General features: G+C 38.8%; 6 protein-coding genes and 1 long non-coding RNA gene across 21 annotated transcripts; 5 read left to right on the forward strand and 2 right to left on the reverse strand.

Moving 5' to 3' along the window:
• The first annotated feature begins 528 nt into the window (after positions 1–528).
• Positions 529–3,726, forward strand: LOC103704461 (UDP-glucose 6-dehydrogenase 4). Its single transcript, XM_008787743.5, has 2 exons — positions 529–783; positions 1,991–3,726. The coding sequence occupies exon 2, from the start codon at positions 2,013–2,015 to the stop codon at positions 3,456–3,458; it is 1,446 nt and encodes a 481-aa protein (XP_008785965.3). The 5' UTR covers positions 529–783; positions 1,991–2,012; the 3' UTR covers positions 3,459–3,726.
• Positions 3,727–10,281: 6,555 nt separating this feature from the next.
• LOC103704576 (uncharacterized) lies at positions 10,282–12,824 on the forward strand. The gene has a single exon (XM_008787930.6). The coding sequence runs from the start codon at positions 10,734–10,736 to the stop codon at positions 12,219–12,221; it is 1,488 nt and encodes a 495-aa protein (XP_008786152.3). The 5' UTR covers positions 10,282–10,733; the 3' UTR covers positions 12,222–12,824.
• A 5,881-nt stretch (positions 12,825–18,705) lies between these two features.
• On the forward strand, positions 18,706–24,403 carry LOC103704460 (uncharacterized). Its single transcript, XR_015968606.1, has 2 exons — positions 18,706–19,127; positions 22,168–24,403. It is a non-coding gene; the product is annotated as an uncharacterized LOC103704460 (long non-coding RNA).
• Positions 24,404–27,090: 2,687 nt separating this feature from the next.
• LOC103704459 (putative WRKY transcription factor 57) lies at positions 27,091–32,186 on the reverse strand. 5 transcript variants are annotated; one of them, XR_003385109.3, is made up of 5 exons: positions 31,528–32,088; positions 29,508–29,651; positions 28,296–28,678; positions 27,907–27,995; positions 27,091–27,544 (listed from the first exon to the last, which is right to left on the reverse strand). XR_003385109.3 is itself a non-coding variant. In XM_088703958.1 (5 exons), exons 1-4 carry the CDS (start codon positions 31,682–31,684, stop codon positions 28,309–28,311), a joined length of 846 nt encoding a protein of 281 aa, XP_088560084.1. In that variant the 5' UTR covers positions 31,685–32,088; the 3' UTR covers positions 27,091–27,505; positions 28,296–28,308. The 5 variants fall into 5 exon arrangements, 3 of the variants coding, with proteins under 3 accessions (XP_088560084.1, XP_008785961.3, XP_026659378.3); XM_088703958.1 differs by lacking the exon at positions 27,907–27,995 and adding an exon at positions 31,266–31,440 and having other exon boundaries at positions 27,091–27,505; XR_003385110.3 differs by having other exon boundaries at positions 27,383–27,505.
• Positions 32,187–40,126: 7,940 nt separating this feature from the next.
• Positions 40,127–45,759, forward strand: LOC103704457 (SNAP25 homologous protein SNAP32). 10 transcript variants are annotated; one of them, XM_088703962.1, is made up of 7 exons: positions 40,127–40,332; positions 41,078–41,130; positions 42,024–42,614; positions 44,043–44,136; positions 44,212–44,339; positions 44,428–44,525; positions 45,484–45,759. In XM_088703962.1, exons 3-7 carry the CDS (start codon positions 42,141–42,143, stop codon positions 45,581–45,583), a joined length of 894 nt encoding a protein of 297 aa, XP_088560088.1. In that variant the 5' UTR covers positions 40,127–40,332; positions 41,078–41,130; positions 42,024–42,140; the 3' UTR covers positions 45,584–45,759. The 10 variants fall into 10 exon arrangements, with proteins under 10 accessions (XP_088560088.1, XP_088560093.1, XP_088560089.1 ...); XM_088703967.1 differs by having other exon boundaries at positions 40,132–40,332; positions 41,090–41,179; positions 42,097–42,614; XM_088703963.2 differs by having other exon boundaries at positions 40,195–40,332; positions 41,078–41,179.
• Positions 45,760–47,595: 1,836 nt separating this feature from the next.
• LOC103704456 (eukaryotic translation initiation factor 6-2) lies at positions 47,596–54,138 on the forward strand. 2 transcript variants are annotated; one of them, XM_008787735.5, is made up of 8 exons: positions 47,596–47,791; positions 50,349–50,388; positions 50,621–50,717; positions 50,826–50,911; positions 50,997–51,041; positions 53,144–53,274; positions 53,541–53,651; positions 53,726–54,138. In XM_008787735.5, the coding sequence occupies exons 2-8, from the start codon at positions 50,379–50,381 to the stop codon at positions 53,981–53,983; spliced, it is 738 nt and encodes a 245-aa protein (XP_008785957.3). In that variant the 5' UTR covers positions 47,596–47,791; positions 50,349–50,378; the 3' UTR covers positions 53,984–54,138. The 2 variants fall into 2 exon arrangements, with proteins under 2 accessions (XP_008785957.3, XP_008785956.3); XM_008787734.5 differs by lacking the exon at positions 47,596–47,791 and adding an exon at positions 49,803–49,964.
• A 4,323-nt stretch (positions 54,139–58,461) lies between these two features.
• On the reverse strand, positions 58,462–64,731 carry LOC103704455 (LYR family of Fe/S cluster biogenesis protein). Its single transcript, XM_008787733.6, has 2 exons — positions 64,379–64,731; positions 58,462–58,796 (listed from the first exon to the last, which is right to left on the reverse strand). The coding sequence occupies exon 1, from the start codon at positions 64,675–64,677 to the stop codon at positions 64,396–64,398; it is 282 nt and encodes a 93-aa protein (XP_008785955.1). The 5' UTR covers positions 64,678–64,731; the 3' UTR covers positions 58,462–58,796; positions 64,379–64,395.
• Between the last annotated feature and the right edge of the window lie 6,210 nt (positions 64,732–70,941).

The following is a 70,941-nucleotide window of genomic DNA, read 5'->3' on the forward strand; positions in this document are numbered from 1 at the left end:
ATAAAATTAGAAAAAAAAATGATGAAGAGGAGAAGAAACAGATGACTCTCCAGAGAGTCTCTCACTCTTTGAGTCTGGATTAGAATATAAGGCTTAATTCCTTGTTGTTATTAGTTATATTTTTAATGGTAACTTATACTAGTCTAATATGAGTGCAACTAATAGAATTAGAAAAAAAGAAAGGGAGAGGAAAAGAAACAGATGACTCTTCCACAGAGACCCTCACTCTTTATTGTTATTAGTTATAGTTTTTAATGGTAACTCATACTGGCCGAATATGAGTGCAATCAATAGAGTCAACACAAAAAAAAAAAATGACGGAGAAAAAAAAAGAAACATATTTGTGACTCTCCCAAATGATCTCTCACTGTTTGAGTGTGGATCAGAATATAAGGCCTGATTTGTTGCTTTTTACGGTGAACCATATTACTTATAATTTTAATGACAGATGAGTTGGGATTAAAGTAACCCAGCTTATATTTTTAGTAACAAAAAAATTTATACGGATACCGGGTACCTTTGGAACATGGAATACGCTGCCGACTTTTTTTAAAATCTATTCGCTCGCTCGCAGAGTTCTGAGAAAACGCGTTGAAATTGTCCAGCTCGGCTCTTGCATCCGACCTTTTTTTGCGCGTATTTAAAGGAAGGGCAAGGTCACACTTCTTCCCTGTGTCAAGAGCTGTTCTTCTCTCCTCCCCTTCCCCTCGCTTAGATTTTTTCTCTCTCCCTTTGTCTGACCCCCTCGTGTTTGGTGCAGTTGGAGTGGAAGCAGGTCAGAAGGTAATTTTCCGATCTGGTCTCTGAGATTAGCCTTGTGCTCTGATCTGGTGTTTAGATAATTCGATCTTTTGAAGTCGTCGTTGCTCTGGATTTTGCAAGGTTTTGTTTTGCTGCGACCTAATCTGGAGGCCTACCAAGATGTAATCTTTGTTTTGTATCGATTTCCTTTGCTGATCACGATATATGATGCATGAGCATGTTGGTATTTCTTTCGCCCTGTAGATCTGTTTGTGTCGTTTGGATCTGATTTGTGGTTGAAGGATCGAACCCGGAAATGCATAGATCTGTTGGTTTCGAGTATTCTCTTGTTGTGGATATGATTTAAGTGATTTGTTATTTTGGAAATATAGCGCAGATTTTTTTTTATTAGAAGGTACGGGTTCAATGCTGTACGTATATCTGGGATGCATTTTTTCTTTTTGCATTTTCCGAAATCTGAAGATGATATGAGAAATTGATAAGTTGATTTGGAAAATTTCAGGTTTTTTTTTTTTTGTTGTAAACTTCTACCTTATTGATTATGTTTTTAGCTTTAAATATCTGTCAATTTCTGTGATTCCCTCGTGACTCCTCGGATCTGTCTGCTAATTTGTTGCTCTCAGCAAGTTGGGGATACGAGATGTGTGTTTCTCGTTTGTTCCTCAAGATTTTTAAGACTTAATATTAGATGTGTTTCCAATTATGCTGCTTTTGATTTGACTGTATGCATGGCTGGCTAGTATAATATATAGTTTATAGGCATCAGATATTTATCCCTGTTTTCTCCTCAGGCCTTTATGCTTTCATTGCCGAATTCTTTTTTGTTATGATCCTCTTTGTGTTTTCTAGTTGTATTGAGCAGTTGGGATCGAGAATACTTACAAATGATCAATTGAGTTCTGGAGATAATTTAAGATTATTACATTATTATGTTCGGAGCCATTGAGATTTTTTTTTTTTTGAGATTGTTACATTATTACAAATGATCTTCTTTGTGTGCGTGCCAATTCTGTCATGTTGGTTTGGAAAGTTATGCTCTTTAGTGTCGAAACAAATTGATTTGATCTTGAAATTGTTTTTCTTTTGAAAGTTTGCGATATGCTGACTTTACCTGTCCCTGTTAATAGATGAGGAGATCTTAGATCAATGAAACTTGTTGGTGTTTCTTTAGTGCACTGCAGATTGGTGCTCTTCCCCACTGTTACTTGATCATTTTGTAAACTCACAGGTCACAGAATTAGGAAGAAAAAATGGTGAAGGTCTGCTGCATTGGAGCTGGCTATGTTGGTGGGCCGACCATGGCCGTCATTGCCCTCAAGTGCCCATCCATTGAGGTAGTTGTTGTTGATATCTCTGTCACCCGCATCAATGCATGGAATAGCGATCAGCTTCCAATTTACGAGCCAGGCCTCGAGGATGTGGTCAAGCAGTGCCGCGGAAGGAACCTCTTCTTCAGCACTGACGTTGAGAAGCATGTCTATGAGGCTGACATCATCTTTGTCTCAGTGAACACTCCTACCAAAACCCGCGGCCTCGGGGCAGGGAAGGCTGCCGACCTCACCTACTGGGAAAGTGCTGCCCGCATGATCGCCGATGTCTCCAAGTCCGACAAGATTGTGGTCGAGAAATCCACGGTCCCAGTCAAGACTGCTGAGGCCATCGAGAAGATCTTAACTCACAACAGCAAAGGAATCAACTACCAGATCCTCTCCAACCCAGAGTTCCTTGCAGAGGGTACAGCAATCCAGGACTTGCTCAATCCTGATCGGGTACTTATTGGCGGCCGGGAGACTCCGGGGGGCCAGAAGGCTGTTCAGGCACTAAAAGATGTTTATGCCCATTGGGTGCCTGAGGATCGGATTATAACGACCAACCTGTGGTCCGCAGAGCTGTCGAAGCTTGCAGCAAATGCCTTCTTGGCACAAAGGATCTCCTCTGTCAATGCCATTTCCGCACTCTGCGAGGCCACTGGGGCGAATGTGTCAGAGGTGGCCTATTCTGTGGGGAAGGACTCAAGGATTGGTCCTAAATTCTTAAATGCCAGTGTAGGGTTCGGAGGCTCCTGCTTCCAAAAGGACATCCTTAATCTGGTCTACATCTGTGAGTGCAATGGTCTGCCTGAGGTGGCTGACTACTGGAAGCAGGTCATCAAGATCAATGACTACCAGAAGAGCCGGTTTGTGAACCGGGTTGTGTCCTCCATGTTCAATACCGTCTCCGGCAAGAAGATTGCTGTGCTCGGGTTTGCATTCAAGAAAGACACCGGCGACACAAGGGAGACTCCTGCAATTGATGTCTGCAAGGGTCTCTTGGGGGACAAGGCCACAATTAGCATCTATGATCCACAGGTGACTGAGGACCAGATCCAACGCGACCTCGCAATGAACAAGTTCGACTGGGACCACCCAATCCACCTGCAGCCGATGAGTCCGACGGCGGTGAAGCAGCAGGTGTCTGTGACATGGGATGCTTATGAGGCCACCAAGGGAGCACATGGCGTCTGCATTCTGACTGAGTGGGATGAGTTTAAGTCTCTAGACTATCAGCGGATCCACGACAACATGCAGAAGCCAGCTTTCGTATTTGATGGGCGCAATGTGGTCGATCCAGAGAAGCTTAGGGAGATTGGATTCATTGTGTACTCGATTGGGAAGCCACTGGATCCATGGCTCAAGGATTTGCCTGCTGTTGCCTGATGGAGGACTGCTGCAGATAGGCAGAGGAAGTAGTGAGATCCGATGGAACCCAGTTGGTGCATGCAGTGTCAGTTCATACTGATGATTGTTTACAGTTCGGCCGAGTTGGTATTTTTTATGGTTTTTATTGTTTTCTGGGTTATAATTAACTAGAATATGGCGGGGATTTTCATGTTTATCTGCTGCTTTACTCTTAATTATACTTAATGTGCATTTTTGTCTTGTTACATTTGAGGAATTCTGAGTTGAAACTTCATCTATTAGTATACATCTTTCCTGCCTCTTATGAAATTATGAAATATGATTGCAAGAGTTCCAACTTCTGTCATTTATGGCAACATCAACCATCGGCATACATTTCCGAATGCCAGCTTCAAGTTTCATTACAAGTGTAGAGTGGCATTGTCATTGAATCAGCAACTTCTACCCCGAGTAAAAAGGTCGTCTAATCCAAACCGGGACTGAGCTTAGAAGGTTCCTGGTTATGAGTTCCATGGTGCCATGGGACGCACATGAAACTTCTTTGCTTATACGAAAGGATATTGTGATGTAGCAAAATGGTAAGAAAGAATCTTAATGTCTACCTCTATTTTGAATGAGCTTCTTGCATAAAGCTGCTGTATTCCCTGCTGGGACTCTGTTAGTTGGCAATCGGGTCGAAACAGATATGGATCAGATTAAAAATTTATCAATCCAAATCTATCCTGTATATTAAACAAGTCAAAATTTTAAATCTGAATCCGACTTATTTATTAAACACGTAACCGGACCCGACCCATATAACCCATTTATTAAACAAGTTAAATGAATTAGATGGGTTTTTAATGAATTAAATAGATTTAAACAGGTTAAGTAAGTTGGGTTAAATAGGTTAGAAATAGGTTAAGCAAGTTTCAAACAGATTTTAAATATATTTTAAGGGTAGAGTCATAATTCGATCTAATTATTAAATGGGTTGAAACGGATTAAACATGCCAAAAGTTTAAATCTAAATCTAACCCATTTAATAAACATGTTTACGAGTCAAATCCGTTTATGTCAAATCCAAACCTACTTAAATTAGGTTGTTCATGGGTTGGGTTGATGGATCGAGTCATAAATTGCCGCTAATAACATGTAGTATAGATGTTAAGACAAGCTAACTTTTATAGAAGCCAATACCATGTAGTTCAGATGTTGAGGCAAGCAAACTTCGTAGGTTTTTATGGTCTTCTTCCTTGAATACCACCATGCATTCTATCCACAAAGTCTTCCAGATAGAAGTACATATTTAAATTTCCCTTGCTCTCTGGATCATCTAATTTGAGGGTGCAGGATGAGTGTAGCACCTTCCTTTGTATTAGCGAAGGCATTTTAAGGATTGAAGTTGGAGAGTGGATTTACTTGGATATTTGCAGTCTTAATGTATGAGGACTGTTCAGAACTGGCAATCTATTCAAAACTTTACGAGCAAACTCGTAAGAAACTAAATATGTACAAATATCTGGTGTACACTGCCAAATAACATATAAATTTCAAGAATGACCAAAGTTTACCTTCACCAAACCAAATAAGATATCTGTTGAAACTTGAAAGTGTTATCTCGTTTACCTCATCTTCCATCACAACACTAACATATTCCACATGAAAAAAAGACAAAAAAGCACATCAGCAATCAAACGTAATATGATGACAAACAGTTGAATCAAGTTCACCAAGAAACTCCTACAAAAACAAACCATCTGTCATACATTTAAGGACAATTCCGTCTGAAGTAACAATCTTCAAAATGATGGAGTAACCAACCTGTACATTTTAATCGACTAACAAACAAGAATTTGATCTGATGGTCGATGGTCCTTAACAGCCTGAAGTAGTTCCTCTCGATATCGATAGCTAGGCAGAGTTTTTCTCTCTTCCTAACAAATGGAAAGAAAAAAAAAATAGACATATTACACTTTCCAATTGATGAAATTTGATATGTAAGACATATTTGTATAGCAAAGAAAGTTAAAGTATGAGAAATACTTTTTGAACTAGCAATTGTCATAAGTGAGCTAAATATCTTTTTTTTTTTTTTGGTGAGGGGAAAAGTTAGGAGAAAACTCTCCCTTAAGTGAACTAAAGTATCATAAATGCAGTTTCTGTAACTTAGATTTTGCAGAAGATGTGTCAGGTTCCTCGGAAGGCAACTCATCTTCATACTGCTTAAGTAAAAACATATCCGCAATTAGAAAAATCCTGAAAGAGGTGTCACCTTATGGCCATAAAGCTGAACATATTTTTTTTCTTGGCATTCCTGTACGCCATCCATAACAGATGCCTTGATGAAATCAATCCCATCTTTAAAAACATACCTAAGATAAAAGTGATTAATATATCTAAATCACATGTTTGTTCTGTTCATGTCATGAAACTGCTTATTAATGTTGTGCTCATGCAGCACTAAGGCGTTTGTTTTAGTTTCCATCAAACTTGAGTAATTTATTTGATGAAAAAATGACCAATAAGTTGGGCCTTTCATATCTGTTATGGCCTCGTAGCCATGCATGAATATGTAAACATGTGTTACGTATACCCCTGACATTGGCAACAAGCCAGATCTCATCTCATTTTTTGTGACTATACTGGCTATTTATTCTCAATTCTCTTCCCTATGCATAGGTATGATCTGTATAATTGAAAGTTCATGAATTGTTTTATTTTCAAGTCTTGTTTATTCTCGCTCACACATACGAAAAAAATTGCTCACAGGTACAATGTTAATTTTCTTGCTATAGTAATCACTTTGTCCCTTTATTAATTTCGGTCAATTAGGCTTCATAAAGGAGCTTAATTTACTCTGGATTCTTCCATCATCTATTGCAGTAGAGTAATCATAGATTCAAGAAACTTGAACAGAGGGTTTCAGTAAGCAAACCATGGGCTCCTAGAGCTTTTCGAGCATTTTTAGTGGGATAATGTCTCTTTTCTTTCTTTTCTTCTTTTTTGGTGTGTGTGTTTGATAGAGAGAAAGAGAGTTGGAGTTTCATGATGTTTTGAATTGTTGAGCTCACATTACTAGAACTAGCATGACTGACGCTTCAAGCCATGCTTAGATGTCGCAATAAACAACATAGCAGATAGCTTTGGTGCTCCCCAAAACCATCTCATTCACCATAAAACAAGGAAAAAGGATGGTCCCCAAGTAGCATAAACATTCGCATTCCATTGATTCTTTTTGAGTATTTCCCAAGCATTGCTGGTGAGATCTTGCTCACCAACACATGCTCCATTATTACATTTGCAAGGGAAACACATGCACCTTTTTGCTTGGAACCTATAATATAAAGGGTTGATAGACTTTGTAGTTGCCCATAAGGCTACACCCATCCATCCACCTCCTTTTGTTTATACCATCTGTACCTATCCTTGGAATAGCATATGAAGAGCTACACTTGGCCAACTTTCACATGACTAGCTCTGGTAAATAAGGCACACTGAGCACTCAGCTCAACCTTCATGGCAGTAAGAGCGTAGGTAAATACTAGTGAATCCATATAAAAAAGCTCACACTCGGCAGTCATTTCTGTTCACTTTAAAATCCATAACTTGCAGAGCTGGAGTGTGGCTTCGGTTATATTTTCCAAGTCATGCATTTGCATGCTTGTCTCGATAATGGTAGTACAATGATCGGTAAAGATTATCTTTTCACATTTGCTCATTGTGGATCTCATCTAATCCTGTGAAAATTAATAGGCTTCTCACAGGTTCATATGATCTTATATCGGACGCAAACAGAAACATCATTCGAGCATCTCCAGAGAAGAAAGAAAGTTTGTTTCATATATTATCAGTCACCTCCTTGCACTGCATCCACTCTATTCTCCAATTCTTCATCAATGTTAGTAGAACTGTGCCTTGTCACTCATGCAGCAGTCATAATCCTTACAGAAACTTTGACATAATGTTTATCTATTTACTCCAACAAGTTTGGCCCTGGTGCTTTTCTTGCATTTGGAGCAAAGGAAGATCTTCCAGAGCCAGTAAGCTACTGAGATCCCAGTGAGTTGGGGAGTGGTAATATGGGTTGGCCAGAACCAGTTATTGAAAGAAGCGTAGGGCATTGGTGGGAAGGAGCATAATATCATAAGCATGGTGTGGGTCATGCATTAGTGTTGGATGCACTACGTCCTAGAGTTGGTTTCAATCTTTTTCTGAAATATGGTATGTTGTAGTTGGGGGTTCAGGTTTTAGGCAGGATGTGTGAGAAATGTGACTTGGCTGTCTTAATTAAGGGTAGGCATCTCAAACATGCCAAGGGCCTGTAACAAGAGATAAGGAGAGGCCAAACCTTTGTAGGTTAGGCACCAAGCTGTCTCTTTAGCTATTAGATTTAGAGGGACTTTGCTCCAAAGTGAAGTTTCTTGAAAACTTATTCATGAGACTAAATATGTGCCTCAAAAGGCTTAAGAAGGCATTATGTGTATGTATGCCCCATAGTCAGGATAGATAAAAAGACTTTGCTTCCTAAAACAGAGTTCTAGCTTTTTGTGTTCATAGTGAAATCTTGGTTTTCTTTTTTTTTTCTCTGTATCATTTTTAGGACAACTTATTTTCTTTAATTAGGTGTTCGTTTTTTTTTAATATTGAAAAGATCCCAATGTTTGAACTGAATAATTTTGATTTCAAGCATAATTTCAAAGTTCAAGGATTTCTACACCTTCCATCTGCTAACTACCATATTTTGCACCCAAGCATATCCCTCTTAATAAATTTCAAATCAAAATTTAAAAAACATGAACTAAAGAATAGCTAGCAAACCAATTCTGTAATTAAAGCCAGTAACTTTACAGCCTTAATGTTGCTGAAATATTTGGTACTGTATTACTAATTGTTTAGCCTCTCTTGTGCTAGAATTATGAATCCATTTGGTTATTTCTATTTTATAACTCTTCAAAAATAAATCCAATTAACTCTACTTTGGAACTCTATTGCTGATTTCTGAGCACATCTGGATGGTGTTTCGTACGCCTACATAGAGCTATACGCATACGAAGGAATCATTGGTCTAATGCACATGAACATGCTTGTGGAAGATGGCATAGATAATTTGGAAGCAGCTCGAAAGCGATTAGCATTGGTTCATGACATGCTTGTGAAATGGTACATTCTGGTTGCATCGAGGGCCGGCCTGAGTTGGAATTATGCCGATGCGATTGCTTGTTTTGGACATGCTTCCTACCCACCAAGAAGGTGAGAAGATTATGTAGCAGCATAAACTAGCATCCAAACAGCTCAACTAACTTAAAAAGATTTAAGAGGAAGATTCCTGGCTCACTTTACCCATATTTGATGTCAGCAGCATACTCTTTGCTGAGGAAAGAGTTCCTATGTCTATTCAAGGATCAGTGGTAGAAAGTTCTTAGTCTTTTTTCCAACCTAATGTTTTTTTAAGTAACCCAATTGAATGTCCTGGTGGTGACATTGGCATTTACTTTGCTCTGCATCCTCTGATGCTCATTCCCCTGGATGGAGACCATAACAGTGAATCCATCAGAAGGGCAGAAATGAATGGAATAAGATAAGCAAATATAGAACATAATGCCACTCCCACTCTGTGATTATGGCATGCAATAATATGTTGCCATTAGGATATTGGAAACCAATGCCTAGAAGGATATTCTCCTTCATTGATGGATACATTCCCCAGCTTCTTCCTCTCTGGTGGATTATTGTATACAATGTCTAAGAATAAATGGACACAATTAGGTGTGCATTTATTTATAAAGAAAGAGGAGTGCATCCATGATGTGATGAGGATTGAGGAGGATACATAGGTTATTCCAAGCGTCGCTTCAAAAAGTTAGCAGGGCCGCATCCTCTCGCATTGGTAAATCTTCAGATGAATCCTTTTTCTTCCCTCAAATCTATGGCACAAAACCTGGTCCCCATAGAGAGAAGGTAAGAAAAACAAATAGCCATTACAACACCATCATAATAATTTTTTTGGGGCTCTAATGTTAAATGTTACAAAATATAGCATGAAGTAACTCCCATGCACACTGCAGCATTGAATGCTGCATTTATTTTTATACTTTTTAAGAGCAATCAATTATTAACTTAAAAACGTCTTTGATTCTCATGTATCACTTAATGTTTTCTATTCAACCAAAAAAAGAAAAATATTTGCTCCAAAAAAAAAAAAACTTTTTGGATTTGGGAATTTAGTCCAATTTGACTAATTCATTTGCATATATAAATGATTTCTTGTATCAAATTCTGCCTTAATTTTAGCATCATATGAGCTGAAAATTCGAAGAGTCATAGAGTATCAAATGTCAGACGCCAAATTTTAGTGAAGGAGTTGGCATCAAATTGAAGCCTGGCCAAAATCAAAATAGATCGAACTCTACTGATATATTTCATCATTGGAAAAAAAAAAAAATCTTTACAAGAAGAATACCAACCATGTCCTTGACCCACAAATCAACAACCAACAAATGTACAATGCCCTAGTTGACTTCGTCCACTTAACGTTACCCAAAAAGAACCTTTGGCCAAGAAATTTCCAAATATGGCCCCATTTTGACCTTTCCCTGTTTTTTTTTTTTCCCAGTATGCTTCCCATTTTATCTAGAGACATAGCACACCCTGGAATAAAAGGATAACCTCAAAGGAATAACGATGGAGGCTTCTCCGGTAGGCCACCCACCAGACACAAAACTCGGGAAACATCAAACCACTGATCGACACATAACCCAAAATAGAAAACTATTAATTTAGATGTTCTATGTACGGGGCTAAACAAGGGGGGGGGGGGGCTAGAGGGGGACGACAATGGAACGAATAGTTAGGGGCAGTTAGTTTTGCAGCACACTGTCTCCATCCCCCTAGAGATGCTCGCCTTTCCTACGTGGCACTATTATAGCCGTCTGATCAGGTGGCTTCAGGATCCTCAGTTTGAGTACACGTGCCGCGTAGCTTTGCCGTTCTCCTCTCGCTCTCTCTCTTTCCTCTTTGCACTTTGCTTCCATGCATGGCTTTCTCTTCCCATCCATGGCCTCCAGAAGAACCCCAAATAAAACAACACAGAAAGAGAGCGAGAGCGAGAGCGAGCGAGAGAAAACAACCACTCTTTCTTTCTCTCTTTAAACTTCTTACTCCACGGTTAGATATAAAGAGAGAGCAGAGCTTAGTTGGAGTCCAAAGTCTCAAGATCTGAGGCTATCTTTGGGCTTCTTCTAAGCCTTTCTTTGACCTCTTCTTTTGTCTTGTCTTTCTTTTCGGTGGTCGGTTTTGGTCCCCTGGTTTTAGATGGAAGGAGAGAGATTGCAGAAGCATCGGTGCAAGGTGTGCCGGAAGAGCTTCCCGTCCGGCCGATCGCTGGGGGGCCACATGAGGTCACACTTCCGCATGGAGGTGGCCGGGAGCTCCGAGAACAACGGCCAGGAGAGGGCGGCGCCGAGCGTTAGAGGAGCCGGCTATGGACTGAGGGAGAAACCCAAGAAGACGTGGCGGATATCGGATTGTACTAGCGATGATGGTGAGAAGCAGTGCCGGGAGTGCGGCAAGGAGTTCCCGTCCTGGAGAGCTCTGTTTGGGCACATGAGGTGCCACTCTGAGAGGGTGTGCCCGGCTTCAGAGGAGAGAGAAGAGCAGGAGGGTTCTTGGAGCAATGGCGGGCAGTCGGAGGGTGAGGCTGCGGCGGTGGCGGTGCCGAGGAGGAGGCGAGGATCGAGAAGGATGGTGGCGGCGATTGCTGCGAGTTCTTCCTCGGTGTCGGAGTACGAGAGGGAGGAGGAGGATGGAGCTATAAGCCTTATGATGCTGTCGAGGGATGCCTGGTACTGTGGAGGCGGCGGCGGCGCTGGTGGAATTCATTCGTTCACCGAGTCTTCTGATAAGAATTCTGTGGTCTTTGAGGGGAGGGGAATTGGCGAAGGGGATGGGGATTTTGTTCCAAGAAACGGGGGGTGTTGGAGGAGTGGGTTCAAGAGGGTGGAATCTGAAGCTTCCGATGATTGGTTTGTCGGGGATAATGAATTCAAGAAGCCCAAGGTCTGTAATTCCGACGCTGATGAGCCTGAGGACTTCGATGAAGAATCAAAGAAGGATAGCTCGAAGAAGAACGATCTGAATTCTGCCGTTTCTGAATCGGGGCTGAATCCCAGATTTGATGGAAGCGAATTCGCGATTGAGAAGCAAAGATTCGATCTTTCCGACGCTCAATTTGGCATGGATTCTATTGAAAGGTACAGGCTCGATGCTTCCCATGGCGTTTTTGATAAGGCTTCCGAGAGGAGGAGCCGATTCCAGTGCACGACCTGCAACAAGACCTTCCACTCCTACCAAGCCCTCGGTGGCCACCGGGCGAGCCACAAGAGGACGAAGGGATGCTCCGGCAGTGAGAACAGCTTGGAGGCCGATGCTTCTGTTGATCAGGCAGCGGCCGAGGAGATGGACGGCCAAGGTGTGGGCATTGAAGCCGCCAATGGATCGCCGAAGAAGGCCAAGGGCCATGAGTGCCTGCTCTGCGGCAAGGTCTTCGCTTCAGGCCAGGCATTGGGGGGTCACAAGAGAGCTCACTTGGTCATGAACGCCAATGACAGAGGCGATGCAGCTCGCCGTCAGACCATTGTAACTCAGCAGCAGCCTCTGGAGATGCCCGACTTGCTCGACCTCAACCTCCCGGCTCCCGTCGATGAAGATTTTAACAGTGCCAATGGGAGTGCTGAGATGCAGTCATGGTGGGCTGGAAGCAGCCTCAAGCACGAGCCTCTGGTTGGTGTGATCTCCAATTGATGGGGATGGGGAGGTTGGAGGAGTGTGCAGGTTCTTCAGAGAGCTGATGAATTCCTGCTGCATCCACTCTTTCAGGTCAATGTTCAGGTAACAGCTCCATTTGCTGCTTACTGCTTAGTTTCAAAGTAGACTACTCAAAGCCTTTTAAGCTCCTTTTCTTCCTCTCTTCATTGGATCTTATAATAAAACTTCGTTACAATGATCACAATACAAGAGCTGATTGAAGTGCCAAGGAGGCCAGTGCTTGGCAGCGCTTGACATTGCTGATTTGATTAGTTTGATACTCCATCGGTAAAACTTCTACTGATGCAAACTGGATGGCTCTTTTTGTTGTTCTTGTTTTTTTTTTTTTTTTTTGGAAAGGAAAATCATGATTGGGTCTTGTTTAGAAGTTCATCAGCAAAATTGAACATTTTTTCTCAGCTCACTCTGCATTATATCAGTCAGTAGCTAAGAACGGCACCCTGGAATTTGTGGTGCGGTGTATAGTTGATATGATTGCAATGTGGACAAAAAATGTCAAGAATTTTCATGCAGGCGTTCTCAGTAGCTTCTTCTATGAACAGCCTGTTCTTGGTGAATATAATATATTTTTTTGTGTGTGTGCGTGTTTTCCACCATATCTATTTGAAGGAAGTTGTTCAGCATTTCAATGTTAGTATCCCTTTTGGCCAAATTGCTCTGCCTGTTCTATAGTGAAGTCATGGAAATGATCTGATCATCTGAGAATTGAGCCGATACTGTCTGTCCCAGGTGAGAATTTAATTCTTTTGGAAAAAAAGATTGCAATCTGAGTAGTTTATTGTCTCTCAGTGTTAGTTCTGCAACTATTGATTATTTTTCTTGATAATATCTCACTCTCAGCTGCATCAAACCTTGTTGTTCTCATGAATTGACAGAATTGAACGGAAAGCAGCAAACATCTTGATTAGCTTTTCTGCAATTTTTATGATTACCAATCCTTTTAAGGCTTCAGAACAAACTGCACAGTGAATATCTTTCCTAAAGTTTACCATGCTTAAAATATAATTACATTCTGTCACTATCCTTGATCTTGCTTTACCATTGCAAGCTAAGATCTGAGAAATAGTGGAGGAAATCTGGTCTGGCATTTTGCTGAGACCATGAACTATGGGGTTGTGAGTGAACACAAAAGCAAATGCTCCAAACAACTAGCTTTACCAGTAACCAATAGCTGAGGGCAGAGGTTTGAGGAAGCTTTTGAGTTGGGGTGGGAATGATTGGATTGTGAAATCTATCAGCAACCATAGCTAATGGCCTATCTCTTTCTCTCTCTTTCATGTAATTTAATAATACTACGATGGCATGTGATCCCAAGTTGGCTTCTCACTTGTCCACCAAAACGGATGACAACCCATCTCCCTTATCAATGTGGGTGTCTTTTTTTCCTTTCCATGCTTTAAAACAAGTAGGAACAACAGTTCTTGGCGCATATCTTTACCGTGAGTCCTTGTCTTTTTGACTTGCTGGCCTTGGGAAGCGTATCCCTTCATGAGAGTACTTGCCTTCCCTACTCTGTACTCTCTTCACAAACCCAGGTCATGTCTAAATGCATCTAATTGATATATAGGATTAACATATTTCTAGAATGACAAGGTATGTATGCTGCATGAATGACCATATCCATCTTACAGTAAACAAGAATTATATGGTGAAATTCACCCTAGATTCAGTGCTGTACTGCTGCTGTATTAAGATTTGCTAGCTGTGGTGATATTAGCTTGATCTGATTAGAATTATGGAAAATCTGATGGGGATATGGGTTGTGTTTGGTGGGATATGATTGAATGTGGTCTACTATCTTCCATTTTTAAATGTTGAGGAAAGATATGGTTTTATAGTCTTCGATTCATGATCGCATCTTCTAAACGTAGACAATATACAGAGCATAATGGTTTGTTTTCTGTCATTATATCTTCCCATCTTCACCATGCCTCCATTCTCAAACCTAATGTTGGTGTGCTGATTCTACCGCTTCGTGGGGTCATATATTGAGGCAAGTAAATATTGGGCTGAGCTCAGATCTTGTCTAGTTCTTTAGGCCAGAGTGCAGTTCATTTATCCAAGTTAGGCATGTCGGCCTAAGTTAATAAACCTATGTGACATCCTTTTTATTAGTCAATGTTGAGCTTTGACAGTCTCTCCCATCCAATCTTGTGATGCCCTCATCACAATTAGCTCCTCCTCGAGAGAGGAAGAGCCACCCATGGTCTAAGTCATGCTCGACCCCTGCATCTTTTAGCAAGAAGCCCACATAGCTAATAAAAGTTTTGACGCACAATGTGCCTAGCTCTTATACTACTTGTCACAGACTTATAGTCCAAAAACTTGAGCTATCGGGGGAGAAGGACTGGATCAAGCTAATAACCCAATATGGTTGGCACCTTTTTTATTAGTCAGTGTGGGACATTGACACTAAACACCCTCTTGGTCACCAGAATAGAGTGGACTGAATGGACTAGATTGTTCGAAAAGTCGCCGAGATGGGCCATCTACAACCATAGACAACCAGAATATTGTGGGCCTAGTGAAGTGGATCTCTCAGCCAATAATTAAGCTTTCTTCCAGTCTTGCATTTAGATCTAGCTATCATAATCTTACAAGAATATTATGCAGCAGTGCAATGTGGACATTGCTTTCAGAAGCAAGCCTGATCTCTGCTAAAGCCACCTGGTTCTAGATCTTACTGACCTGATGGGCCACTGATGGTCTGATCATCCTATCCTTTTTGCACCAAAGGATTCTCGTATGTATATAGATATGTATGTCTCTGTGTGTGTGTGGACCTTTCAGATTGCTTAATCATAGCAAATACAAAATTAGAACTCCTTTACTACTTTGCATTTTGCTCATTACTGACTCTTATTTCAAAATCTTGGTAATAAGCAATTATCCTACATAATTAGGCAAATAATGAATATATAGACATGAAATAACACCAAGATTCTCTTGATTTGGAGGATAGATATGCATTAGATTCGACCCCTTTAGAGATAAAGGAGCTGTGGACATCATTTACCTATGGAAATTATTTTTGGCGCATCTAGGAATAATTGCATCTATATGCTGACTAGATACACCCCTAGTGCTCATGAACATCTGGACTTGACCATATCTAGACATCAGCTAAATCATATTCTTTAACTACATATACATGCATGCATCATGCATGTTAATAACACATCGCATTTTGTCGAAACAATCTTCATCCTACCATTTTTCGACATATTTTTCCTTGTCTATAACATATGATTTCCTAATGTTCAAATGGACCATCCTAATGTTCATTCTTTTGAACTAAAGGTTTTTCGTCTTTGGAACAGCAGAACTTATTGATTACATATGTATGCAAAATTGGAAACTCCTTCATTGCCCTACATTTCGTTTTTTTTCTGAACACCGTAGTTATTTGCCACAACACATGCTGGAATCCGAGAATCCTTGCTTGAAGAGAAGGGTGCCAACTACCTACGTGAGAGAGAAATCATTCCAAAACCCTCTCCATTTGCATGCTTTGCATGTATTTGATAAAATAATATGTCATTAAAGAAGCTTTTAGGGCTCATTTATGTGTAGATGGCTTTCGCATGTCGAAAATAATCACCATGATGCCAAGATAATACATCTAGATTGCAATAGATGCTGTCGGGGTGCGATCGAAATCAAGCAATCCCCCTGAATTGCACCCCTTCTAATTGTGACATACAAGATGAGGGCATGATTCATGAGAGGTAATGGATGACCCTTCATGCTCCCTAGTGCTCATTAATGTCAAAATGCATTTGCGTATGACTTTCTCCAGTGACATGTGCATGTATTAATGTGACATACTTGAAATTGATTACGTAGGCCAGATACCCAGAGATGCATCATCTAAGATTTAAACCAAGAATCTCTTTTGCTAAGCAGGGAGTGTATCATCAGTCTGTCAGGTCCCAATTAACAATTGCACATGCATTTACATAATGCACTCTAATTAGTTAAAAAAAACTTCTCCGCCAACTTAATCTCCTAGACTATTTGCATGTAATTATCCTTGCAAATCTGTACCAAATCATTGTGTCATGTCCATAGCATATGGAAAAGTCATGGAACTATTTGTGGCATCCATTGTTACTGCCCATGCTATCCATGCTCACCAAATTATCATCCTGCGATAGCTATTAGGTAAATTATAGAGACACTTCTTCAACTTTTTGCGATTTGCACTCATACTCCAAAATTTTTAATTTTTTTTAGTTAGACCTCAAAAGTTATGAATTGGTTGCAATATGCTCCGGCCATCCACTAGAGTTCTAACATTGTTTATGTGAGAAATTACTAATTTACTCTCTTGTGTTAAAATGTGATTTAGGAGAAAAACTGCCGAACACCCCACTAATCCTTAGTTCATACCTACCATCTTTTCTTTCTCTATTCTGTCCAGGCTTCGAAGCTATCCCTCACCTTTCCTGCTCCATTTTGACCGGGCATCCAACGCACAATCCTCTCCATCCGACTAAACCCTCTTCCATCTCCGTTCGCTCTTATTTCCTTCACCTCGTCCATTTCGACGTCGGCCCTCCCATCCCCCCTCCAACTGCTACCCTCCTTCCACTCTTTCCATTTGTACAAACGAGGTAGAAGTCGTACCCTATTGGTGTATCAGTATGCTCAAGTCAGAGGCTATCCCCTGAACCATCAAATAGATAAGTGGATTCTAGGGTTATGTGTATTTTTATTTGAATATTGCTAAGTGTGTCATTTAGTTAGATTGAATATATAATGATATAAAAAATTTGAACCCTGTCTTCAAAGTTATTATCCATTCTTATTCAAAGGGCGGCAGAAAAGTCCTATCTTTGTCGCACTCTTTTAACAAATAAGAACCTGCAGGGACCACAATCTCTACAACATAATATTACCTCCATCCTTTGGAATGTCAGAGGTCCATAAGGTGGGACTATGCCTCAAAAGTTGCATAATCTAGATAGTATCTTTCTAAGATTTCTTAGCCAATGTGCTGTTAGTTTAAGTAACATCAATCTACAGTGCTATATGGTACCACACAATAAGTTAACTTTTGCTTAAACATACCCCTCGGTTGAGTTCATAATTTCATAACGACATGATTGGGGACCATATGATTGTTTATGTTAGACTTTATGGCTTTATCACCACATGACCACATAGTTTCCATGTCTATTAACATTGTTTTTCTATGAATATAGCATGGCTTTAAGCTTTTCACTTTGGAGATCCACCATGGGGGTTCCTTTCATTTCGCCCCCATGATGCAGCATGTGGGTGGGTCTATTAGTTACTACAATAATTAGACAAGCAGATGATGAGTTGATTGGTAGGGAAGCTGAGTTATCTAATAGCGATGAGGTTAGAAGCTTAGGTAGCTCTTCAAAAGAAGAAGCTTTAGAGCATTCTCGGTTTCTAAAGTTCAATGAGGAAACCAATTTTGGCAGGCCTATTCAATTGAAGATAAACATGTTTTTTTCTTCAATGCATTTGTTTAGAAAGGCATTGGGGCAATATTCAATACAGGAGGGCTTTGACTATGTTTAGAAACATAATGAGAGGGCTAGAGTCACTGCAGTGTGTAAGAAGAACTGTAGATGGAGAATTCATGCCTCTTCCCTTCATAGGGTAGAGATATACTAAATTAAGAAATTTGATTCTACTCAAATTTGAGCTGGTTAGTACCCTTAAATATCAGCTTTAGCAGCTGAAATGTGATTTTATTATATGAAAAGCTTTATAAATATGACATAGCTAGCACTAGATGTCAAAAATTTTCATCCACTACATTCTTAGGTTATTATACACATACCCTAAAAATTTACAATAGTAACATACAGACCCTAAAAGTTTACAATAGTAACATACATACCCTAAAAGTTTACTGTAGTAACACTAATTAGACCCCAAAAGTTTATAATAGTAATACTTAATCCCTCCAAAAGTTTATTGCATATATATTTGAACTTCAAAAGCAACCTGAACTTGCTAGTGTTTCCATGATATTAGAAAAGTTATGACACGTCATTCTTATCTTTAGATATGAGAGATAACAACGTACTTAGTCCCAAAAGCAAACATTCCCATTCATTGTATTATTAAAATATTAGAAATAGACCCTATAAGTTTACAATAATAACACTTGGATCCCGAAACTTTCAAAAAACTACACACGGCCCTTCTCCTGACTGCTACATTTACAGCTACTTATCTGGTAAATCCTTCATATTAACCATCTCATTTTGAACCCTCTCATTTTGAACCAAATTATTGGATGAGGAAAGTAGCATCACCCTTTCAACTGATCTTGGGCCTTCTTTAACACTAAGGCCGGGGTGGGCCAACATGTCATAGAGCTAATAATGGGCCCGGCCTCAGGTCTTAGTTGGGCTTCGGTTGGGACGAGGAAAGTCCCGTACAAATAGAAGCGAAACCGAACCACGGGAAAAAAAAAAAAAAAAATTCCCTCGCTCCCCATCTTCCTCTCGGCGAATGCGGTTCTGATGGATTGCAAAGTTCCGCAGGCGCACCAGAACGGCCACCACCTCTACCGCTCTACGGCGGGCCGCCGCCGCGCACCACCCCCAACTCTACGTCGGCCCCTCCTACTCCTTCCTCCCAAACCCTAATCTTAACCCTAAACCGATCCTCGCGCACGATAATTCCGCCTCCTCCGTCGATCCTGGGGCCTTCCGGGTGCCGCGCGGGGACCCTTCTGCTGCGCACGGCGACGGCTACGATGGCTACCTTGCCCATCCTACCCCTATATCCAAGCGGCTTTGGCGGCGGCGGCGCCTGGTGTGGATTCGACGTCTTACTATTTATGGGGACGGAAGAGGGGAGGCACAGGGCTTTTCGGTTCGCCATTATGGAGCTGTGAGTGCATTCCTTTCTCTTCTCTTTATATTGTTATAGCTCCATGCTTTCTTTCTCCGTTCACCATTTTCCCACCTTATTTCTAATTATCTTTGTGAATGGGGTTTTCATGATTTATCTTTTTGCTTCAACATTACAATGGGCAGCCCATTACCGACATTTTCTACAAGAAAAGGGAAAAGAGAAAAAACGAAAGGAAAAGAAAAGAAACATCCGTCATGTTGCACATGGTCAATCCACAACTGTGATGATGTTTGCCATGGTATATTGTACCATACCGAACGGTACCAGGGCATGCCTTATTGGTACCGCTATCAGTATCAATGGCATACCGATATTCGGTACGTCAGACGTACCGTATAGCATACCATATTGACACTCGGTACGTCAGACGTACCGCCTATCGTATCGTACCGACACTATGATAGTGTGGCACCGATACGAAGTTCGATACCGATACGGCAAACCTTACTTGCTACTCAATTGATATGATAGGGTTAGCTGAACTAGTACTGGGATCTGTGCCTGTCGGCTAGCGGAACTAATATCGGGATCTATGCAGTTTGGTACGAGGGGAACCAGTTCACCCTCGTTCGATAGACCAGCTCTTTGATATATTAAAAGAACGGAGACAAAAGGGGCCAAATTGGTTTAAACCAGTGCGAACCGAGTGATTTGCACCGGTTCCAAACTGGGCAGTTTAGAGCAGCTCAAAACACTTTAGGGGGTTTCAAAAATTAGGGCCGAACCGACGTGGTTCCGTACCAGTTCAATTTGGTATGGGGTGAATTGGGCGGTTCGGCCCGATTCGGCGTACCTTGGTCCTAACTATTCTAGTCTAGACTCCAAAGATTCCTCTGCAGTGAATTTTACTCCAATTCAAAGAGTTGACATCTGGATGTGAGCTGTTTATCTAGCACTCATACAAATATACAATGGTAAATCATATGATACCCTTAAACCAGAAGTCATAAGTCATGTTTTTTACCCTCCTCATAACACCTCCTTTCGGATTTGATTTGTGATGCTTTTCAAAAATACAAAAAGAGAGTATAATGCGCCTTAGAGTTGGATATGCAGGTCTGTTTTTTTATCACTTTTTTTTATAAGAAAAAATGACTATGAGAATGAGAATAGCATCTATTTTGATGTCTCATTTTAAGGGGTGATTAGATGCAAGTTGCTTTTTGAAACTTTGTGTTGTTGGAAGAAAATCTTTATCTTTAAATTTTTGAATCTACATATGACAACCACGTATTTTAGGCTCAAGACTTCCTATAGCATTCAGATTGTTCTCTTTTTTCACTTTTTCTTGGATGAGTTTTGCAATTTAATATCTTTGTTCCCAATTGTTCTCTTCAAAGTCGAAGCACTTGGTGCAGCCTGCAAATATTTGGTATTATTGGTGATGTTCATCAACATTAATGTGATGAGTGATAGGCCATGATTTCAAGGTTTTATAGTTACCCAATAAGATTTATTGTCTCATGCACCTTTAGGCTGCAGATTTCTTTTGAAAAAGTTCTTCTGTTGTCCATGCAGAAGCTGTCATAAATGATAATTTTTTGAAATACATAGCTTCTGCCCTAACTACTCTTCATTGTTCAGTTGTATAGTATCCTTTAGTTTTAGTTAATCAAAGGATTGAAACTCTTTTTCTCCCTTCACCATTAAGGAGGATTTGAGAGTGATCTAAAAATCCTGGTATGTATTTAGTCTCCAAGTTGCCTAGATTTTCTAGTCTGAGGTCGAACTTAGTTACTGCTGAATCAGCAAATCTGCTGTTATATCATCTAAAAGCAGACCTTGCTTTCTGTAGCAGCTACACAAAATGCATGAATGGACACTGGTCTGATTTAGTCAGTTCTGGATATGACACTAATAGATTTTAAATATTCCTGTTGGATCCTACTGTTGATATAACCAGTATTTATGCTCCACACAATGTGTGATACATATGTTGCTATCCTCAATTGTCTCAACTTGTTACTTTACATTCATAGGTTCCTTCTCTTCCATCTGTAAAGAGGTCTTCTTTTGTTGATCAATTAAAGCTGCACCATTTCATTTTAAGAAACTCAAGAACATGCAGAACAGTTATGCTAGTTGTGTTATATTGTCTGGATATGGCACCAGTAGGTTTTAAGAAATTTCAGTCTAGTGCTGGGCTAGTGATTATGTTTTTGATGAAATCATTAACTACATATTCTCGATTGTCAAATTCTTATGAACAATGATCTCCTTGTCTTCCATCTACTTGATTTTTCTGAAGACTAAATAAACAGTGTTGCATCATTTCATATTTCGATAAGCTGTATCATACCTGCTGTATTACAGTTATAAAAATTTTGCTACTTATCATAGTGATTGCCCATACTATTTTAATCTACAAATTTGTGAAATTACCATGTCATTGTTAAACTTATTAATTTATATGCTGTTCATGGCATAATTTGCTGTTTCTCAAGTGGAACATACTTGTTATTCACGGGCTGTATGTGTTTATGAGTCTTACTAATACATAAGTGATTTACGTTTCTTCTTTTACTTATTTTATTTTATTTTTCATTCACTTCATCCGTCTTCTTGAATGCTTGTGTTCAGCCTAGGTGCACCAGGACTTTACCAACCATGTGCTTGTGTTCATATCTGCTGTATGATCTTTGTCAATGTGGAGATTTGATAGTTGATCGGTGCATATGTGACTCAAAATTGTTATCAGGTGTGCACATGTATGTGCGCGCGCGTGCACATCTTGTTGGCATAGAAACCCTTTTCCTTTTCCTGGTTATTTGTTTATTTCGTAAAACATTTTGGGAAAAAATCATTACATGTCGAGTGAAAGATTATTAGTTTAGTCAGACATTCGGATATGCTGTCTCTTATTGTATATTGGAGATGCCACTGAGTTTCTAGAAAGCAAAAAGCTTAGGGGTTACATATCAGTACTTATGTGCCGTTCACGACCATTAAATTTGCACCATGTGCTACATTCAAGTTACATGTGTGGGAAATGATTCATCAGATTGTAACTTGTCAGGTGAGGAAGGCTGTTAGTACCAAGAAAACCTTTGAAAACTTGGATACAAAGAAGCAGAAGCTTATTCTGGGAGGTGTAGCTGCTGATTCTGCAGTAGTTTGCATGGTGTGCAACGTTGTCTGCAATAGTAAAAGGGTTTTGCTTCACTTCTTGTAGGAGAAAAGCATGCCATAAGATAAAACAGATGCTTATCATTGACCCTGACCATGATTGTTATTTTACATGCCTTTTGTGTATTTGTGTCTTCAAGAATGCATCCTGAATTTTGAGGAGGCTTGAGGGGGGTTTCAATATACTCATTTGAATTGATGAGTGAATAGAATGTTATAGGATTTACCTTCTCATCTCTGGCACTTGCTATCCATGTCAATTCTATACTTAATGCAGTTTCTGCTGTGGTTCTATATCTTATATTTATATTATGCTGATATAAATGTCTGGCGATGTGGGCATTTGTTGGTGTATTCATCCTCATCTCTGTTATGTACTGAATCAGCCGCCACCTGCCTATGTTCATGAACTGATATATGTTATGCAATTATTTATGTATAAATGTGGCTTAAGATCGATGAAACAAAACTGCAAATTGTCTTATGTTCAGCTGTTTTTGATAAGCTAAACATGTTAAAGGAATATGTGGATATGATACAGAACTCGTTAATTCTATGTTTAATTGGCATAGGGTGTAAAATATAGGGAATCTGCTTCGTGTAGAAATCTGTATTAGCTCAATGGAAGTCTTTTTGTAAGAATATAATATTTAGACAGATTATCTATGAATGGTATTCAGAATACATATGAACTGGGTTTTCCCTAGAATCCTTATCGGCTTTCAGTTGAGTTGTTTTGGTAACTAAACCCAGGTCCATGGCTTAAGTAGCAGGTAATGGTATTTTGTGACAGTATTAAAAGCAAAAAACATGAGTCAATATAGATGCCTTCCTCACTAGTAATAAATTTATCTCTCTGTTGGAAGAGTTTACTATTATCTCCAGCATTGACGCTTGTATACATATGTGATTGTTCTTTCATATAATTGTTTTCGACATGTGCATGGTCCCATGTGTAAATATTTTCATGTCTTTGTATGCGTGTATGTCTGTATGTATCAAATAATCATTATCAGCAATTAACTATGCTTTTTCTTCCTGCAACTTGAGCTTTGATGTTACCTTTTCTTTTGATGTATGCCTCTATGCATATAATTGTATGTATATGTAGAAACATGACTACTGTGTGAACTTTTTATATCCATATCACATTTTTATTTAGTTTATAATGTTTAAATGCATATATATCGCATTCAACGTTAGTATTACATTAGTCGTTTACAGTGTCGGTGGTAGTACCATGGTAGCCATTTCCATGTTTCAAAGTGATCCATTTTGTTCTGTCTTATATAAGCTATTGTTCCTTTTGAGTTGATTTTAATGAATTTCTTCTTGCAGGCCCTAGGAAGAAGTTCTGATGGGCAGGCCCCAGCAGTCTCCAACCTTGTGAAACCCAAGAACTGGACCAACAAAGTAGCACAGCTGGCATCTAAAACTGGCGTAAGGAAGGGCTTGAAAAAAGACTCCCAAGGTCGTCCAATCTGTGTACTGTGAGGTTTGAAAGATTGATTGTAACAGCCAAGAAGTCCTCAACAGCCCCAAACTGGGCAAGAAACATAAAAGAAACTTGCAGAAGCTGCAGGAGTCAATCACACCAAAGCCCAGAAATGCTCCAGTGACGTCTGCTGGGAAGAAAACTCCAGCCACTGACAACATCAAGTTACAGATGCGCAAACAAAGAGAAAAGGCAGTCCCAGCATCCAAGCAGGATTTGGAAACAAAGAAAAGAGAGGTTTTGGAACAAGGGACATCTGCAGATTCGATTAGACCTTGCTCTCTTTGCAGTGTTGTTTGCAACAGTGAGAAAGTATTTGATTTACATGTTGCAGGGCAGAAACACCTTGCTATGGTGAAGAAACAGCTTGAGACAACTGTTAGCTAGGTGCAGTCTGGATGGTAAAGGAACACACTCAATTCTTGTGGAGTGTTTTTGTGCTTTAAATGATTTGTTACTCTAGGCCTTTGGGGTTGTGTGATCACATTCTGGCTATCATATATGGCAGACAAGTTGGATTCAGTTTCGACCATGCAATTGTGTATTCGTACTGGCAGCTTTAGTTTGGAAAACAATACTTGTACAGTTTTTGCCTGTTTGATTTTTCTAGTGGAGTCGATTGAAAACATGGTATGTGTAGGAATGTTGTCTCACATATTCTGCTTTTTCATTTTGCATGTTCAAAAACTTAGTTCTAAATTAGGCCCTACACTGTAGCATATGCTTTAAGATCTGGAATTCAGGTCTAGGATCATTGTAGTTCTAAATTAGGCTCCACACTGTAATATATGCTTTAAGATATGGAATTCAGATCTAAGATCATTGTACATTATTTGGTGCCTTACTTCTTGCATTTTTTTCCAGCTTATTTACATGTCTCCTGACTACAATAGACAGCAAAATGCACAAATTCACTATTTGCCTGTTTAAGGTTAGATCATTCCCCAGTATTAAAGAATTGTTTACTGCTTAACCAAAATCTGCTGCACACTTCTTCTTCTTTTTTTTTTTTTTGTGGTGGAAGCAACCTGGTGTGATATATGTGGTTGGGCAGTGAGTTGTGTGAAAAGAGTTGTTGGCAGGTCTGGTCGTTCTCATACAATTTTAGTGTGGTTTGCAGGATATGAAAATTATGCTAGCATTATCAACATCTCTGTCTTAATTTTGCTGTGCACTGTTCGCTGATTGGATTTGGAATAAATTTATAGTTGAAACTGGTAGCTAATATATCCTTCTCAACATGTCGGCCTTGATTAGATTTCAATTTAAAGTTGAATTTATAGTTTTGGTATCAACATCTCTGTCTTGTTGCGCTGTGTCTGTTTTAGGTGGTTTTATTATTATTATTATTACCTCCTTTTGAAATGCTAATGAGTCTAGACTTTGCTTCTCATGGAACCCTTCTGTAACAATGCCAATTGGATAGCTTTTCTTTTAAACTCGTCAACTGCTCGATCCTTATATTTCTTTACATACTATCGTGTGAGACCGTTAAATCAAAGAGTTCCGATTAAATGGTGTAGAAGATACGCCACAAACCTGACTAAAGAGAAAAGGGTTATGGATGCTGATTACTATAGTTTTATTTGCTCATCCTCATTTAACCATTTAATAGGACCCCTAAAGCTGTGACGCAAAATCGGTATCTGGCACATTGAAATCCTGGATTATGACAATTGCTTTCTTCTAAACTTGAAATTTAATGTGTTATCGATTTGTTTCTTCTCTTCGCTTCATCATCCTCCTTGTTACAGGGTTCATTCGAACCTGATAATGTTGATTGCATGCGCTACGATATGGTGCCTATTCAATCACACCTTTCTTATTGGGTATCCAATACTTGAACTTGTCACCTTGCAACAGGGCTGCAGGATTGGGTCTGCTTGGAACTTGCAGGTGCAAACTCTCAACTTCTATTTCTCTTCTCATTAACTAGGGATGAAGGTCAAACTAGTGTTTGCAACTCCTAGGCTGGGACAATACACACTGCATTCTATTATGAGGGTATTGCAGGTAATGTACACAATATTAGCCCTAATCTTGTGCAAGACCACACAACACACACTCTTAACCTTTGTTTGCAAGACCACCATAGTTTATCTGTTCATTTATCTTCATCTTGCTCTCCTGTAAGCTCTCATTTCTCCTTTCTTGTCCGCTATATATATGTCGCTTGCCCCATGAAAACTTGAAAGGATAATTTGCTGAAAGAATAATAATGTTCGCAATTCGGACCATAGAGGAATGCTATCCACTAGATATTTTAATGTACAATTATTTTTGTGCAATGATGTGGCACATGTGATTGAAAGCAACTTCCAGGGGAGTAGCTTTCATAAAATTTAATGCTATCTTCTTGAATTTGAAAACTACATCTTCCCATATCCATTCCTTCGGCTTTACTCCATCTTGAGGGCTAGTTTGGTCCGTGGAAAAAAATAAAAAAAATAAAAAAAAAATTTAATGGGTTGAATTTTTTTAAAAATAAAAAATAATATTTTTATGAAAATAAAATTTTTATATTTTATTGAATAAAATTATAAGAGACATAAGAAAGCCACTTTGGTTGAGAATTAATTTTTTTAAAAAAAAATACTTATAGATTATCAAAATTTATAAGTAAAATTTTTTAATAAAATATATTTTATATAATTAGTTTAACCAATCATATTTTAATGACCAACCAAGATACTTTTTCAGATATTATATTTATAGAAGTCATTTTTTAAAAAAGAATATTTTAGTAAAAAAACAAATTTACAAACCTAAGGAGTCCTCAATGATTTATTAGAAAATTTCTACCCATAAAAAATTATTTATGTCAGACACACGTCATAGCTACTATTAAATTAATAAAGGATAAAAGGAAGCAGAGTAAGGAAGCCATGTACTGGTATGAACGTCCCATACTTGGGCACTTTTTTGGGGCCACAGGGACCGAGTGACGTCCCATGCCGGATCTAGGTTGGACCACACCAACCGAGTAGCTGCTAGCTGGATTCCTTTTTACGTTAAGAATTAAAGAAAAAATAATGGAAGAGAAAAATCCCAAAATCCAAAAGCCTTGACCTTAGATCTCCTCTGTCTGAGAGGTCACCACGTGTCACACATACAGCCTTGTTGCACCTAACCCTTACAACGCAGCGTTCAGAGTCATCGATTCATCCGACAGAAAACAGAGAAAGCATTCTCCCCTCGAATTCAGCAGGTCAGGGAGAGTACAAACGTCATTATACCTTTCTAGCAACGTTCCCTGACCTCTTTTCTTGCTTTCCCACGAGATGATGATAACCCTAAAATTAGAGAAAATAGTGAGTGTACAAAGAAAAAAAAAAGTTAAGGTTTTGATACTTCCACATGAATACAATGAGGAGGTTACGAAACTGCTTAGTTTCTACATGAATATAGAGTTCTAGCAGGTGAAGGAGATTTGAATAAATTAACTACTATTACAAATGATCAGGACACTAAAAGACCAAAAAAAAAGGCCAAACGCTGCAGGAATAATTAATGTGGCATCAAAATCTGCCAAGTATTACAGGTCTAAAGCTAAAATCAATGCCTACACAAGCTGTAGCTCATACGAGCGTTATATATGAATCGCCATTCTGTCTATCCTGGCTCCGTGTGATGGTACGCCGGTGCTACATTAACATGAAAAACAAAGAAGCTCCATGCATGTACCTCCCGGGACATCGATGATCTTGTTATGCTTAGATTTCTTTATAAGAACCTGTGTGATTTATATTATGATGGAGAGAAGTCAATACACCTGCCATAAGATTGCACGAAAAATAATAAGCAAAAGACCTGATAGCAGTCAAATTATAGTGCTCTTACTACGACATTTATGCAGTGGTATATGTGTGGGTGTAATGACATTTCATTCATAAAATAAATAGTTTCTTTTGGTTGTTCTTTCTAAAATAAATAATAATGTGGATACGAAGAAGCATAAGAAAGATGACATATAGTTAGTAGATTTGCATAGGTATTCTAGATCGTAAAGGGCAAAAACAAAGAGAAGCAGAAGGTAAAGGAGATAGTAGTTTGTCGACCAAAATGAGAGGCGCATATATATGCCACTCTTTAACTAGTTGGAACCATGGACAGTGTCTCATAATTTCCACTCACCACATGCATGTACTCTTCACTATCATCATCACCAGCACCATGAAATTACCAATCATGGGTCATGCACCCTGGTTTCCCTTTTTTTTTAACTGCATGTATTGAAATGTATCAGTTATGTGTCACTCTCTGATTTGATTATTTAAGATAATGGATAATAATTTTTTTATGCACATAAATCCTCTTTCTTCTTTTATGATTTGAGCAAAATATTACATATATCTAACTTTAACTCTTGTGTGAATGCCGTTGCTGCATTGCCAAACTACAGCAACTGGCTGCAATGATGGTGAGTCCGACGGCAAGATACTGCAAAGGTCGTCCCTACTACTCTATATCTTAGTTCAAAAGGAATCAAAAACTTAAGAGAGGTTATAAGAGTCTTGCTATACCCAATTATTATCCTCATCTGTTTCTCATCCCAGGCGGCACCATGTCACCCAACAGTCCCTCATCGGTGGGAAGCGGCGAGGAAGTTCCTGCCGGCAGGGATGTTTGATGCTCTCCATGGAGGGTTTGTGGCAACTGCTGGCCTCCACCCACTGCAGGGTTCTGATGGAATTGCATTGCTTGTAGATAGAGCTGTGGAGATGCTAATGCTAGCCGTTCAGCAGAGGCAGCTGCACTGTGAACGTACGCACTGCCACGAGGGAAAGATACAGTGTGGTGGCAGTGCTGCCCTTCATACGTGGTGATCACAATGGTGGGATCTTCGGGGGATCGCTCCACTCGTTTCTTCACCATGCATTTGCTGTTAGTGCAGCGGTAGTAGCTCCTGCGAACGCAGCCAGAGAGTTAGAGTTGCACTGCTTCTCTTTTGCATTTCTCACAAACTGATAGTTTTACTTCTCAAGTGTACATCAGGTATCTTGTTGTTCTTTATACGTTTAGAGAAGTCTATAGTACAAAAGGATATCTCTTAAATGTTCATGGAAGAATAGCTCTCCAAGGAGGATAAAAGTTCAAAGCTAGTTTACAAAAAGTCCGAAAAGTAATAGCAGCAGCAGGAGCAGTAATGTAGAGATATGGAAAAGTTCAGCTAATGAAATAAAAGCAATTCTACGTTGACTTGGAAAAAACACTCAAAGAAGTTAGTTGGGTCTCTAGCGCCAATCACTTTGCTTCATTAAATTCCACACTTCACCATACCAATTCAAAGGGAGCAATCAGAATACCACCACGCGACTTTTTTGAGTGATATTTATGAGTTGCTTCATTAAATTCTCTCTCTGAGCGAAGACTTGATAAAGAATCATGGCCACAAGGAACGAAAACTGAAATTTGGCATAACATTTTGCAAGAAGATAGAACTGCTAATTTAAGATAAAAAGGTGTGGATTTTTTTTTAGAGGCATGTATCCATCCACTAATAATTCATAGAAGAAATATATATCAGAAATCATTCACATTTTGCATAAAAAATTACTTATATTCACAAGATGAAAAGAAAAAATCTATTTAGTGATTTAAAATAATAAAGTAGGAACATGCTTTTTCATTCGCATGACCAGTTTAGACAATAGAATTAGAAAGGAAAAGCATTTTCAACAGTCCAGAGAATCCAATGAATATGACAAATAAAAAAATTATTAAAAGATAGTAACCTTGGATATGGGCTGTTTTTGACCGTTTTCTGCCCATACTTTCTCCATCGGTAGCCATCTTCCAGATGATCAATCTCGCTCTTAGTCATAAATGCAAATCTGGGTTGACGGCTTCGCTTCTGCCCCTTCTTAGTACTTTTGTTCCTGCAGCCAGAATAGTAAAATGTGGTATGAATGCATGAACATATAAAATTCACATGTTAAACAAAATCTAAATGGATTAGCCGTGAGATGCACCCTAAATATTTAAACAGGTTGGCTCAGAGCAATTTTAACAAATGGAATATATTAGTAATCTTTTCGTAACAATGATGGAAGTTATTACAAAACACCAAAATCGAGCAGAAATGTTGTAACTATACCAAAATAATAAATAATAATAAAACCAAGAAATGAGGCAGGCATATGAATTGGCCTCAACTTGTATCTGAAGTAGTTCTTTCAACATCAGATCTTCCAGTGATATTTTTATCTGACAAATCCTTAGAAAGTAGCTCTTACAATGAAAATTAATACAATTAATATAGAGACAATAGAATGAAACGGTATCTAGTTCTGCTCAGAAACTTATAAACAAACTGATAGTTATTTTAGCTCGGGAGAGAAATAATTCCCTGAGAGAAGAAACAGAAAATTATAAGCGTTAAAATTACATCAGATGGTCAACAATAAACATATGACTAAAGTTTCAGAGGAAGGTTTAAAGAAAAATTCGTCCAGGAGATTGAACAAACAATTCAGATTGAATCTCCACATAAGTGCCCTAAAAGAAATTTGCATTTGTAAAATAATAAGAATTATTGTTATATAAACTAAAGAACATGACACATACAGATCAGTTTAATCAAAGTCAATGAGTAGAGCTATATATAATTCCAATATCAAGTAAGGTCATAATATTGAGTTTTCTGAGAATACTGGATATGCATTCACTGCATGAGAACATTGAACTACAGAAATTTCTTGTGGGATATGTATATAAATCATGAACACGCGGGATCGAAAAAATGAAGCACAAGTTATGCACATATTACGATGACCAAACAAATAATTCCTTTAGGATATGCAATTGAAAAGAGACCTGAATGTCAACCCAAAAAACCAAAGTGACCTGAATCTTTGTGTCTGATGAAATAAATACATTAATAAAGAAAACGAAGAATGCCACGAAGAGAACTTATCAACAAGCAACAACGCTGAAGATGGATGGTACACAATATAGTGAGAGCAAGGCTAGAGAAATAATGAATATTCACTACTTAAAGACAAATGAGTGAATGACCATGAACAGGAGACGGCGCTGAGAAAACTACAAAGAACAAATGCAACAAAACAGATGAGAGAAGAGGGATTCTTAACCGCAAACATAGTGTATGTAATAAATGAAATTTGAAGACATCAAAACTGAGACCAACTACGGTACACACCGGATGATTGCATACAATTATACGCCATAAAAATTATGAAGAGAACTTCAAACATGTACAGTTAAATGGTAACTAAATCGACGTGAGATTACAAGAAAATCCATTTGCCATGTATGCATGCAAAACTTAGCCCACAAGTGTCGGTAGACGTTGGGATCTTTGTTTTTCTGTTTCAGTCTGTAATTTATGCTATGAAACAAATTATAATTTATACTACGAAACAAATGATCATAAAAAGTAACTGTACATATATGTATAGGGATAGGAAAGAGGATTAAAAAAAAAAAAAGAAACCGCGTAATCCTCGAAAGATCGCACGCGGAATTCCCACCGCAATGACGGCCGTGCTGCACTGAATACGATGGCCGAAGATCTTCCCTCCAATTTACGAGAGTGCCCTTCTCCGCGCGATGGAATCCCCAAGAATTCCATCGCGCGGTCTCGTCTCGGCGGCAATCTCTCTCGCGCAAACCCTACGGCTCTCCACCATCCCAAATTCTCGCCCCCTGACATCCCGTCTTATTACGAATTTGCCACTCAGAGGAGAACCGGCAGGACACTAGAGTAGTTTATATTGTATAAATGGTACTCACGCTGTCTCGGCCGGCTTCTCGTCGGGCTCCGGCGGGGGTTCCTCGCTGGAACTGGAGGACACGGCGTCGCCGGATCTCGCGGGGAGAGGCGCCGCCGGGGGATCTGATCTGGCCTCCAGGGGCGCCGCCGCCATCGCCGACGACGGTCCCGGGGCATCGTCCAGGCCGAACCCTCGGAATCCGCCGTCCTCCCCGATCGGGTTGGAGTCCAGCGGGATGCTCCACCCGAACGCCTTTAGGATGCTGGCCTCGTCCTCCTCTCCGGCGCAGAGGTCGTCGAGGGAGGAGATCCCGCCACCGACGTAGCCGGGGTATCGCCAGCCGGTGCCGCCGCCGTGGGCGTCGGATCCCGGCGGCGGCTGGTTCTTGTCGTCCATCGGTGGGTCGGATGTTTGGATGAGAGGGAAGAGACTCCGATCGGAATTCTTGATTCTCCGGCGAGGAAGCTCGGGATTCCGGTGGGTTTCCTGCGAGGAGAGACGGAGGTGGAGATGACCAGCGGAGTGAGAAAGAGGTAAGGGTTTCGATTTCTCCTCTCTCTGTCTCTCTCTCTCTCCCCCCTTCTTCAAGTTGCTAGTCTTTCTTCTACTTAAGTACGCTCCTTCTGAGCTCTCGCTTTTTTAATTTAGTCTTTTATTTTTTTTATTTTCCATGTTCTCGGGTTTTGGAGTAGACGCGTTGAGGGCTTTTGGAACTTTCCGAGCTTGGTTCTCCGTCCTCTCGTCAATAGCCTCCGCAGAAATTTTTTTTAAAAAAAACTTCAAAAATCATTTATTCCGTAAAAGATAACAATTATTTAATATATTTTTTTTACATATATATATTCTAAATACCAAAATTTACATAAATATATTTTTAAAATTAATATTTACATATATATATATCCTTATAAAATATTTATTTTGCTATTTTATTTTTTTTTAAATTTTTTCATACGTACCTACGCTATCATTAAAAAATTAACAATTTCTAAATTAGAATGACCGAAGTATTCTTAATGGATAGCTGTGCAAAAAAAAAAATAAATTAGACAATCGCGATGTAAGACAAACAAATAATTTCAAAATTTTATTTTTTAATTAAAATAATATATGGTTTTGATTAATGGTGTTAAAAGAACTATTATATTAAGGATATTTGTTAAAAAAATAATGTTTTATGGGAATACAGAAATAAATATAAATTTTAAAAAAATATTTATATAAATTTAAATTTTTGGGAGGATATTTATGCCAAAAAAAAAAAAAACTCTATTTAATACTGCTAAATTTAAACCGGTCGTCCAAACCACTCGCTTTGGTACGGTCCAATCTCTACTCTATTCCATTAATTATGTTTAATTGTTCTACAATCGATTGCTTTAACAGTTCAATTAACTAAGTCAAAAACTTGGAGCAGTTTAGATTCCTAAGTTTGCACACAGCACACTGAGATGCGAATCGTGAAGTCCACTTGTACCGTGAAGCAGCTAAGATCGGATGCGCACGTCTGGCTTCAGGATTCGGGGTGTTCTTGATTGACGTGCACAAGATGTAAAGTCCACGCGTTTCGCACTCAAGAAATGCCGTAGCTAGCGTCCTGTTAAGAAAAGACGGGAGGCGGTTCCGTTCCGTTCTCTAAATTAATAAACAACCATTAAGATATTCCATAAGAGGAGATTTCAGATCAACGGTGGAGATCGAAAGACAGGAGTTCGAACGGCTACTGTGTCTCTACCGTACGAGTCGGTGGTCCTAAATTGGGCAGAGTCGTACAAGTGATCGGCGATTAAATTAATCAACGACTTTGTTAATCGGGGGATTTGGTGGGACTGACGGTGGCGGGAGAGCGGGGCCCAGCACGAATCTTTTCGAAACCTAACTTGGGCCGCACGAAAGCCCGTCGCTCTCTCCGCTTTTATCGAGGCCACGCTCCTCTCAACTCAAGGAGCCTCAACTCCACCCACGCTGTGTGGATGCCATTCCAAGCTCCACTTTGTGGAACCTCTTGCACTAAATTCCTCCAGTGTATAGGTCTCAGATTAATTTACTCTCTGTAAGAATACTATGATAATGAGTTCATTACTGGCAATAATGGTGTAATAGCTTAACTCGAAGCTTAATATTCAGGAGACTGGATCAGTAAAAGCTAGCTACTATGTGGAATTTAAAGAATTAAGACCTAGTTCAGGTCATAGAAGAACGAGTCATAGTTCAGGTAGAGGGCAACCTCGGTTGGAAATGGAAGCCTGAAAAATTCAACTTGTCCTTCTTCCATGGTTGCACTTTCCAAGTCAAATGACCACTTGTTTAACTTGGTTAGGTCTTTGCAATGTTAGCAACTTAATTGCCATGACCATATCATATGGTAATGTGTGCAATGGAATTCCAAGACCAAGGTGGTCGTGAGGGCTCTACTGGGGACGAGGGTACGTGTTTGTGAGGGCACTTTTTTTTCTTTAAAAAGATAGAAGTTAGGACAAATAGTGTGGGGAGAACACCTATATATGAGGACCATGTCAAGAGGGAGGTAGCTTTCCTATTGAGTGGAGAGGTTTGGAAGCTTGTGGGGATGGAAAAAAGTAGGATGTGGTGAGGGTTGACTGGCTGTTACTCGACATAAGACTAGTACTGTTTCCACCGAAAAAATTAAGTTTTTTTTTCCCCGCATTCCTTCTTATTGGAGCTGGTCTTGGTGGTGTTCTCTGAATTAAACTCATAGGAAGCTAGAGCTATTTATTATGGCGACTCCGTACGCAAGTCTGTGTTGTGGTAAGTGTCCAAGTAAGTAGGCTTTTTCTCCATCCTTGCTTGAAGGAAGAAGCAAGAGATCGCATACCACGCGCCTTGTCGCAAGGAGAGATCTTGTCACCTTCTGTTATTTTATTTAGTGATGTTGCTGTCGTGAGAGCTGGTGTTGATGGCAACCTATCAATCAAGCACAAATACGAATAAAAATCAACAATGATGCTTAGGTCCTACGGAGCTCATGTTTTAGCAACACGTCGATGATATATCGAGCTTCATGAATTGTAGACCATGGTTAGTTTAACAACTTTGATTCTCACCCAAAATAGGTAATTGAAAGTTTTTATTTGAATTTTCTAATTTTGTATAAACACTCAAGATCTATCTAACAAGTAACTGATGTGGATCTAAACACATGCCTTCACGGATCCTCACATACTTCCTCCGTTCAAATTCATTTAAATCTAATCACAAACACTACGATCGATCCGTGGTCAGTCCCAATAGAATCATATTGCAGTGTTTTCTAGCCTACATAGATTATAAGCTGGGTCTGTTCTGATACCATTTGTAACAACTCAGTATCTCATCCAAAATGACTAGTCAGAAGATATTATTTGGATTCCTTAATCTGTATAAAATACTCAAAATTTATCCAACGAATAATTAATGTAGGACTTTATAGTTAGTATTTCTACTGCGAGTGGGTGTAGGAGGAGGAGGAGGAGTGAGAGGTGGTGCAAATTTTCTTGTCTCTTTCGCGCGACTGTTACTAGTGGGAAGACTGTTTGGTCATGGGAGATTACTTCTTTTTCTTTTTGGAGGTGTGATGGCGACGCTGGAAGCCGTTTTAGCACATGGAAATTCTCGATTCTCATGCATGACAAACCGCTAGAATATATTATCTCTGGTACCCTGTGGATTGGAGGAGATGAAATCTCTGAAAATCTGAATTAATAAAACGCAAAGAGATATGGATCTCAGGAAAAAAAATTAAAAAAAAGAAGGGTAGATGTGGACCACTGATCTAACCCATGGCTTTTTGGAAAAAGAAGAAAAGGTGCTTTTGCCTGCAGTTGCGTTCGCTCGCGCCCCACTTGGTAAATTGGATGCTTTGGAACCTGTTTGCTTAAATGTGAGACCTAACCTACAACTCCAAAACCCACAGACCACCTCTTCTGGATATAGCCTTTGGCTGCACCCTGGATATGAGGTTCTGGTGGTTGTGAAGCCTATCGAATCTAGTGCATTTAAACAAAAAGCAGTGTGTGTGTGTGTGGGTGCAAGTGAGTGAGTGAGAGAGAGAGAGAGGACATGAATAGGGAGGAGGAGAAAGGGCCATAGCAATGGAGAAAATCATGTTTGCAGACGTATTTCTTGAATTATCTTGTCTTTCTGGGATATTTATTTTTGATTTCTTGACTACTTAGTCAAGGTTCAAATTTTCTGGTTAAGACAACTGAATCCTTAAACCCCTAAAAAAAAAAAAAGGAATGCATGCTCCTCCAGTTCTCCTGATGCTCTGTCTCACACTGGTTTCACCCTAAAACCATCTCTATCCCGTTGCAGCTTCCTCTAGCATGTCCTGATGGGATAAATTTTGAATTGATTATTTTGTTTTATGTCTTTTTGTCTCTTATGTTTAACTATTACGTGGGTTCGAGTTACATCTTTCACACGTTACCTTCGGTGATGTCAACAGTTACATCATACATTGCATTAGTTCATAAAGCACTCCAACCTATTCTTTTTTTTATATCTATTTATATAAATTTCGAAGCGGCTATTGCACAATCCAATAATTAATATTATAAAAAATTAATTTTTCATTCAAACAAAAAATACAACTAAAATTCGTTATTTAGAATTTTAAATTTAGTTGAAACATGAATCCGAATTATATTTTTTGTACGAAAGAAAGTTCGATATTTTTTCACAATATCAACCATTGGATTGTACATCTGTTCTGTAGATCTCAAAACAGTCATTACGAGATCTAATGGTTGACATCCAGAAACAAAGTGAATCATTCTTTGATAATGTTGGTTAGGTAAATCAGGCCCCTATGACCCACCTAGGCTCAAAAGATAATGTTGATAAATAATATCTGAAAGGGACTGATTCAAAATAAATGCAGCAGACGAATATGTAGAACTATTTCATGGGCCAGTATTTAATGTCATCAAATAGGATTCTCTTTCTCCATCGCACATTTCCATTCCTTCCACACGCCGATCCTAACTAATTTTAGAATATTCTTTGTTTTAGTCACAAGTTATTCATTTAATAATAGCCGTATACTTTAGAGAGAGAGAGAGAGAGAGAGAGAGAGAGAGAGAATGGTAGGTTTGCACGGAGTACAGCTAAATAGGATATTTACGTCAATCATAAGCAACGTAGCCAATGATGTACGCATTGTATTATTTGTAGCTGGGATGCCTCTGGGGGCATTGTTCCGTATGATTACTAGTTTTCTCTTCAGGTGATGTTTCTTCCTTCGGCCTTCTCTTAATTGGGGAAAATGAAGAGAAAACAGGTAAAATAGAAGTGCCACCAGGATTATAATTTATTACACAAGGTAAAATCTGGAACAAGGTTAGAAGTGCCACCAGGATTATAGAAAATATCCAAAGTGTTAGGAAGTGAAACAGACTCCTAAGATTATGAAAATTTTTGCCATTGAGCTGGCCATTCATTTAGGATTAACAATGGCAAGCAAGAATAGAAAATCGCAGTCTCAACCTCTCAAATTATTGTTGGTAAATTAATGGGGCCGCAGGCTAAATGGCCTCGTATGTGGCCAGTCACTCCGAGGATACCTTATAGGCTGGAGAAGGAGAGTTGAATGTATCTATATTAGAACTGTATGAATCATCCATTTTAACAATATATATATATCTATATTTTTGTTAATAGCCGCATCATTATATCATCTCACTGAGTGGTGAAAGCTGATCAGATAAACAGCTTAATGCTCATGTTAGATGGAGGTTCTCAGCTCCTTCAGCATCTATTATTCTCTGTTGAATATGGATCAGAAACTTTGCACACCCATGCCTAGCATGCTGAATACATGGTGCATGGCAAAGCAAGCCAAGTAACATGGTGGCAAGGAGTATGGTATAATTTTGCTTAATATACCAGTAAGTTTAAATGATGAATTTTATTTGGCTTGTACCACAAAACAAGATGCATTATTATATTTGTGAAAGCTGATTACTAAGTTGCTGTATTCCAATAATTAGCTCTTTCTACAGATGCAGTCTCAAGGTTTTCATCAGGGCATGGTCATCAGATCATTCAAGTGCAGCATAAATCTTGACAAATACAGAGCAATGTTGTTTCCTTCTTCTCGGTCATTAAGATTTTGAGGAGAACCAAATCCTATATCTAAATCAGATCATGAAATATAGGAGTTTGTATGGTTTATTATGCCTTCTTCAAGACTAATAAATACTTTGTGGTTATTGCTTCTTAGTAGTTAAGTAATCACTGTGTGTTCCCACCACTTCCCTCATGGGTAGGCATCATCCTCTTATCTCATACATGAAAGGTGACTTTTTAGATCAGAGTGAAAAGAGGCATGCCTAGAGGTTGGAGCCAACCTATCATCTGCAGCCAAATTCATCTTCCTTTTTTCTTTTTATCAAACAAATGGCTCATATTTATCGAGTATGAATATATACAGACAAATCAGATAATAAAATATTCCAAAGTGGAAGTGGTGTAAAAATCTGATCTAGCCATAGAGTGTTACCAAAGCGATCTGCAATATAGGAAGCCATTCAATCTACTGCTCTATTTATCTCACCATGGATATAAAAAGTGTGAAAAGGGACGTTCTGGATAACTTCCACAAATCCTCCAATTGGGGATAGCTCTCAATTAGCTGATTCTAGCTCGCAACCCATCCAATTACTATCACCAAGTAATCTTCAAAAAGAACTTGTCTAGCCTTCAGTATAGGTCTTGCATATTTGAGTCCATTCCAAGAGCCTCGCAAGTCAGTATCTAGAATAGTAGTATCAAACAATTGAGCGGCACTAGTGGCTACTGATCCATGATGCATAAAAGTAGAACTCCAGCATGTTTAGAGAGTTCGCCGATGGAGGGAAGGCCAGACAAAGATCTTACTTTCTTGTTTTTAAAGCAAAGATTAGGATGAAGGAGAAGAAGAAAGGGAAAGTGAAGGAGAATGGAACAGAGAAGAATTTGCAAAATTTTGTTTTTGTCCTTCAAAACTAGTCCAACAACGCATTCATCTAATGGACAAACTCATTCAACCACAAAAAACTATCCTATGTATCCATCACATAAGTGAGTTCAACTAGCATTTTCCTTGGAACTATTAAATTAAAATGTTTAAAATAGAAAAATATGAAACAAAAACATGCCCAAACTTCCCCCTTCTGCCATGGATAAGCTTGAGCGGATAATTGAGGCAATCCTAACCTCTATTTCTAGTATTGAACTAGGTTATGGTGAGGTATGTAGAGTAGTTGGACATTGAGTTCATCATTGTATCTGTCATTCTTAAGGATAATGGCCTCAAAGCTCAAAAAACTATCAGAGACCACAGCATCTTCTGCAGTAATATTCTAATTTTCCTTTAAATGGTGCTTGTGATTCTTTTTATCCATTCTCAACATGGCTATCTGATTAGGGCAAGAAGGAGAAAAAAAATCATATGATCATAGAAAAGATATATTTCTAACCATTGATTAAAAAAAATCCTCACTCCTTCCCTCAACTTTTCTTCCTCTATTTTGATTGCAAGTAAAACACCAAATCTCTCATTTGCTTTTTCCTTCCTTTGAAGTAGACTGAAAATACCCCTGCTTCAAACCCTTAAATTGCACTGATCTCCTTCCACCACAATAAACTGAGAACAAGGATAGGAACATGTTGGTGCAACATAGCATTAGTTACCTAGAGAAAACAAAACCCAACTATTAAGCTAATATTGGTGCTTAAGGTTTAAGTATGAAGTTAACTCCGTCCGGATCATCCATCTTCCTCATTGGATTTGGATCTTATCTGAATCTACCAAATCACACTCGCCAAATTGAGTTAAGATTCCAATCTTTGTAGCCAACTTTCTTCAACCCTATGTGCTTTTCTCCAGGCTTCCCACCCCCTTAAAAGATGTAATGTTTGCACCAACTTCCAAATCCGCATTTCCAACCGGCATGTAAAAATTTGCATGCAATCTTAGTTTGAATATCTCCAAGACTTATTTCTGGAGACTACCATCATGTCCATTTTTTTTTTTTTTTTTTTTTGAGACCAACTACATTGCAAAGCTCTAGAATGGATACATCTGTAAGCATAAGACACAATCAAATTATGAAGATGCCAAGGTAGCTCAGAAGAGGTCACTTAGATTTCTTTTGGAAAAAGAAAAGAAGCCTTCAAAGTAAAAGATCAAAACTTTTTTAAAGTCATCTAGAATCCCATGCAAACCAACACACACACACACACAAAATCTCAAGGTCTAATAAAAAAAAATCAACTAGAAAATATATGTTATTTCCCTTGATTTTATCATTCATTTCAATCTAATAACCCAAAAAATATGTCATTATTAATCACTCAATCAGAATCATTTGGTCTGTGCGGCCTAAGGTTCCAGTGAACCCATCTCCTGCGCGAAGGGAAGAATAATCCTGATGCCTGCGAACGCAGACAGCTGCGACCCCAAGAAGCGACAGGGTCCAACGGTCTGATTTTCTGGCGCACGCTCGCAGCAAAGCGAGAGAAGATCTCAACCGTCTACTCTACGCACGAAATTTAATTTGAGCCGTCTAATTTTTTGAAAAATCCATAAGATTACCCAAAAGTGTATATAAATATTAATAGATCTAAATTAGTTTAGATCACCACCTTTCTCCTCCCACTCCACTTCTCCTCCGCCCCATCCTCCCCGGCGGCGGCAGTCTCGCGGCGCCCTTTTGACGTGATCGCCGCGTGGGTGACCAGAAAAAGCTCGTCTTTTTAACCTTCTCCTCTCCTCCTCATCCTCCATCGTTTCTTCGACGTGTTGTGGTCGTGGAGCGCTATCCCTCTTGGGTTTTTCGAGGTATTCTTCTCTGTTTCGTTCCTTAGGTTTGATTACTTTGATCTCTTGTTACTGGCATTTCGTTAACTGTTTTCTTGAATTAGTGAAGAGAACGAGAGGGAGAAGTGGTTAAATTCGGTCTAACTTTAGCCGTGTTCGAAAGTGTTTCAGTTCTCGGAATGCTCGCCCCATCTGAAATTTCGGGCCCAGTTCGTTCTATAGTTTATATCGGATTGATAGGTGTCTTATTTTCTGAATTACGTATTCTTTTTTCTGCGTTTGCATTCTTCTCTATTTGTTTTTTTTTCTCTTGGACTTTTGTTGGGGTTTAAGAATCTTGTTAAGGAAATGCGAAGACCAATTCTTTTCCCATCTTCAATTCCATGATTCTTCTTTTGCCGATCTTTACTTGATTCTGATTCCATGACTTCTGGTCTCGGTTTCTGGGTTTTGATTGCCGTCTTCTTTTTGGTTTTAGGGTTTGTACTTTTTCGCTGATGGTGATGTTTTGGGATCTATCTTGTTCTTTTTTTTTAAAGAAATTTGTTTGTGGGGTGAAAGTTCGTTAGTTTAGGTTCTTATCAGGATCATGTGTCTTTTATTATCCTTGCAACTACTTTTGTTTCTAAATTCCCGAAATTGCTGTGCTCTGAATTTTTTGTATTATAATTACTTGCTATTGTTTTTATTTTGATAATTTCTTAAATAAGAAAGAGTATGTGATATTTAATTTCGTTTCATATGTTGATTTTATTGCCTGCTGTAGTTGTTTTTGTAGGATCTGGTCGTAAATCTTTGCAGAAAGAGGAAAAGGTGAAGGTAGAGCACCACCACCACTTACTTGATGAAATATTTTGGTTTTCCTATGGTAAACCCATATTTAATTTCTACTGCAGTACTTTATTGATTTTTTTACCTATTTAATTTCCTATGATTGGATTTTCGTTTCAATTGCCAATTGCTTTGTATGAACTGCCATTGCTTTTAATTTTTAAGTTTTCTTGTGTTACTATCTTTCAGAGGAATCAGTACTCCTTTGGTTTTGAACATATGTACTGTCGATATCGTTTCTCCATAACTGATTAATATGCTTCAGATTTCTGTTCCTATCCCCTTATGGTCACTGATATTTATGAATATACTTTCTATCTCCCCGATAGGTTTTCAGGTATTGCTTAATAGTTTCATGGATCCTATCACGCAGGAGATCGCTGCAAAAACTTATTATTAATTTTGAATCTTGTTAACAACATTCTGCTAAGCTACCTATGGATTTTCTTATCTCAGATATTCTCAATACTCTTTTGCAACATCTAGCATTGTTTCTTTCCTCAATTTTCCTTTGCACTTTCTATCTTATTGACCATTGGGATATATCATACTGGAATTGCACTTCTTTTACCCTGCTCATGTTCTTTGTTTTCCATTGCTTTGATCTGTTTATTTAACTAAATAATTTCTAATGTTAACTTCTTTTTCATCATCACTATGCAGGTTTTTATTTGGTTATTATCTTGTTCAACCACCCTTTTTTGATCGATATGGTCTTTTGGTCTTGTTTGTGATGCTAGTTTTTCTGTTTACCTCCTCATGTCCATCTATGTGTTTGGTCTTATATTGTGTTTGTGCTGTTTTCTTTTTCATAACATTTTGTTGAAACCAGTGTTAGATAGCATGTGTTATAAAGTGGCAGCCTTTTCTTGTGTTGACAGGTAACATTGACAGATTTCTGTGGTGATTAGAGTTCTGCTGATTGTGTACTGTTTTTGTTGATATCTTTGTCAGCATTTTCAGCAATTATTGCTGTTGATATCTCTAAAATTAGCCTAATGAAGACATCTGTGTCTAAGGTCTCTAAGCAATGTTCTCCTGATCCTGGTTTTTCGGGTTACAACCCTTTTGATTCTGATTCGGAGTCTGACTTGAATCATAAGACTGCAAGAGCTTCCTCAGCCCCTGTGATCAGCAGACCGAAAAAAACAAGCTCCAAGTTTAGTTACAATGGAGATGAAGGAAATGGTGCTTCTTCTTCGTCATCATATTCAGGCTTTTCAACTTCAAGAATCAAATACAAAAATGACTTCCGTGACTCGGGGGGTTTTGAAAACCAGTCTGTGCAAGAGCTAGAGAACCATGCTGTGTATAAGGCTGAGGAGACTACACACAAAATAAATGGCTGTTTGAAGATTGCTGAAGAGATGAGAGGAGATGCTTCAAGGACTCTCATCAGCTTGCATCAGCAGGGCCAAAAAATTACTCAGACTCATCTAACTGCTGCAGACATTGATCATGACCTCAGTAGGGTATGCTTTGTTTAATTCATGCAGTTCTGTGTTCAACTGGATCTATGTGGACATGATAATCTAGCAAGATGTCTAGCCCTTTTCCTTGAAAATTTGCAGAATTATGGATATTCGTTATTTCTTGTCAGGCAACTCAAATATAGGGCATAAGATTATTTCATTAGATATTGTGAGCATGCTATTCTTTATAGAAGTCTTTGCTTCTGAGGCTCTAATGCTACTTTTTATCCACTTTCATGCTCTTTTATGTGGAACTCATTTGGTTACATGTATTGTGATCATATCTTTAATAACTTATTTGTTCTTGTGCCTATGTTTCATTGTTATCTTGATTTTGTCCTACCTCTTTCTTTGCTTTTCATTTTGAGCTTAGACTTTTTAAGGTTTAGCATACTTTTCAGTTAGATTGTTCAACAACTGGTTATTACTATCTCTCATTAGTAATTGTTCAGTCTTGGCACTGGCACTGATCACTGAGTTCATTAAATCTTTTAGCAACATAGTACATTTTACAGTCCACAGACAATGGTAGAATTGGTGTGGATAACACTAAATACCTTATCTTTTTAATTGAGGTGTCATTATCTTTTCTATTCTATACTACAGAATTGTTAAAATAGGAAGTCATTACTTCCCCTTTTTTCCCCTCTGAAGACTATAATTATAAGCTTCCTCTCTTCCTGAATGACAGAGTTAAGTTAAGAAATAGAGAACTTTGTCATATTCGAGAGGTGGTTATTAACTGAGATTTGGCAATGCTGCTGAGATTGTTAGTATAAAATTAGCTGCAGACATATAATTCACTTCCAAGTTGTTGGTATCTTTTGTGAATTATTTTTGAAGATAATAAAATCCTAAGCATTTGTTTTTGCATGACTGTAAAATAGGATGATGCTCTATCTAGGATATATCCCTGCCTTTTCTGTTTGCCATGGTGGGTTGGAATGACTTGTTTTTTAGGGCTTAGTTGGGAAAAAAAACTAATAAGATATCCATCATCTAGTGTTATTCCCTTATTTTTAGTGCTTTTTACAGACGATTCCCCATGTGCAATTCCTTCTGTCCTAATATGAGGTCTCATGTCAAGACTAAATCATCCAAGTCTACCATATTTTTGTGGCTCACTGTATAACTGCCACAAGATGAGAAATGCAGATGCTCAATATGGAGTTTTTTCTATTTCAACCTTTGATATTAAAACCACATGCTTATTAAGAAAATTGATGTACTAGATGGCTTTAGAAATATAAATGAGTACTAATTTTTTGATCATCAAGTCTTTGATTTGTTTTTAGTTTTGCTGCTGCTTGAAGGGATTGCCTTTTTGTTAAATTCCCATCTACTCCAACCTAGTGAAGATGGGATATACAACATAACTTAAGGCTTTCAAGTTAGGTTCCCATCTAATTCATATGTTTCTCTTTTCAGGGCGAAAAGCTTTTGGGAAGTCTTGGCGGAATTTTCTCCAAGACATGGAAGCCAAAGAAAAATCGTGAAATAAAGGGGCCTGTATTAACAAGAGGTAAATCTAAAATAAATGTTGATATGGTGAAATGTCTAGGTGATTTGTTATCTGATTTGATCGATCTATGAACAGATGATTCTTTTATACAAAAAGGAAGCCACATGGAGCAGAGACAAAAGTTGGGATTATCAGGTCCTTTGTGTCGGTCCAATCCTCGAACTTTTCCTTCTGAACCTACATCTGCACTGGAGAAAGTCGAGGTAATGCAGATAGTAGAGAGGAGGGAAATTTTAGTAGCTATATACGACCATCACCTATTAAATCTAATTATCTTGGTTTTTTCAACAGATAGAGAAGGCCAAGCAGAATGATGCCCTTTCTGATTTGAGTGACTTGTTGGTTGAGCTGAAGGACATGGCTATGGACATGGGTGGTGAGATAGAGAGGTCGGCTGTCTGTTTCTTGCCTTTACATCTTTTGGGATCTTGGCATGGTCTGTGTTTTGATTTGGAGAACTCATATTTGCTGGTTTTGATTAGATGCTTGATGCTTCATTCTTTTACAACTTCAGCCCTGAGCTTAAAGCCAATCCCAGGAAATTAAACCTTTTCACTTCTTTACTAAAAACATCTCTATGCGGTCGAGTTCTGCCCTCTCTAGGGAAAAATGTGGTATAGAGGAGGATTATGGCAAAGTGGAAGTTTTGAGGTTGGCCATGCTGACTGCCTAAAGCTTTCTTTGAGCAGTGATATCTACTAGAAACATTGATACTAATCCTTTGTTTGCATGAGCTTGATGTTTGCATCACATTTTGGATTGTGAGATTGTATGCTCTCCTGTTGCCATCTTGTCCTGTTCGGTCATGAAACATTTTCACATCTTATGGTGGGATCCACCTGATTCAACTGTGAATGGTTGAACTGGAGAGGTTGAGAAACTTAATGAGGATTGGAACTAATATTATATGGTATAATTTGTATCCTTTGATCAGTATCATGGATGTCATCAAATCACCTTATTGCTATGCTTTGCTCTTTAATCTGTTTCTGTGTGCCTCGTTTACATGCAGTTTTAGTTATTTTTCCCTGTAAGCTTCTTATTTTGGACTTTGAATTGATTAATCTTTGTAAAGAAATGCCTTGTGGGTTAATGGCAGATTGGTGTTGCTAGAAGTTAAGCGTAAGTCATGATATCAAGCATTGACATTATGTGGTGAAACTATCTTATATTCGAGATAAAAATAACGTTCAAAGGCCACCTGACATGAAGTGATGCATTAAAAGGGACACATTTTATGAACATTGACCACACATTAGTTGTTTATTTTACCAAATCCTACCTCAGTGACACTTTCCCCCAATTTTCTGTTAAACTAAATGTCGTCGTTTTGTTTGGTAATTGCAGGCATACCGGAGCTCTGGATCGTATGCAGGATGATGTTGATGAACTAAATTTCAGGGTGAAAAGAGCAAATATTCGAGGGCGTCGTCTGCTTGGAAAATAGTTTGCTAACGTTAGAAAGGGTGTTGAAGATGAGCCGGTTTTTAGCAATTTTTGTGATCATGGCTGGGGCATGCTTTTATCGTAACATTCCACCCATCATATTGAATTGGGTCATGCTGGTTGCATGCTCACATTATTGATCTTCTTGTCATTTAAATGCATGTCTTTTTATGTTTCCATGTCAAGCTTGAGCGCACTCTTTCACAAATTTGCATCGTGTAAGAGTTCAGTTTGAACAGATGAGTAGGAAATTTTAGTCTAGAAACAAGAATGGAGTACAGTTCCTTGGGGAAGATGGATGAAGATCACACTCATGAAGCCTAAAATTAGAGCTGTAAAATTTTGCGTGCTTTATTATGGAAGTGCTAGATCATGAAAACACTCATTTGGGAAAATGGGATGCTTATGAAGTGCACGTTGGGTTCTCTTTCTTATGCGGCTTTAAAGCAGAAATTACAAAACAAGTCAAACTTTTTTTTTTTTTTCAAGTACATCAGCTGCTCATACTAAATATGCATCAATACAGCCAGCCGTGTCAAAAGAAAGAAGATGACTCACAATAGAACTCTGAGTCAAAAAAAACTCGCCAAAGTGATGAATAACCATAGGAAGCGATTCAGTCAACTGTTTTGTTCGCCTTGCGGTAAACATGCATGGCTTGAAAGGCATCACACTCTCTCACTTTCTCAAGAATGATGCTCCCAGCCTCGAAGGATGAGACCCATTCTCAAGATGATCCAACTCAAAAGCCTGCACTGGTTCCAGGTCAGGTGTCAGTATGAGAAACAAGTGTTTGATGCTAGAGATTGTATCAGGTGGGCCATCTTCCACTAATGCTATGACAATAAAGTTTTTTAAAAAAATGGCGATAAGATCAACAGGAGACATCGTATGTATCAGGGATACTGATAGTTATTAGGATAAGCTCATTTCATCTTCAATAGGTCATAGAAACATCACCTTCTGAGAGAACCCACAGCCAACCCATCAGCCTGAAAGAGTAGACAATAAAACAAAGAACTAGACCTAACCAAATAAGAAGAGAAAACATCTGTAAACAGGTTTAGTCCAAAAATAACCCAACAAAAAGTTCCCAAATACCCCAATTAGAGACCGCACTGACCGCTTCCATACTGCTGAAATCCTCTCTTAACCTCCAAAGAGAGTTCCTGATGCCAAACTTAGAACAACATGGCAAGAAGTCTGAGATGCTGAGACACAGGTCGGTTCTTGATTCCACTTGCATATCACCAACTTCAATCTCTAGTTATGGATTACCTTGCTGCTGCTACACTGCCAATTTCCATACAAATCCTATAGGCCTAATCCAAATAGATTCCAAGAGGCATATTTATGTACGCATCAACCGGGAGTTACCCCACCCCCACCAAAAAAAAAAGAAAAAGAAAGAAAGAAAAGAAAAGAAAGTGAGCTCATCCTAGTTCTGGCTTTGACTTCAAAAATGACACAACCACCACCTTCCTTGATAAATGCTCTTCTCTTGGTTTACATAACAAATGCATCAATTAAAGTGCTAGTGCAATAATCTATTTGCATATATATATGGGGAAAATTACAACCAAATGAAATTTCAACCAATTATTAGAGATTTTCATCTCATGCAAGAGGCTGAGTTAATCTATTTTTATTATAATATTTTTTTTTCAATTCTTGTATGGCGAGAGTCTGCTCAAGACTTTGTGATGCAAGATCGCAGTTTTGGAGAAGGTACTAGAGCTAGAAATTTTTTGCTAGGGTATGTAAAAATTGGAGGTATGAGGCTGAAGGATCAGTAGGAATGGAAGGCACGAGGCTTTCTAATTATCCGTTAACATTACTTTATTCTTGTTCCTGTAAGGCCCGGCTCATTAGCCGGCCTAGACCAATCGATCCGCCTGGTCCATTGACCGGCCCAGAAGGTAGGGTGCGGCTCGGCTTTGGCCCGGCCCTCCAGCCCGAGCGTGGCCCGAAGGCCCGTTCCATATTTCCAAACAGCGCATAGGCCTTCTCGAACACGGACACGGAGGAGTACTCCTCGTCCTCCTCGGACTCCGCCGGAGGCTACGAACCGCTCCATATAAGATCTCCCTGCGGCCCCTTTGAGCTCTACATCCGAACCACCGCCGAGTATCGCCGTTCGTATCTCTCTTCCTCTTCTTCTTCCGGAAGACGTTCGCTGCACCGGCCACGAAACCTCGCCGGAGTTGAGGTAATTTGCGCCTCCCTTCTCTGATTACTCTTCTCCCTTTCCACCTCTGTGTAAGTCCCGGTCACCGGCTGATATTTTCACCGAAAAGTAACCGGAAATCTCCCATGATCTATCCCCTGTTTCACACGGTACGGTATCGGTCCTTTCCCCCATTTTTTTTTTGCTTTTAATCAATTGGAGCCGGCCGCTGCCGGTAGCCTCCTCGGCTGTCTTCGCTCGAGAGACCGAAGACCTTGTCGGAGCCCCAGCCGCCGGCGAGCGTGCTGAAGCCCGGATTCGATCGAGCCAAGAAGATCTCCTATTCAGCCCTGTTTTCAGATCGACCGCGTTTCTTTTGTACCGGTCGCCGTCGCCTGCTGCCGGACCTTCGGATGCGCCGCCATGCCCTATGTCGCCGGTCCTCTGGCCGTTGACCCCCCCCCCCCCCCCCCTCCCACCAGGGCACAGCTTTCTTCCTTTTCTTCTTCTCTTCGCTGCCTCTCTCTCTCTCTCTCTCCCTCTTTCTCACTGGGGGAAGGGTGGACCCAAGAGGTTCCCTCCCCTCTAACTTGTGTTGACCTCGGGAAGAGGTCCTAACCCCTGGTTGATGGAGGTAGCTTGTCGACCCGCATCTCCATGAGGCCCTTGTTCGAAGCCACTAGGCTCCATTACCCTGATCGGCCCTAGGGCATCACAGCTTAGCCGACCTTACCTTCATCGAGCCTAATTCCAGCATGAAACCACGTACTCTGCAAAATCTCAAAATAGATCTATTTATCCAATTTTAACTCGTTTTAGGTTCTTTTGGGTTTTTTATTATGTATTTGGGTTTTAAAGTTATTAATTATATATCTTACTAGCTTTAAATGGGTTTGGATGATTCTTTTCGTTGAATTTCGAGGGCTTCGCGCAAGGCGAAATTAACTCTTAACACTCCTTATTAGTTTTTGAATTACCACCAATTTTTCTATGCTGAAGAGTTATAAAAATTATTAATAATATTTAACTTGTATGATTCCATATTTTTTTTAAAATTAAGGATCAATATTATGAAACTCATGATTGGTTAATGTAAAAATGTTCTAGGAATGTTTTATTGTTGATCATTTATCTAAGAATTATGAACTCTAAATTATAAAAATTTACATTTTGTTATTAAATAAGGATTACATGGCTATTTTACTGTTAATAATTTATGAACTCTATAAAGTTGTTATTATCTTTCAATTTATTTATTTATGTTTTAAGAAAATATTAAATAAAAAATATAATTTAAGAACTATAACTATGGGCTCGTAGGTAGCTATGCATGATTCTCACCAGCGGATTATAGTAGTCGGTATACGGCTCCGCCAATGAATTATAGTAGTTGGCATATTATTGATTACGATTATTATGGGTATAAGGTGACCTCAGCAGTTAGTTTGAGAATAATATTTTGAACTATGCCATGGTTAAATGGAAAATATTTGTGACACTTAGAGCTATATATATGAAATTTGCATAGTTTCTATATGTATGAAAGAATAATTAGTTTTATGATTTGCTTTATCATACGATTGTTATGAAATATTTTATTTCGAACAAAAGTCATTTTTAGCGAAAATGATTTGCTCCATATCAAACTTATGCTTGATACGGTAAAGTTGCATAAGATTTACTATAAGATTTACTTATTGATATGTATGGCTCATTCTTCTTCTTTTTTTTCTTTTTCTTTTCAGACGAATACAATCACTAGAAATAGGGAATAATCTAAGTCAGAGTTCGTGCTAGGAAGCTTTTGCAGCAGAATTTTTAGTTTATTAGTTGATTATCGATTTGTAGTTGATAATTTTAGGGATTTTTAAGCATTTAAATTTGGATTTTATGTATGGTAATAGTTTCTTTCGGAATTGGGCCCAGTTCAGTCCAGGAATTGGGCCCGGTTCAGTCCGGGAATTGGGCCGAACGCGGCCCAGACGGTTGACATGGCAGTGCTGCCCACGTGGTTCGCTGCTCATCGCCGATTATAAGGCCACAATATCCCAAAGAGATCAAGCGAAAAAAACCCTATGCAAACCCTAGAACTTCTCCAAAACTTTGTTCCCCAAGGAACGATCCGTCTCCGTTCCGCCCTTCGCCGGCGTCTCTCGCAACCCCTTCTGGTCTTTGGATCCTCCTTGCTCCTCCGAAGCTCGCGCTTTCGATCCTAGTAAGAGTTACATTATTGATCTTTTCGAACAAAGATATAGTTTTCTTTGGGAAAAAAAACCGAATTTGGCGACTTTTTAAGGACCTCGAATCATTACTATCCTGGCACACTAGGAATCAGGAGTTGTAACTATAAATCTTCGCTGTGATTGGACGGGTTGGAGCACTTTGGTCTGTTGAATTTTACACGAATTCGCCTTTTTTTGTATCAATAATAATTTTCTCGGTTAGTTCAGTTTTTTAATAAATTTATGATTTTTGTGAACCCAAAACTGGAAGGGAAGGTATCGATTGACGGCTGATGACTGATTCCGCCCGCCTTCCTCTTTTTTGTGTGTTTATTAATCCTCAAATTTGAGCTTTTTATCTCATTTTGTTGCTGCAGGTGTTTAGAGCTTGCCGGTCCAATTCCATCATGGCAACTCGTAAGTTTCCATTGATGCCGCTATTTTGTAGCTGCTACAGATAATTGATTTTTATACCTTTTTTATGATAATAGGTCTATTTTATATCAATATGATAACTAATGCTGGCTTTTGTGATTCTTACAACTCAACAACCTTGAAAACTTATGATTTCTCTGTAGCTTCGTTAGAGAATCATGGTGTATGAAATGCTTTTTAATTAAAAAAAAAACTGCTGTATAAATCTTTTCAGGACTTCAATTTGAGAACTCTTGTGAAGTAGGGGTTTTCTCGAAGTTGACAAATGCATACTGTTTGGTTGCAATTGGAGGGTCAGAAAATTTTTACAGGTTAATTTGTTGAGTGCATTTATTTTTTAGTGATTTTTAACATTGTGGTGCTCTTATAAGTTGCTGATGTTTTTTATTGTTTTGCTTTGTGTGTGGAACAAAGTGCAGTGCGTATGAATCTGAGCTTGCTGATGATATTCCTGTGGTCAAGACCTCTATAGCAGGCACTAGAATAATTGGGCGGCTGTGTGCTGGTTAGTGTTATTAGGCCATTCCATTGAAAGATTACATGAGGTTGCCTCTATTAACATCTTGCTGTAATTGTTTTATTTTATTTAGGAAACAAGAACGGGCTTCTATTGCCACATACAACCACTGACCAAGGTAAAATTTCACCTGCAATTGCTTTCCTGTGTTATTTATTCCTAGTGGATAATTTTAATTTTACTATTTTGATATTTCTTTTTATTTTTGTTAATTATATGTGGACCCTATACTTTTGGGTCTCCAGGATCGCAGCAGCAGAGGCTCTGACTTAAAAAATTAGTCTCATCGTAGAAGGCATCAGTTCCGAAGTTTTATCTCGTGCCAGTAATCATCTATCAAGTTTGATATGCTTTGATTAACTTAGGGTCTTGTCTATCTGATAAAAGTGATAAATGGCATCCAAGGTTATAAGTATCAGACTGTATTGGTTTGTACTGGGCATTCCAGACTGGAATGATAAGGAACTAGTCCTTGGTATGGCCTCCATGCTGACTGGAGCAATGTATGTTACCGACATTCAGTATGCCATATTGGTTACGTGCTGATATGGGTTCCAATGCTGGTACTTGAAACATTGTTTGTGCAACTTTAGTTAAGATTACAGAGGTGAATTTACTAATTATTAAAGATGTTAATAACTGCATCCATCGATTAGGTAGGATAAGTGCTAAGATAATGGAATTCATCATTAGCCTGAAACTACCATGCAATATAATTCTGGAACAACCGAGAGATGTGCTTTGTGGAATTTTTGTGGAATTGAAATCATAAAAATGGGATTGATGTAGTGGTAGAAGTTATTTGATCTTACTGCCTGTAAGGTCAGGCCATAGATCTGTCATTATCTTCAGTAACTAGCAGAAGCACTATCCAAGGAAGCAAATTGACATTTACCATAGGTTATACTTCCACATTTCTGTATGATACGTTTACTCCCCTGGCATCCTTTATCATGTTCTTTGAACTGAAACATAGCCGTAGGGTCTGAGCCATTAAATAGGCACACTGTGCTAGATTGTCACCATCCGCTTTTGATCAAAAGTTGGTGTTAATCATGCCTTGCATCATAATGCTAGATTGACAATATCTTGCACATAGAACTGAAATTACTTCTTTAATCAGGGACGGTGAATCAACAATTTGGCAGGGGGTTTTGGTGACATATTATGTCCAGTTCGGGTTTGCAATTAGACTGGAATATGTAATAAATATTTTAGTCTAACAGGCTACAGGTTTAGTAAAGGTGGTAATCAAGCTGAGTCAGTGGGTTAGTTGGATAAATGTTTTCATTTACTTAAGCAAGTATATCAATCAACATTAAGATACTAGGTTCTATGAAGTTTACCAGGCGTCCATTAGTTATACTTTTGATTTCAATTGATTTCTTAAGTAATTCCCATAGAATTAGATTTAGAATTTATGGAGTGTCACTGCAAAAGAATTGCATGAGAGTCGTGACATATTTATCTCTTTTGATACGTTAGTGTAACTTTTGGTTCTTTACTATTGGTGAAATATATGTCTTCCTTGCTTTAGTTGTATACTGCAACCAATGTCAAACTATACTCTTTTAACTGCCTTAAGTTCTGCACCATCCTTTTGTTCAATATGCTGATATTTTTGTCTTCTTAAGTGATCAACCTCATGTTTCTTTCAAGATGTTGCTTATTAATATTTAATCCGTTCTCTATTTTAAAATCCTTCATTATTATGGATTATGGTGAAGGCCTGACTTGTCCACTTTCAAGACCTGATTGAAGCATTCGAGGTGTGCTCGTGCACATGCAAACGTATATAAACACAAAGACTTGAAATGCTGTCCTTGAGATCCAAATAACTTGTATAAGCATCATGGCACATGTGCTCGTGCACATGCTAACATATATAAACAAAAAGACTTGAAAATTCACTTATGAGTATGGGTGACATGCGTTACTGCATCTTTGAAATGTGGTGACTTTATAAAAATTAATTTTCTTTGTTCAGGCTTGACAATGCACTTGCATTAATTTTCTTATGTGTGCTCATGCCATGTCTCATGGATTTACTTTTCCCTCTTAAAAGTAGTTTCTGTGAAATTTCTTAGGAGAAACCTTAGTCATATTTCTTGTTTAAAGTTCAGAGTGCAGAACACTGTTTTTGAGTTTTGAGTTCATTTACTGATAAATTACTAACTTATGATTGATATTATTTGCTTTTTCGTTGTTTTCCCCCTCTAGAACTTCAACATCTGAGGAACAGTATACCCGACCAAGTGGTTATTCAGCGTATCGACGAAAGACTGTCTGCTTTAGGCAATTGCATAGCTTGCAATGACCATGTTGCTCTTACACATCCTGATCTCGACAGGGTAAATTCTTGTTCACCGTAATATGTGGAGAGAGATTCTATTTGAAGATATTAAAAAGAAAAGATGACAGCTAAAAGACTGGTTGGGGCCTAAAATATGAAAAATGAAGTGCCAGCAAGCTTATATTATACTGTGACCGACTCAATAGATATGGTTCATGATACTATGAAAAATGAAGTCCATTGCTGATTTTGCTTCTTTAGATTTGCTGCCTTTTGGTTTCATCACAAATGTCGTGATGCCTGCTATTTTTTTTGAACTTTCAGGAAACAGAAGAGCTCATTGCAGATGTTCTTGGAGTAGAAGTATTTAGGCAGACAATTGCTGGAAACATTCTTGTTGGCAGTTATTGTGCCTTTTCAAATAGAGGTGGCTTGGTGAGTTACCTCAGATTTTTGTTTATCCTTTAGGCATTACAACCGCTGTTCACCAGCTCTAAATATTGAAACAGGTTCATCCACACACATCCATTGAGGATCTTGACGAACTTTCTACGCTACTTCAAGTCCCTCTTGTTGCAGGAACTGTGAACAGAGGCAGCGAGGTCATTGCGGCTGGTATTACCGTGAATGACTGGACTGCATTCTGTGGGTCAGACACCACGGCAACCGAACTCTCTGTTGTTGAAAGTGTGTTCAAATTGAGAGAAGTCCAACCAAGCTCAATCGTCGATGAGATGCGGAAATCACTTATCGACAGCTACGTTTAGTATTTCAAGATAGTCTGCTATTTTTAGTGCAACATAAGTTTTCTCCTGAACACCTCTAGAAAAGGTTTCCGTTTAGTGTTGTGATGTTATGTTTCATGTCATATTTATGGCAAAGCTTGCACTGATGTTGTTTAACATAGTTTATATTTCGGTAACATTGGTGCATCACTTTTCTTCTGTCTGGTATGGAATTCACCCAATATTCTGTACTTACAAAATGGGAATGGAGCGTGGCAATTATAATTCAGTCTGTAGATAACTGGCACTTCTGTGCAGCATCACAATTGTGAAAAATGTTAATCTTCCATGAGTGCCCACTGCCGGTCTATTTTGTAAAGGCATTAAGCCGTGATCCTCCATAATCTGCGTTCGAATCTGCCGATACCAGAGTACCAGACATGGGGTGGTTGTTGAATGTTCCAACGTCAGTGAATAATACTGAGGGAACTGTTTACTGGATGCAGTTTAGTTTGAAGCTGCCTTGTAACGTGACTTCATTTGGATCCATTGGGAGCCTCTCTCCGGCAGGCTTGTTGACTTCACAGCTTTGTAGGAAGCTGCCAATTGAACAATGTCCTTGTTTAAATTTCTTAGATTCTTGTTGAGATAATCACGTGACCCTGAATTATTTACCAACATTTCATCCTCTAAGAGCACAATAATAGCTCAAAGATCTGTAGGTTATTTTACTTTGTAAACCTTTTGGTTTTAAGGTCTTATGCAAAAGTTATCATTTTTATACAGGATTTAACTGGAAAGCCTTGTTACATGGCATGATTATAGCATCATCATCATTCAGCCATTAGTATTTTACTAGTAAAAGTGGATACACTAGCTTGGATGGTTCTTCTTTATTTATGGACTGAGATATAAAGAAGCACATCAGATGCAGCTAGTTCCATGAGATGACCACATTACCTGACAAGCCAGGCACAAGCATGATCACCTTATGGCTATCCCTACACTTGATGGTCCCTCAGGCCACAATGTCTACCTGGCTTTATATCCTATCCTCCAACCTATTCCAGTGGAGATGTAGGACGTGTTACCATGCGAAATAATTCTGTCAGTTCACCAGTAATGACATCTTTTTGATGACTCCACCACCTGTCCCTCCTGTTATCCTGTTCTCCAGCCAGCCCTCCACCTGAAGAGTTTCCATGTAAACTCGCCCACCCACTTGCAACCATGTACACATGCAATCATAAACACTTTCATTGGTTTGGATATGAACTGAGTTGTATCAATGTGAGAGCATCAGTTCAGAAGCCATGATTAGGGCTGAAATTGGGTCGGATACGAATTGGATACCAGCATTTCTATATCTATATTTGTTTTATTTGATGAATATAGATACGGATATGGATGTTAATTGGATGTAAAAATTTATCTCTATATTTATTTTAAATGGATACAGATATAAATTAAATATCGAAAGTATGGACATAAATATGGATATAAATCGGATAATTAAATCTTATGACCACGGAGCGAAAGATATTACTAAGTTGGCGATAAATTAAGTTAATAGCATATTAATATAGTCATTTATTTTATTTAAAAGTTTATAAGAACCATATAAAATTAAATGTGATTATAAATAGAATCGGATTGGATAGTTGTCTGTCCATATCCATATTCATTTTTAATATCCATATCTATTTTCTTTTTACGGATATGGATACGAACGTGGGTATTAGTTGGATGCTCGAATTTCTATCAAGATCCGGATACAAAAATAGATCCGGACGGATATTATCCGATCTATTTTTACCTCTAGCCGTGATATAGCTCTTTAAATATACACCTTATTTAGACCTAACATAAAGCGCCTAAGGTAGATCTATCTAGTAATGGATTAGATATAGCAGACGAGACCCTTTGTGGTGTGACTTTTGCACCGCAGACTGTGGTACCATTAAAGATAGCCACCACATAATTCATCTCGTAGACAAGCAGCTTTCCTTCATCTCTACGAGTCGCCTTGTATTGCATCAGAAAGTACTTGGACGCGTTCCTAAGATAAATGGAAGCTGCCCATCTCCAAAATAGGTGATATGGAGGCTATTCACATTTGTACAAGATTCTATAGTGTAAAAGTGGCACCACAAAGGATCCAACAGGGCGGCCGACTGGGTGGCTGCCTACGCGGCCCACCACTTAAGATACATCTTCTGGTTAGGGAAGGGGAAGCTGCCACAGGCACTCCACAAGCTAGTATTTTTTAATTTTATTGGGTGTATTCGTACACACATTGTATGAAAAATCCGCAAAAAAAAAAAAAAAATTCCAAACTTTAGATACAGGCCCAAAGCCAAGTCAGGTTGGAACTGTATCAAGCTAGACCTGAAACCTGACCCAACTTACCTGCAACCCTAATCGTTTGTGATCTTGTGCCATGCAAGCATATTGTCTGTATCCTCCAATATAACTCACGCTGGAGTAGGCCATGCATGAGCATGCGTTCACAATCTCAGATACAACCCTGCAAGCGGCCCCTCTGACCTCACTGTTCCCATGTCCTTTTGTAACCTGAACACGACCAACACGTCGTCAAGACTCGAGGAGTGGTTAGGCCATGCTTGTACCTTTCTGATGGTCCCTTTGACCCTGCTAGAATTGGCTACTGGCTTCCCATAATAATGGCCAAAACTCTCGTACACGACCATAAACTTTCTCTTCCTGTTGTAATCCCCACCTAACTGCATCCCATGACATCATCACACACGGTATCAGCCGTATGATCAAAGACACAAAAGGTCCACAACGTTACATGCTATGTGAGACTCACACCATAATGTCCACCCAAAACTACGACCCAAGTCCAAGTGTGCTGCTCTCGGATGGACACACACCCATTTTTGTAACTTGGCCTCTTGCCATTTACTAAGAGCCTATCTCTTCATGGATTTCTTGCCGCAGCGTTTAATCTCCCTCTCTTCTTCTTTCCTCCTTTTCCCACTTCTCCTCCCCTTTCTTTCTACTCTCCTCCCACTCTTAGCCATGAAGATCTCTCCCTCCCCTTCCGCCACCACCCTCACCATCTCCATTCTTCGGGCTGTCTTCTTGATCACTGTCTTCCTCTCTGCAACCTTATGCGTCCGGCTTTCGGAGGCAGCGTCGTCGCGCAAAGCCTTCTCGGGCCACCTCTGCGACCGCCACCGCCTCCACCACCGCCGCAGCCACCATCATCACCATGTCGAGAACTCTTTCTCCACGCGGCACCAGCGACCTTCTCGGTGCCTTCCATTCCCACGAGGCCAACTTCAGCCACCTCCTCAGCCACCCCGGCCGCCAGTCGAGGAGGAGATCGATCCAAGATACGGCGTCGTGAAGCGGCTCGTCCCCACCGGGCCCAACCCTCTCCACAACTGAGGAGCTCCGTCCATGTTCTAATGGTTCATACGTAGTTTAGGTTGGCATTTCATCCTTTCTTGTTCCTTCTTTCCATTTCTTCATCTCTTTCTTGGAGAACCGAAACTTCTCGCTTTCTTGTTCATCCAAGGCTGAAAAGATACCGATGATGTCACTGTTTTAGTTGGTGGAAAGAATTTACAATGGAGGATGTTTTACTCCAGTTTACAACATTTTTACTTCTTTATTTCAATATTAGTTTTACTTCTCGCGTTTTCTTTCATTTATTTCCTGATCATTCTACGTTTTTTTCCCCTTCAACATGGGGTCCATCCGGGCTCCGGAGAAGCTCGTGAGTTCATTAAATTGGAGGGTGGCAGAGAGCTCGATGCATGACCTTTTTGGTGGGGGCGGTCGTGTCCTGCCCACGATGCCACCTCTCTAAACCGTCGTCAAATAAATGCGTTTATGCGCTATTCTTGTGTCATGGTGATGCAGCCTGCTATTATTTCCTTCTCACTCTTTTATGGGAAGCAGCTCCCTTCCCTTTCAATGCTTATTCTCCGGCTTCTTAGGTTGATTTACCTCTGATCATTATGAGATTTTTTTTTTTTTTTTTTGACATTGGAAATCTGGTCACTTTCGAATCTTTCAGCTCGCAGTAAAATATAGAAGAGGTACCAATCGGACATCATATGGTTGAAAACTGAAATCCAGAATATGAGCTGATAGGAACAGAAAAACCACCAGATCTTTCTAATAAAAATGGTTAGCCTGCATTGTAATGTTATTGCTATGGTACCAATTCAATGTTTCAGTGAGTTTTTTTTATTTTTTTCCTCTAATTTGAGGGATACAGCAGCATAATCCGAGAAAAAGTATGCCGTCGACCACACAAAATTAACATATCACCTCAACCAGCAATTTGTTACATTTAATGGTTAAGAATTAAATATCATCCAAGGGCTTCATTATCCCCTTCCAGCACAGCCTTCTTCACAGGAACTGGAACATGGTGGACAACCAGCTGCGCTTTATTCTTAGAAGTTGATGTCTTACTCAATGAAAAAAAAGATTAGAAATCGATATTTCAGAGTTTTGAGCATTTAAATAAGACTGAAAAGTTCCAGCAAAACCAAGGGGATGATCACTACTCTGCTCAATTGTTTCATGTAAATTAAAAGAAGCCGATACAAGCCTAAAAATCTTTAAATTCATAATCACAACCTCTGAGTTACTTTGAACACCTTAAAGTTACAACTTTCGGCTGAGGATCTTCGGGTCGATGATACATGTTGAACAGGAATAACCTACTTGCATCATAGCTCACATATATAGCATACGCTTCGTCGATTGAGACAACTGCATCCCTTATTTCTGCTGGTAGGAAGCATGCTTCAAATTTGCGATGTAAAAATGAGGAATTGGAATGAGAACAAAATCCATCCAGATGGAAAACCTGCATGACCAATTATTTGCTGTAAGACTGCTCCGGAACTGCTTTAATATCCAGCATATCAAAGAGACATGTTACCAGATTTCATACCTAATCACATGAAAAGGAAATAGAAAAATGAAAACTAAGCTGCATCTATCACTACATTCGAGGTCAACAGAAAGTTACAGGGGGTTTTTCAAATTGCTCGATTTTTGGAAAGGAAAACTTGGTCCATGATTGGATGTGCACAGAGGAAGCAAAATAGTCCTCTACTGCTTCTTAAGCATACTGATATCTTAAAAACACTAAGAGTTCCAGCTGAAAGTTCAACTTCAAGCAAAACATACAAGCTTTGAGGCCTTCAGAGGAATCAACGGTCCTCTGGCTCACCATTTTACCTCATGAAATCCCATGCTCCATTTCCAACATTCAAGGTTCTATAAACCTCCCTGCAATTTATTTTTCACTTAATATGACAAAATGGCCAGATTCAATCCTCAATCAACATGCAAAACCTCCCTCAATACATAGCTGCAAACATACTCAGGCCAGATTGGCTCCTCATTCAAAAGATGAAATATCCCTCAGCATTTAGCTGCAAACATACTTCAGTCCACGTTTCTAAATATGCATATATAGCTCTTTCACATTTGAGAGCTGAACTCCTCCAACCAATGCCACAGAAAAACTCAAAATAAACGGTATATTTATCTATTGTAAAATAACTCAACGTAACTGCCATTTGTTAAGATTCCCGCATTCCTTTTATTACATGATCAAAGTCAAAAGGACAATGAAGATGGCAGCAACCACAAAATTCTAAAGCAAGAAAAGGAGGCTTCATTGTGCTTGACAAAGACCAAAACAGAATAAACTTTCTCCCAGCAGTGTGAAGCGGGCTTAATAATTCCTTCAAATTCCTTCCTATCAAAGGCTACATTACCATTGTACCTAAAACTAGTGAGTCACGCTTCCTTCAAATTCCTTCCTAATAATTCTCAATCTCCTTTTTCACCCTTCAAAACTAGTGAGTCATGCTTCCTATTAGGGCATCCTCAGATCTAAGTTGCACGTTCCCATACCAAAGAATTCATCATAAATTAATGCATAAAATGACTGTTCCACACTAAACATAGACCAAAAGTAAGAAAATACTACCATCACAAATATAAGAAGAAACTACCACCACAAGGACTTCAGTACATAATTTAAACCCAGATTTTTATGACGTATAATTCTTAGGATCCTTAAAATTTGGCAACACAAACAGTTCGCACTTGAGCATCATGCTTACATCAACTTGATATACTGACATCTCCTTTCTAGCAATTATGCAAGTAATGGCCCTTCAATCCCAAATAGTTTTAAGTTCTAAATAATATTAACCTAAACTACATGGGCACTTGTAATAAGTTCCAAGTCCTTAATTTTTAATGTAAATAACACTAAGTTAGTTTACAACAGTAAGGTTGAATAGTACATTTTGGTTGTGTATATCTTGTATTAGTGCTGTCCTGAAGTGCCTAATTTTGAATTTTTAGCAATTAAGCCATCATGTTTTGAAATCCTTCTATCCTTGAGATTTGTGACACGTATCTAGGTAATCTACCAGTTGTTTCCCTAGTCCTATCGTTACAAAGGTAATCAGTGAAAAACTAGTCAGAGAGTTTCCCAACCCCTTATCAAATTTCATTTCCATATCCTTCCATATGCTGTGATTTTCAAATATATAAGCCATCAAAAGCTGTATTGAAATGTATTTGCTATCATCCCTAAATCAAGATTTGCCTTCTATGGCCAATGAAGCCCGCTCCATTCTCTCTTGCTACAATGCTTTAAGAAAGTCATGTCAGGAAATTCATCTTCTGTAGAAAGGACGTTCACAGAAATGACATTTCATTTCTAGCATTGGCAGATCCACAGTATGTATGAGTTCTGTCAAATTTCAAGACGACTCTCCAAACTGTTCTAAAATTGGCTATGCTTATTTTCTATCCTCTTCTCAATTTCATACTAAACAAGGATGAGATTCCACATTTGTATTTTTTTTTCCCATTACATGCACTTCCGTGCATCCAAAGTCAATGATATTTTCCTTCAAACAACATCACCCCACTGTGGAAAACTATCATGCAGATTTCAGTTCTATCCCTCACAGACCACAGATAAAAAAGAGATAATATAAGAATATTGACCAGAAGAACTTGCTTCATGGATATTCTCCTCCATATACAAATGACTTCCCTAAGTCAACTCCAACATGACATAGTTTGGACCAGAAAGAATACGGCCATTAATATGAGACTGAAGAAGGAGGCTATTTCTGATCTCCCAGAGAACAACTAAAATGCTCTTGCCGAACTTCAACTGCAGGCTTAAACTGCCTTAAAGCATCAAGAAGCATCCCCTCTTACAAATGAGATTGCTTCAGAAATACTTAACGTTAAATCACAGAAATGAAATATAAGAAGACCAAATTGCCTGTCCTGGTCTATCATGAAGTTTTGTCCCCTTCATATCAAATATGGAATAATTCTCCAGCCAAAGCAAAAGTAAAAGAAGATAAAGTAGACCTACTTGCTAAGCAAGGATTAGCATAAACATTAAAACAGCCAAATATTATCAATCTTTAGTTTCATCTAACTGATAAAGGCTTCAATTAATGGCAATCACATCCTATCTAAAAGTGAATTATTTCCAATTATAAAATCAGAAAGATGTCAAAGAATGTATAGGAACTTCAATAGCTTAGTTCAGCTTATAAAAGCCTTATCTTGTAGTTGGAACAAATTATTGGCCTTTTTTTCTAAAATGTTATTTTTTACCACTGAAATGAACAAAAAAATTGGGGAAGAATTATAAACCCTTCCCCTCCTCATTCTTCTACTTCTTCTCCTTCTTCCTCTTCTCTGATGTAACCTCCAAATTAGGGATTACACAGATTTATCAGAAAGGAAAATTGGTTCAGATCAGATTTTGGATCTGAATTTCTGTGCACCTAGCAGGTTTCTTCAGCAGTTGGCACAAAACTATTTGAGATCTGATCTCAGAATATTTGGAGATAACTGCTAGAACAACAATATAAAAGTGGAATAAATAGAGAAGAAGTGGAGGATGAAAGAGAAGCCAGTGGCCTGTCTTATTCTAGCCAGTGGCCTGTCTTATTCTCAAATACTTTTCATGGACATACTTTTGCCCCCAAAATCAGCTGACTAGCTCCCTTGATATTCTGTTTTAATCAGCCAGCCTTCCTTCTTCCAGTAGGAATCTGAACAAGAAATAAATAAAAATGGAAACAATGACTAAATGCACCCCCACAAATTCTGGCCAGATCCCTCCCCTTGAGCACTCGTAAAACATAAAAGAATCAGTCAAAGCCTGTTAATTATAATGGACTTGTCGGCTACAATTTTATAATAATATCCCCAAACTTGACTCTATCTAGGACTGTTTATAAGAAATAAATGGATGGGTATTGAGTGCCTAATTACAGTGCAAATTGATGCAGAAAATAACTTCTAAAGCAGTCCTAAAAATACCAAATCCTCATGCAATCAGAAAATACTATAACAAAATAAGCTGATGGTCTTGAAAGAACCCAAACAAGATTATTTAAAATGATTTGTTGACCAGCAAGGACTGGCCAGATGGGTATAATCTGCTGTTCTTTGGCTGCACCAATTCGCTTCTGCTGCATGTGGGCTTGTCCTCAAGCTTAAATAGGTGGTTGAATTGGTTCCCATTCAGGATACAGTCCCAACAATCCATCACCTTCACCCAGCACCGTCCTTCATGCAAGTCCTAAACTCCTTTGCTTTATTAGCATTGCTTCAGGCTTCTTTAGAAGCATGATCAGTTGTTTGTTGTTCTCTATAAAGGACTAAGCATTGTTCTAAGCGTCATGTTGGACCTTCGTATTATACAACCAGGGACGGCCTAGCAAAATATGGCTATAGACATTGGAACAACATCACATAGAACCTCATCATTATAATCATGCCGCAATGAAAATCTTACCATACATTGATGCTTCACAACAACTCGCTCATGTTTGTTCAGCCATGCTAGTTGATATGGATGCTCTTTTAGTTTTGTTTTCAAATTCAACATCTCCGCAAATTCAGAAGAGACTACATTTACTATGCTGCCACTACCAATGATAAGATCATCCAATTTTCCTTGGCCAGTAACAATTGTTTTGAATATGCTGGTCCTCCTCCAGTCTGATATTGTCTGCTGCTTCTGTTGCAGATCATCTTTTGAACAAGCCGATCTTCAATAGGGAGATTTCTAGACCACTGATTTTCATCTTTGTGGTCATCATTTTTGTCATTGATCTTTGTAAGAATTGGATTTTCTTGATCAAAATCACATAATTGAATCTCACCTGAAACATTAGGAATTACTGATCTACATCTTTTACTTTGGTTTTTCTGTTGCTCCTTCCCTTTGATAAGATCTACATTATATGCAATTCCCTCTATGCAGTCATCTAGCTTTTTCTCAAGTTGATTGAACCTAGAATCATGATCTTATAACTTCCAATCGATTGTAATTTTTCAACAAGGTATAACATGCAGGACAAAAACATCCACTAGGTGCCACCTTGTACAAACTTTTAAAGGAAAAATACGATGAGATTGAGACAGTTGCCATACCTAGCACTAGGTATATCTTCTAGAGATTAAAATATCCTCCTATTAATAGAATGTCAAGTCAGTTGTTGGGTGGGGGAAAGATATGGGATGATTAATGATAGAATTTTATGGATTTATATTTCAAAAACTAATGGGGAGATGGATTCATGATAATAAATTAAGGGAAGTACCAACGCAAATTCATAACCCTTTTGACACGTATTAGGTTTTGGTGCTGGATACGTAGGAAAAGCAGTAAAGCTGTAATTACATGAGCAAGGAACTTTCTTCATGGTCATCCTGCAACCCTATGTATCAGCTTAAAGAGAAGGACCAAAAGATTTTAGAACAACAAGAACAAAAGTTAAAGAAATAGAATTCATAAAGTTGAGATGATTAACATCTATAGAAGATATGATACATAAAAGTTATGTAGCTAATTTCATAGACACCATTACCAGATGAAGTTTAAGTCATGAGATGACACAGTTATTCATATCAACATCAAGACCAGCATTTTGACACATACAAGACAAAAATTCGTGGCTGTATAAGTCGCATATCCCCCAACTTCTTCAACCATGCTATTAAAAAGTCACCATCTAATCCTCAATACACAAAATCTACCAAAATTTAGTAATGTCAATTATTTGACAAGTACATAAACTCTAAAAAACTTCATAAAATTTTCCAAAGTGGGAACTTTTTAAAATTCAGCATATAACAATGCAATATCATAGAGTAGCAATATTACTCAGATACACTTCACGATTCCATCAACTAGATATCACTCAATCCATTATCATAACATCAATACAGAGAATAATTTTATCTATTTATTATCGCCAATTTTTTCCAAAAAAGATAGAAAAATCCGCCCACGAATTATCACAAATCGCCATTAAAGATAAAAAAATTCACATTTTTACGATCGGAATCATTAAACCCTACATAGAAAGTGTATACCTTTCGGTCAGATAACCTCATCCGCTCCCGATCTCCATCACGCTCTTGACCTTTGGAGCGTAGAGAGAGTACACCACCACCTGCCTCATCGCCACCTCAAGCTGGTTCCTCCCGTCGGCGAAGGCCGAAGCAATCGAGGAAGGATCTGAGAGCCCCCGGTTCTCTCGGAATCCATCGATCGTTCTCCTCTTGGCGTACTCTCTCACGTTGTAGTCGGTGAACTTGGCGGCCGTTCGGAGGAGGGAGCGGAACAAGGAGAGCACCTCGGCTCTCGAAGGAGCCGATGCCGCGCTTGCCATTACAGAGCGCGAGCGAGAGAAAGGAAGGGTGGGGTGGAGATTGGAACTCGACAAATCCAGCCTTCGCCGGGAAATTTCCAGACCTTTCATAGAAGGGCGCGGCCCGTCTCGCAGCCTGCTGCGCTCGCGGATGCCGCTTTTGCTTGACACGTAGCCTCCTCGTGATCCGACGGCAGGAAATGCCTCTTTTCTCGATGCGGCAGGCTGTGCGGGGCGTCCAAAATGAATGCAGCCACAAATGCCTGCGACTCACATTGGGTGCGAAAACTGCGATCGCTGGGAACACAATTGTATCTAGGCTAGGAATACACCTTGGCCCAGATTAAGGATTAGGTCTGACCTTGAACATGGTGTTACCTGACCTATAAATTAATAAAAAATTTATATTTCTATTTTTAATTTATATTTATGTTTGATATAAGTTGCTTGTATAATTTATATACCTTTTTCCTTAGCCATGTTAAATATATAGAAGTATGTAATTATAGATGATGAATAATTGAGGTCCCAATCGAGTAAATATTAATCAAACACAAAATTCAAATATTTTCTATTTGTTAAATTTCTTATTTAGAAGATACAAAGGTATTTTTACAGCAAAAGAACAAATATATATATATATATATATGAAGACATTTATGTTGATATTCAAGCTATAATATTTTGTGTACTTTTGGATTATTTCTATGTATGAGCCATGTTAATGTTTTTGCCTCTTGAGCAGCTTGATGTTTCTTGAGATAATCTTGAAGTTGAACAGGTCTGCATGCTGAATAAATTTGTTCTTTTGAAACATTCATGAAACATTTACCTATGGCTTATATGAAAAAGAATAAAATACTATATTACTAACCATGCTTAATGTTTCTACTTGATTTAATGTATGTCTGAGTATTGACTATTTGAGTTTGTTAGGAAAGACCCCTTCACTAGATGAAAACTTTCCTATCTTTGTGTGAGTAGAATGAGAATACCACAATAATTAATCAATGTAAGAACCACCAAAAAAAAACAAACCACAAGAAAGAGACAAGAATTTTTAGGTGGAAAACCCTCCAATATGAGGGGAAAAAACCACCAGACCTAAGTCCACCACAAACCTCCACTATCAACAATAATGGGCTTACAAAGTATCTTCTCTAGGCTAAGCTAGAGGATCACATACATCAAGGATCTCTTCCTTGGATCACAAACAAAGAGTTTATATGAAAAAGAGTTTAGGCTCCAATAAAAAAATGAGAACAATCTCACCGAGTGTAGGTTTGCACAAGGTTCTTCTTCCTCTTGAAATGCCTTGATAAGATCTTCACCTCCTCCTTGAGATGGATTCCACAACCACTTCTCCCAAGACGGCTACCTTCTTTTGTTTTCTTCTCATCCGACCTCAAAAAAAATAATTAACCCTAACCCCTCTTTTCCCTCTTTTTGTTTCCTTTTTTTTTCTTTTTTTTTATTTAAATTGCTGGGTCCCACCTCACATAAGGTGGGACTCGGCCAACAATTCTCCCCCTCCCATCTTATGTGAGAGGCTCCACCAAGCTTGCCTTAAGCATACAAATATCATGCTTCTTCTTAAGCAAAATTTTAGTCATCATATCCGACCCATTCTCATCGGTATGGATTTTCTCTAGATGCAAAAGCTTTTCTTCCAACACATCCCGAATCCAATGATACCTCACATCAATGTGCTTCGACCTTGAATGAAAGCTGGGATTCTTGCTAAGATGAATGACACTCTGATTATCACAAAAGAGAGTATACTTTTCTTGTTTCAAGCCCAATTCTTGGAGGAATCTTTTCATCCACAACATTTCCTTACATGCCTCTGTCACCGCAATATATTCGGCCTCTGTAGTGGACAAAGCAACACATTTCTGTAATTTGGACTGCCATGAAACAGCTCCCCCTGCAAAAGTCATCATGTATCCCGATGTAGACTTTCGAGTATCAATATCACCAGCCATATCTGCATCTGTGAATCCTTCTAGCATAGTTTTTTCATTTCCAAAGCATAAGCAAGCTTTGGAAGTACCTCTAAGGTATCTGAATATCCATTTAACTGCAGCCCAATGTTCTTTGTCAGGATTCGAGAGAAATCTGCTCACAACACCAACTGCATATGCTATGTCTGGTCTTGTACACACCATGGCATACATCAAACTTTCTACTGCTGAAGCATAGGGTACCTTTTGCATCTCCTCTTTCTCCCTTTCATTTGTAGGACATTGCTTGTTTGTGAGTTTGAAATGATTTGCAAGTGGAGAGGAAATCGGTTTAGCCTTTTCCATATTAAACCGCTCGAGCATCCTTTCAATATACTTTTCTTGTGATAGCCAAAGCTTCTTGATCTTTCTATCACGAGAAATTCTCATGCCAAGCATTTGCTTTACGGGCCCCATATCTTTCATGGCAAACGACTTGCTTAAGTCTTTCTTCAACCTATCAATTTTGTTAGTATCACGGCCAATAATCAACATATCATCTACATAAAGCAATAGAATGATAAAATCACCATCACTAAACCTTTGCACATAGACGCAATGATCGGATTTTGTCCTCTTGTAGTCGTGGCCCATCATGAAAGAATCGAACTTTTTATACCATTGCCTTGGTGCTTGTTTAAGCCCATATAAGCTTTTCTTCAACTTGCAAACAAGATGTTCTTTGCCCTTAGTTTTAAACCCCTCAGGTTGCTCCATATAAATTTCTTCCTCAAGGTCTCCATGCAAGAAGGCTGTCTTCATATCAAGTTGTTCAATCTCAAGGTCCATACTAGCTGCCAAACCCAATATAATCCGAAGAGATGACATTTTCACAACCGGAGCAAAAATTTCATCAAAATCTATACCTTTCTTCTGACCAAAGCCCTTCACAACTAATCTTGCTTTGTACTTAGGTTTTAAGCCGTTCTCATCCTCCTTTAATCTGTATACCCATTTGTTCTTGAGTAGTCTCTTACCCTTAGGAAGCTTTACCAAATCAAAAGTATGATTTTCATATAAGAATTTTATTTCTTCTTGCATAGCTTGAAACCATTTATCCTTGTCCTTATGATTCTGCACTTCTTGGATGCATTCTGGCTCCCCCTCATCTGTAAGAAAAACATACTCTGAAGCAGGATATCTAGATGATGCTCTGTGCTGTCTAATAGACCTTCTGACCTCTGGTTCTGTCATTTCAGACTGACTTGATAGTTCACCATATTCTGAAGCTTCACTGTGACCATTATCACCTGTAGAACCCTCACTAGCACCTGTATCACTATGCTCACTGTCATCCTGCACATCTCTTCTATCATCATCATGGACCATAGGTGGAGGAACTGGATCAAGATTAATTGGAGAACTGTTCAAATACTTCGGCTTCTCTTGCTTTCCAAAGTCTTCAATAAACTGATCTTCAAAGAAGACAACATCTCTACTCCTGATCACCTTTTTGTCTTTTGGATCCCACAACCTGTATCCAAATTCTTCATGGCCATAACCTAAGAAAATACATTCTTTAGACTTTCCATCAAGCTTAGACCTTTCATCTTTTGGAATGTGAACAAATGTCTTGCATCCAAACACCTTCAAATGACTGTAGGATACATCTTTTCCTGTCCAAACTCTTTCTGGCACATCACCATCCAAAGGAGCCGATGGAGAAAGGTTGATCAAATCCACTGCAGTCCTCATAGCTTCACCCCAAAATGGTTTTGGCAACTTTGCATGAGAGAGCATACATCTGATTCTCTCTACAATTGTTCTATTCATTCTCTCTGCAACTCCATTTTCTTGCGGTGTTTTAGGAACTGTCTTTTGGAGCTTAATGCCATAGTCTTTGCAATATTTTTCAAATGGCCCTCTGTACTCACCTCCATTATCTGCCCTGATGCACTTTAGCTTCTTGCATGTCTCTCTTTCAACCATGACATGAAAGTGTTTAAATATATCCAAGACTTGATCCTTGGATTTCAAAGCAAAAGCCCATACCTTTCTAGAATGATCATCAATAAAGGTAACAAAATAAAGTGCACCACCAAGAGTTCTACTATCCATCATGCATACATCACTATGTATCAAATCTAGAATGTTAATTTTTCTAGATATAGGTGTTCTATGAAATGCAACTCTATGTTGTTTTCCGGCTAAACAATCAACACAAGTTTTCAAAGACACACCTTTGGTATTTGGTAGCAACTCCTTCTTGGCTAGAATTTGAAGTCCTTTCTCACTCATGTGCCCAAGCCTTTTGTGCCAAAGCTTTGTAGAGAAATCATCATCAATTGTATTCACCTCTCCTTTCTTTAGCTTTGCTTGCATCATGTAGAGAGTATTATTTTTCTTTCCTCTTGCTATCAACAAAGAGCCTTTTGTGAGCTTCCATTTTCCTTCACCAAAATGATTGCTATAACCTTCATCATCAAGCTTGCCGGTGGAGATTAAATTGAGGCGGATATCCGGAACATGTCTAACATCTTTGAGTAGCAACTTGCACCCTGTATTGGTCTCTAAACATACACTCCCCATGCCAACAATTTTGGATAAACCATCATTTCCCATCCTAACACAACCAAAATCACCAGAAGTATAGGATGTGAAGAAACCACCATGTGGAGTGATATGAAAAGAAGCACCAGAATCAATCACCCAGTTACTATCTTCATATGCAAGGTTGACACAACCATCACTAACAACAATGACATCTGCATCAGCTGCAACTGCTGTAACATCCTTTTCCTCTGTCTTTGCTTCGCCTTTTTCTGTGTTCTGCTCTCTTTTCAATGCTCTGCACTCTCTTTTTATGTGTCCTAGTTTGCCACAATGATAGCATTTTATGCCTTTTCTTGACTTTGACCTGCCCCTGGATTTATCTCTATTGTAAGGATACTTGCTTTTGCTTCTACCTCTTCTTTCTGTCACAAAAGCCTCAGCTTCAGGAGATATTCCCTGTTCCTTTCTTCTAACCTCTTCATTTAGCATGCTATCCTTTACCATATCCAAAGTGACCTTGCCGTCAGGTGCAGAATTGCTTAGAGACACCACAAGAGTCTCCCAACTGTCTGGCAAAGAACTAAGAAGTAACAAAGCCTGCAACTCCTCATCTAGGACAAGCTTCATAGTAGTCAACTGATTCACCAAGCCTTGGAAGTCATTCAAGTGTTCTGTCACACTTTTCCCATCTTTATACTTCAAGTTGACAAGCCTTCTAATCAAAGAGGCTTTATTCTGTGCAGTCTTTCTCTCATACATGGCCTCTAATTTCTTCCACAAAGAGAAGGCATTGGTTTCTTGAGCAACATGATGAAACACAGTCTGATCAACCCATTGTCTAATTTGTGCAACTGTCTTTCTATTCATTATCTCCCATTCCTTGTCAGTCTTCTCTTTTGGCCTAGCCTCATCTCCATGGATAGGTTCATACAAATCCTTACAATAAAGGATATCCTCCATCCTAGGTTTCCAAATGGCATAGTTGGAAGATGTCAATTTAATCATGCCTCCCATAGAATCCTCCATTCGAGTCACACAAGAATTTTATCAAACACCTTGTAGGCACAAAACCTTGCTCTGATACCACTTGTTAGGAAAGACCCCTTCACTAGATGAAAACTTTCCTATCTTTGTGTGAGTAGAATGAGAATACCACAATAATTAATCAATGTAAGAACCACCAAAAAAAAACAAACCACAAGAAAGAGACAAGAATTTTTAGGTGGAAAACCCTCCAATATGAGGAGAAAAAACCACCAGACCTAAGTCCACCACAAACCTCCACTATCAACAATAATGGGCTTACAAAGTATCTTCTCTAGGCTAAGCTAGAGGATCACATACATCAAGGATCTCTTCCTTGGATCACAAACAAAGAGTTTATATGAAAAAGAGTTTAGGCTCCAATAAAAAAATGAGAACAATCTCACCGAGTGTAGGTTTGCACAAGGTTCTTCTTCCTCTTGAAATGCCTTGAATAAGATCTTCACCTCCTCCTTGAGATGGATTCCACAACCACTTCTCCCAAGACGGCTACCTTCTTTTGTTTTCTTCTCATCCGACCTCAAAAAAAATAATTAACCCTAACCCCTCTTTTCCCTCTTTTTGTTTCCTTTTTTTTTCTTTTTTTTTTATTTAAATTGCTGGGTCCCACCTCACATAAGGTGGGACTCGGCCAACAGAGTTTCCTCATGGATGGAAATGCCAAACCTTTTAATAAGTCAGAGAATCTAGCATTTCACATATAGGAGGTAAAGTGAAATTGTGATGAGTATATGAAGAAACCTCT

Source organism: Phoenix dactylifera, chromosome 9, assembly GCF_051530095.1.
Source record: "Phoenix dactylifera cultivar Ajwa chromosome 9, Ajwa_hap1_PhDact_Kaust_v1.1, whole genome shotgun sequence".
NCBI classification, from domain to species: Eukaryota; Viridiplantae; Streptophyta; class Magnoliopsida; order Arecales; family Arecaceae; genus Phoenix; species Phoenix dactylifera.

Coding starts and splice junctions, on each gene's coding strand:
- LOC103704461 (XM_008787743.5), top strand. CDS start 2,013: ATGGTGAAGGTCTGCTGCATTGGAGCTGGCTATGTTGGTGGGCCGACC.
- LOC103704576 (XM_008787930.6), top strand. CDS start 10,734: ATGGAAGGAGAGAGATTGCAGAAGCATCGGTGCAAGGTGTGCCGGAAG.
- LOC103704459 (XM_008787739.5), bottom strand. CDS start 31,904: ATGGACGACAAGAACCAGCCGCCGCCGGGATCCGACGCCCACGGCGGC. Junction 29,652..31,527: donor GAGAAGCCGGCCGAGACAGC/GTGAGTACCATT, acceptor TTCTGGCTGCAG/GAACAAAAGTACTAAGAAGG. Junction 28,679..29,507: donor AAAAACAGCCCATATCCAAG/GTTACTATCTTT, acceptor CTGCGTTCGCAG/GAGCTACTACCGCTGCACTA.
- LOC103704457 (XM_039115850.3), top strand. CDS start 41,053: ATGTTGATTTTATTGCCTGCTGTAGTTGTTTTTGTAGGATCTGGTCGT. Junction 42,615..44,042: donor TTGATCATGACCTCAGTAGG/GTATGCTTTGTT, acceptor TTCTCTTTTCAG/GGCGAAAAGCTTTTGGGAAG. Junction 44,526..45,483: donor ATGGGTGGTGAGATAGAGAG/GTCGGCTGTCTG, acceptor TGGTAATTGCAG/GCATACCGGAGCTCTGGATC.
- LOC103704456 (XM_008787735.5), top strand. Junction 51,042..53,143: donor ACATACAACCACTGACCAAG/GTAAAATTTCAC, acceptor TTCCCCCTCTAG/AACTTCAACATCTGAGGAAC. Junction 53,275..53,540: donor CACATCCTGATCTCGACAGG/GTAAATTCTTGT, acceptor TTGAACTTTCAG/GAAACAGAAGAGCTCATTGC.
- LOC103704455 (XM_008787733.6), bottom strand. CDS start 64,677: ATGGCAAGCGCGGCATCGGCTCCTTCGAGAGCCGAGGTGCTCTCCTTG.